The sequence below is a fragment of the Labrus bergylta genome, chromosome 22, assembly GCF_963930695.1.
Source record: "Labrus bergylta chromosome 22, fLabBer1.1, whole genome shotgun sequence".
Classification (NCBI taxonomy): Eukaryota; Metazoa; Chordata; class Actinopteri; order Labriformes; family Labridae; genus Labrus; species Labrus bergylta.
Window position 1 is genome coordinate 17,305,064 of NC_089216.1, and position 72,089 is coordinate 17,377,152.

The following is a 72,089-nucleotide window of genomic DNA, read 5'->3' on the forward strand; positions in this document are numbered from 1 at the left end:
GAGTTCAGTTTTTAAAACACATTTCAATGGAAGGGTTGTCATTTTTCCAGTCTGGTGTTTAAATATAGAAAACGTCAGCGTTAAAGGTCACATATCCTCCTCTTCTTCAGTTTAAATAAGTCTCAGAGCTCCTCAAAACGTGTGTGAAGTTTCTTGTTCTAAATCCACTCTGATCCTGTATTTGATCATGTCTATAAACCCCTCTATTTCAGCCCTGCTCAGAACAGGCTGTTTCTGTGTCTGTACCTTTAAATATGTAAATGAGAGAGTTGAGATGAGATGAGATGAGATTCAACTTTATTGTCATTACACATATACAAGTATAGAGTAAGGAAATGAGGTTTGGCATTTCACCAGAAGTGCAATAATCTGTGCTATGTACAGTAATTACAAAATTTACAGATGTAGACAAAAAAAAAGTGAATTATTGGGTATATATGGCTGGATTAATGGGATGCTATAAATATAAATAAATGCTATAAATATAAGTATATTCTTCAGATTATAATATACAGATTAAGGTGCAATGAGCATGCTATACTAGATTACAGATAATATACAGAATATGGACATATTGTACAGGTCGATAACTTATTGAGGTGATATGAATATACTATAATACAATAATACAGGTGGATGAGAGATGTGTGTGTATGACCAGGAGGAGTGGTGGGGGGATGATGGGTGTGAGGTGATGTGCAGGGGAAGGGGGGTCAGCGGGGGGCGGAGTTCAGGAGGGAGACAGAGTTCAGAGTTCGGGGGCAGAGTTCAGTAGAGAGACTGCTCTGGGGAAAAAGCTGTTCCTCAGTCTGCTGGTTCTGGTCCGGAGGCTTCTGAAGCACCTACCAGAGGGCAGGAGGGTAAACAGTCTGTGGGCAGGGTGGGAGGAGTCTTTAAGAATGCCGTGAGCTCGCCGCAGACAGCGTTTTCTTTGGACGTCCTCAATGGCAGGAAGTGGGCACCTTGTGATACACTGGGCAGTTTTTACCACCCGCTGTAGCGCCTTACAGTCTCCGGAAACACAGCAGTTTCCGTACTAGACTGTGACACTGCTGGTCAGGATGCTCTCGATTACACAGCGGTAGAAGTTCATCAGTACAGCTGAAGACAGGTGGTGTCTCTTCAGTGTCCTCAGGAAAAAGATGCGTTGATGAGCCTTCTTAACCAGACTGGAGGTGTTAGTGGACCAGGAGAGGTCCTCTGTGATGTGAGTCCCCAGGAACTTGAAGCTGGAGACACGTTCAATAGCCATCCCGTTGATGTGAATGGGGTTGTGCGTGCTTCCTCTTTCTCTCTTGAAGTCCACGATGAGCTCCTTCGTCTTGCTGGTGTTGAGGAGCAGGTTGTTGTCAGCACACCAGGCGGCCAGATGCTGTACCTCCTCCCTGTAGGCTGTGTCATCGTTGTTGCTGATGAGGCCAATCACCGCAGTCTGCAGTCGTGGGTGAAGAGGGAGTAGAGGAATGGGCTCAGCACACAGCCCTGTGGTACGCCTGTGTTGAATATGATGGTGGTGGAGCAGGTGTGTCCTGACCTAACATACTGGGGTCTGATAAATGAGCTGTGTCTGACCACGCCCCCTCTCTGGAAGGGCTTGGGTGTCTCTGGCTTTCTCGCTCCATGCCCTATTGCTAAGGCAGACTCAGAGGGCAGAACAAACACCTAGATGTGGGAGTGTCACCCACCTGGGGGAGGGGTTACTGCCCTTTGTACATGAAGGGAAAATCTCCAAACAACCTGTTTGAGCACACATTTTCTGAAAAGTGGAGCAGGCGAAAGACTGAGAGGATGGACTTTTCTCATCATTGGGGGGTTTGTAGACAGACTAGAGACACATCTTAGAGTTAGAGGAACATGGAGAAGTGGATTCTGTATAATATGTGCTCATGGTCTCGGTCAGTCTGCTCGGTGTGATTAACTGAATGTTTCTCTGCAGGGCGCTGTCAGACACGAGGCAGATAGGCAAGCTGACCAGAGAGCAGTTTGCCTTCGCCATGTATCTCATCCAGCAGAAAGTCAGCAACCCTTTCTGCTGACATGTTTCCCCCCTCAGAGAGAGGCACACCTTTACCAGTAGGTCACACACACACACACAGCAGATGTTTACTATAACAGAGTGATTTAATTACATCTGGGTCTCAGGGGGTGCTGAGGGTGGTCCATTAATCCTCTAGTGGAGGATTTAATCCTTTTAGCTTGTCAACATGTTGAAGACACTTGACCATAAACTTCTCACGATAAGGACCTTGAAACTGAAGAGATGACTCAGAAATCTCTGAAAGCATCACAGACAGTGGGACTCGGGTGTTACAGTCATTGTAGACAGTCATGACTCACAGAGTTATTTTCAGAGGATATACTTGATTTCTACATGTAAGTGTGAAAAATCACATACAAAGCCTTTAAGTATCTTCAATTTAGAAGCTTTATTAGAACAAAACAATATAATGTGCTTACCAAACCCTTGAAATCAAACTTGGAGAAAATAGTGTCGAAAGACAGTTTAAGCAAAGGTGCAATATCAGAACTTTATAACCTGCGGATGTCCAGCTCAACAGAGAATTCTGATTACAAGTGGAAAGCCTGGAGGAAGGACCCAGAGTCAGGCCCCTTAAATTGCAGACAGTTTGAGCACTAATATATTATATTCATCCACTTAAAGAAAACTGGCATACAGTTTTATATTTAACATAATTTATTTATTTTAAAATAAAAAATACTTATAAATAAACATGAATAAAATGGTTATAACTCTAATATTTCTTATAAATAAATACAAATAACTAGTGTAATAGAACAAACAATATCAAACAGTGCAGGAAGCAGAAGTGTTCACACAGGCCTGGGATGGCAGGGGATGGATTTAAATGTTTGATTGCATCTGGAGAGAGATGAGCATTTGTTAAACAATCTGTATTTTATAATAAAGTGTGAACACAAAATATTATTTTGTCTTCAGGGCAGTACAGACAACTCAGCATAGTTTTTCAGGTGAGCCCAAACGTTTTCCTTACAACCACACCTACAGCATGCACAACTATCTATTCAGTGAGGACTTCTATCACAAAATGCATTCATGCTCTTAGACATCAATACTCTAAAGGCAAGAGATTAAAACTATTAATGACAACAGGAGGTGGAAAATAAATATTTTAATCGACTAGGGTGAAAGCTAACTAAGTATACAAAGATGTCAATAAATATAAAAGTAGGTTTTGGGTCCCAAGCAACATAAGAAGAAAAGAAGAAGTGTATTTCTTACACTGGTTATTTTCTTAACATGAATAATCTTAACCTAATAAAAGTGCAGTGGAAATAACTGATGTTAACTCGAGATAGGAAACACTGACGTTACTATCATCCATCCATAACAAGCTAGTATAACTACAACAGATAATTGATCTGTGCAGCACGTTACCTCTGTGTCTTTTTCATATTTTTTCTCCTCTACTTCTTTTTCGTCCCTGGGCTCCCGAGGGCTTTGTTGTTGTTTACATTACGGTCATTTATAAACATGATATTAATCGGTACGGTCAGTGTCCCTCACTTCTAATAAGTCGCCTGCCCTCCTCCTCCACAACGAGCAGGTAACGAGCAGCTGTGGTGTGATGAGCCGCGTCAAGCAGGAGGCAAGAAAATATAGCCTTTTTAAATATGTGATAGTTGTGTTTTCATGGCTTCTTTTGGATCATAACTAAATAAAAGCATGAAATTTACATAGATTAATAATATTTAATGATATTTAAACGCATTTTTCATTCTATTTCTTCTCATCTTCAACTTTTCTGCCACACTCCTTTGGTGCCCCCTATGGATGCTGGCGCCCCTAGCATTTGCCTATACTGCCTCTGCCACGGGCCGGCCCTGGAAGGACCTAGATATGGATATAACATCTGAGGACTGGGAGTCAGTCTGTACTAAGGTCCACTCTCAATCAATTAATACTCGGTTAAGACTACTGCAGTACAAATGGACAATGAGAACATACATCACAGCAGATAAATTAAACCTATATATATTCTATATGATAAGAATATTCCAGATTAACAAAATGCACTGAGGAGAAGGGAACACTGTTTCATTGTGTTTGGCAGTGTATTAGCATTAAGAAACTCTGGGAAGAGGTTAAAAAGGTGATAGAAGAAATTGTTTTAAAAGATGTTCCAACGGATCCCAAGCTTTTTATCCTAGGACTTTACCCAAACAATCACAAGTTTACCAAAAATGATCAGATAATGATAGATATGTGTCTTTTACATGCCAAAAAATCAATTTAAATGTTTGGGAAAACCAAGTACAACACACTGGGTTAAACAAATACTTATAACACTTCCTTTGGAAAGAGTGACATATATATTAAAAAGGAAAAGGTGACATGTTTGAAAAGATATGGGGACCCTTTACTGCCTTTGTGAAAAGTTTTGATCTGTCAGATGATGAAGAGGAGGAATGAGTTTTCTCTGATAGAAACCTCAATACATAGATATACTGGACTGAACCTTGTGGAGATAATGACATGTCTTTATTTAGGAGGATTTATTACCCTTTCATGTCTTCTTTTTATATATTTGTATAAAAGATGGCTTTTGATCTGAGAAGAAGTTTGTTTAAATGTTAAATGTCCGTGGGTGCTTTTGTTAAGTGGCATACATCTATTTCTTGTTGTTTTGTTAATAAGATATGTATAAAACTCAATAAATACATTGATTGAAAAAAAAAAAGTCAATCAAGTCAGAGATTGATTCACGTGCAGCTTGTAACTCTGACATAGAGGGAGTGCCCGCTGACACTCTCGTGCAGAGAGGAGACTCTGACAACACGATCAGTAAAGATGACTGCAAAGGCATCGCTTGATAAAATAGATGATTTTGAAAAAAATAAAAAGATTAATAAATAATTCACATCCCACAAGGACCCCACGTATAAATGGCATCTACTTTTATTTATTATTTTGATAAATATTGGAATTTAACATTTTATTTGACATAAAAACTCACGTAGGTAAGCAAGGGCGCAGGTTTGGATTCAACATTGGGGTGACAAATTTTGAGCGTCAAACACTTCATTTCCTGCATTCTGGTGAATTTTTATGCAACAATTTGTGCCTTTTCTGAATTAATTCATGGCGGAAATTTCTTTACTATGGATAGGAAATTATACTTATTTTTGAATTACTATTAATTATTCAACTGTATTGTTCATAACTTTCCGCATATTCAAAGTAGATTTGAAAGTAGATTGTTGTGACTGTATGTGTGTACTTCTGAAAAGTGGTGTCACCTCTATACAGTAAATGGGACACTAATGCAAACACCAACCTGTTGCTCTTGCTTTGTCTTGTCACTGTCTGCGCCCGCGACCATAGACTGTATAAAGACCACGACTTCTAACCTGACTGGACCTGATCCATTGACCAAGCGTGAGCGAGAGTAACGTGCCTGCGCACGGGCGTGAAGAAGATGAAGATTGAAGATTTACTTTATTGATCCCCGTGAGGGGAAATTTCAGTTTTTACACTCTGTACTCATTCAACACACACATAGGCTGATGTATATACACACATGCACACACAAACAGGATCATATGGACATGCACTAAGGGAGAGATGTCAGAGTGATGGAGCTGCCCACAGTGGGAGCCCAAAGTTATCTGCATTTACTGTCGATGTGAATTAAGTTACCACCGGAGCACGTCAAGTCTCAAATACCACTGCTTCAGTGGTGGTGTGAGTTACTTCTGATGGATGATACTACATATGTATCTACATTGTAAATTTCCCCATTGTGGGATAAATAAAGGATTATCTTATCTTACAGCGATCACTACCATCAGTGTGTGAATGGGTGGGTGCGACCTGCGGTGGAAAAGCACTTTGAGTAGTCGGAAGACTAGAAAAGCGCTATATAAGCTCAAGTCCATTTACCATTTACCATTTACTTGCTGGCCAAGCATACCGCTGATGCAGAGAGCCCTCCCCCTCGCCAAAGGCAGGCCACGCTGGATAGTATGCAACGGAGACGCTTGGACAACTCTACAAACAACTAACTTTCAATAGCGATAGCTAAATGGGTGGCTACAGCTTGTAGGCCGATTAACATTGTGGAGGTCGAGGGTCTGCTTGAAATAATTCGCATCGCATCCAACGACTGCACATATGAATTGCCTTCGAGAGCCACTACTGTAACCAAGATAGGCAACTTGTATGAAGACGAGAAAGCTAAAGTGGAGGAGGAGCGTTGGGACAAACAAACACACGGTTGCGCTCATCGGAGACTACTGGACTTCTCTCAGTAATCACAGTTACCTCGGGGTCACAGCACATTATTTTGACCCACAGACACAAACTGCAACGGCTTGTCTCGTACAGGCAGAAGGCCTCAGCTACGAGAGACAGTAGAGGCGCTGCAGGAGGATTTATAAGAAGAATCATTTTAACCTGAAGGTGAGCTTAATAATGGTCATTTATTCTTATAGTCATAATGAGAATTTAAAAAGGAATTTCTTTTTTCACCTAGGAACAACATGATACACATCAGAATCAGTTTTATTGGCCATGTATGCTTACACACACAAGGAATGTGTCTTCAGTAACTGTGCTCTCAATGTACAATGTACATTAAAAAGAATATAAGCAAAACACTCAAATATACAAGGCTAAATAAGAGAATAGTGCAGTGGTGAGTAGAACATGATAATAAATATGAAGTTCTGTAACAGATGGTTAATATATGAGGTAGAGTTTTAACAGTGTTTACATATGTAGTGTGCATAGATTGGTGAGAGGATAATATTACAGTATATCCAAGATTAAGTTATTGAAAATAAAAATATTTAGAATAGTCTTATGTACACTCACTGTGGGTGCTTGATAGCAGGGTTACTGGTATTTCACAGTGACAGGTCTGACACTCTGTGACTGTTTAGCGTTCATCAGAGTGACAGCCTCCCTCCAGAGAACTCAGGGTCTGCCCCGGGGTCTCCTCCCAGTTTGGCATTCCAGGAAAACCTCCAAAGGGGGGTCGAGGAGGATCCTAATCAGATCCCTGAACCACCTCAGCTGACTCCTTTAGATGTGAAGGAGTAGCGGCTCTACTCGGAGCTCCTCCCCCTGAATGTCTAAGCTCCTCCCCCTCTCTCTAAGTCGAGCCCAGCGCCCCTCCAGAAGAAACTCATTTCAGCCGCTTGTATCTTATTCTTTAAGTCTCGAGCTCATGACCTGAGGTGAGGGTTGGAATCAGACCTATGTGGTTTATTGACCCTCATCGAGCCCATAGACTGTAAAAATAATGGATGGGACAAGGTCCCCGGTCTAGTGAAGCTTTTATTTTTAGAGCTCCCCCTACTGACTGGCTGCAGTATAGGTCACCCCGCCTCCTCAATGATAACAGACTGGATGTGGGTCAAACTGTAAAGCTAAAATACTCGTCACATAATTTTTTTCCAAACCTAAACTCTGCTGTGATCATTAGTTATTATCACCCTACATCGTGTTCAAGTGCTCATTTTTCTGTTAAGTTTGTTTTAAATTAAAAAAGTTATTTGAGGTTGAAAAACAGGATTTTACGTCATATTTCACGATGTCAGCCGCCGATCTTGCGTAGCTCTCTTTGTGAATAGCAAAAGTTATGTAGTGAAAGAAAGCCGAGACGCCATTGAATTTTTCCGTTCAGTTTTTTCGTCTTTTTTGAGCTGGAAGAATGAGTTGTTCTACAGGAAACTGTTCTAACCGACCTGAGGGAGCTAAGGGATTTTTGCAGTTTTTTCGGTAAGTAAAAAAGTGTGATTTATGTGTCATTGTTTGGTTAAAGTCGTTATCTAGCTAGCTAACACATAAGCAGTCTAAGGTTAGAAATGTTGTAAAGCTAGGTTACTTATCCAGCATGACTTATCTTTTTATTTTATTTTTTAACATGAGCAAACCTAATAACTAACATGCTATGCTTCTTGATATTGTCATATGTCTATTGTGATTGAAATTGTATTTAAAACCAAGAATCGTAATATAAAATCTGCTCATAGATGTGGTTCATTGACTGTACAGTTATTTTACAGTAAAAATAAAAACGTCTGGTAAAGTCTCAAAAGTATCTAGGACAAAAACAAAGTCACATAATTTAAATCTGGCCTGCATCATTACTAATGTGTACATGTTTACAGTCTGAGTGATAAGTGGACTATACCGAGAGGAACAGGTTTTACTTTAACCGTGCAGGCTGAAATTCATAGTACTATATACGAGGGTAGAGTAGTTCTCTATGTATCCAGATAAAACTAAAGGTAAGATCTGATTTAATATAATTGTTACTGCGGCGGTGTAATGTAATATTAACTGAGCATCATGCTGCTTAAATGTGCTAAATGTTCTGCATTGTCTTCCACACACGGCCAATTCAACAGTCACAAGTTGATCATATTGTAAATTTAATGACGCTCATTGAGAAATTAAAAATTGACAAAACCTGACAAACATTGCAGTGATTGTGACTGTATCTGTATTTAACACCTTTGAAAGGAAGGTGTTAACCCAGGAGACCAGTGTTACACACAACATGCTGCTGTTATGGTAGTTAGGAGGAGACAATAAAAGAAGACATAAAGATCGCGTTTTCCCCCACACATGTTAATATGTTTTAAATGTCATGCATTTATTTTTTAATTTCGCTTCGATAATCGTTAACGAAGAGAAACACCATGATTAAACTACAGGCTATTGTTGCCTTTTTATAGTCAAAGAAAACTGAATATCCACAGCCTCTGCATTCAAAAGAATTTCAACATGGACATTTATGTCTTCCTATTTCCCTCTTTTCGTCAACATTATATTTTAAACTGGGATTTCTTTTTTCTCAGGTTGTGCGTCTCTCCCCCAGCTCGCCCCCTCCGGTGCGCTCCTCTCCATAATGCGCTCGTCTCCTCCCTCTAAAGCTGCTGCTACTCTGTAGGACGCTTGGATTGGGGCACCTCACCAATAAAATACTATTTTATATTTTATAAGCAGTTTGCCACCACACTGCACTTTTACTCTCCAAAGGCATATGAGCATGTGCGTGACAACTTTAACAAAGCTTTACCACACAGTCACACCACCCACACAGCTGATCCAGGATTTACTGTAGCATCTTTTACAGCACTAAAAGGTCATGTACAGGCAAACAGAGAGAAGGGAAAAGAAACAATCTGTGCTCTCAAATAACAAAGCAGTCTCAAATCTTTTTGAGGAATTACAGCTAAATTATTTTACTTTGCATACAGTACATCCTCTGATAAATAAAGTGAAGTACTTTGATTGCATTTCTGTGCTGTTCCTGTAGGTGACCATGATGCAGCCAGACTGAAGCAGCAGGTTGTGAAGGTGGGCGCCATCATCTTGTCTTTGCAGTGCTGATTCTGAAGAGAACGCCTTCACATTGGACTCAAAGGTAAAATTATCTCTCATATGATTGGACCGTTTTATTGTAACCGCTTTCAGCATCAAAGTCATTTTAGTAACAATTTATAATCCTTCTTAAAATGTAAGGAAGACTAGCAGAAGATTTTAACAGCATTTATGGTTCTGCAAGAAGTCTAGTTCATGATTAAATTGTTCTTCTTTCTGTCTTCAAGGAAATCAATGCCCAAAGGAAACAGCAGTCCAGACTCTGATTCCAGCTCCGGTGAGGTTCAGCACACAAATTGGCTGTCTGATTATCTGAGAATATTTAACATTAGTTTAATTTATCAGGCTGGCCCATGTGATGACAGTTTACAATAATCTTCAATAGAAAGTGGCAGGAACACTTTTGTCTTAAAACATGAATTCATAAAGCTGATAATATTATTGAATCTTGTCTTATTATATATTTTGTTTTTCCTCATAAATAGTTCTCCTGTCTTAAAAACAAACTTTAGAACCTGAAGTTTAGCAGAACCTGAGGACAGATCTGATTTCAGGTCTGAGGCAGAAACATCACAGTAAAATTCATTATACTTTACATTTAACTCCATGATTGTTTTTCTGTATTACAGAAGATGCCCTCAGATTCAGATCCATCAACAACCACTGACAACATGGAGGACTCGTCCCCTGAGCGTTTCCTGTCCTCTCTCGATGGTCTTCTTCTCTTCAGTTATTAACTCTTGAAAACAGCAGCACAAAATGCCAGACTGTTTGACAAGTCTGTGATTGAATAAATTGAAATGAAATCTCATGCGTATCTTGCTATGCTTATTGGCTTTAAATGTTTAATATTAAATAAGTTTGAGCCCGGCTGTGACAAGCTGAGCTCGTCTGTTAGCTTTGCTGTTGTCTTAGCTGTCAAGAAGAAATTAATGTCAGTTCAAGGCCTTTTCAAATGTGAACTATAAACTTAGCTGCTAAATTATTTTACTGTGACCAACATGTTTTACTCCAGTTAATCAGAGACAGTCATATTAGATTTTTAAAAAGTTTATTTAAACATTTTATGAAAAGAAATCTTCAATAAACAACTCCTGGCTTCATTAACCATGTGGAAAATAAGTAAGGGAGACCATCAGGCCCAATTGCTGGGACATATGAGAAAGTATAAAAAATAATTTAACAAAGAAATCCCAACAAAAATGAAATAAAGTTTAGAGATCCTGGATGATTGTTTGACTGTTAAAATATGATGGAAAAGCAAATCCAACACAACCCTCCAGCATCTGGCCTTTCAAACACAGGGCAACATCATGTAAAGAAAAATAAATTGAATATTGACCTGGATCTGTGTTTTATCTGAGGATGACTATGGTAGCCTTCTCACTGTTCACTGTCACAAAGACTCTGTCCACCTTCTTCAGACGTCGATCAGCTCCTCTGGGTGATGGCAGAGAGGACTCTTCATCTGGGAGAGCTGCTGGTATAAGGTCATTTCTACCACAGTGGATGAGCAGGGCATCTGGCACAGGTGAAAAAAGGAGGAGGTTCCTTCAAACTATGTGACCCCAGCCTGACCACTGTAACAGGTGTGCAGATGAAGGTTGAAATGAGTAATTTTTAGATTCTTTTGATTGTAAAATGGAAAAGAAAACATCACCTTCTATTTAACATTTGGCTGGTGTATGACTCAGTGTGATTTTTATTTTTAGAAGACTGTACTGTTAACAATAGCTTGTTTTGACAAAAGATAACTTTTAACAGACGATTTTAACTTACACTTCACCTCTGAGGAAGATGTCAGACCAGCTGCTTTTATCTCTTCTTTGCCTAAATGAAAATACAAAAAACAATTGATTTACTGTTCACTTAAATATGTTAAAAATCCCCCCCCCCCTTTTGGCTGGGGGCTTATTGCACTTCCGGTGCTTCTGCAGCCAGCCTCAAGCGGAACCTCGAGGAACTGCAGTTTTTTGTACTTCCGCATTGGCTTCATTTTTCGAGACCGGAGGTTGCCCCTTGCTTTTTGCCCATTTAATTAGCGGTAAAAAACGATTTATACATGTAAAAAGTAACATATAGAGTATATAGTTAAGTATACTGAGGTGGACCCAAAAAATGCATACTGAATGACCACGAAAGTTCAGTATACTGAAACTCTCTACTGAATAGTACGTACTGCCTACTGAACTGTGACAATTCGGAAAGGGCCCGTGAGAGCGAACACAGCGGGGCGGAGGACGTGTGTGAGGAATAGGAGACATCGGAGGAGAAGTTTGGCAAGCTTTAGTTTAGTTTAGTTAAAGATGTGGCCTGTATTTTCTCTGTTATTTAAAAATGTTGATAATATTGCTTGATTTTAATTTTGAATCATACTGTACATGTTTTGACCTTGTGAAAAACCTTGTTTTGAAAAGTGCCGTAGCATATAACGATAAATAGGCCTATGTTTATTATTGTTATTATTATTACAACAACAGGTGTTTAATTCAATGTATTTTTAATATTGGGGAGTGATGAGAGCGAGAGTGAACACAGCGGGGCAGAGTATGTGTGTGTGTGTGAGAAATAGAGAGGAGACATCGGAGGAGAGGTTTGGCGAGTTTTAGTTTAGCGGTAGTTTAGTTAAAAATGTTGCCTGTATTTCCTCTGTTATTTCAAAATGTTAAAAACATGTTGATAATATTGCTTGATTGTTTAATTGATTTTAACTTTGAATCATACTGTACATAGTTCGCCCTTGTGAAACACTTTGTTTTGAAAAGTGCCGTAGGCCTATACCGATAAATACGGTATGTTAATTATTATTATAATTATTAATACAACAGGTGTTTAATTCAATGTGTTTTTGATATTGTTATTTTCAAATAAAATGAAGTTCTTCAAAAAAAGTTTTTTTATAAAAACAAGATCTGGTCTGCAAATCTTTATTTCTAAATGTGAGTGTTGAAAAACGGGGGTCGTCTTATATTCGGACCAATACGGTATAATAATTGTCCTTCTCTGTCATTCCAATAGGCTCACTACCGTATAGTAGAGGAACTTGGGCCCCTAAAAGTTCAGATACCCCTACCTGAGGTAGAACAAAGCATAACCATATTTTTTCAAAACTTGAACATGTCTAGTTTATGAAACGGATAGTTGTATAAAAATCTTTTACTGCAAAATAACTGTTCATTGTTATAATAAAGTCAAAGTTACTTCATAGTTTGAGATCTGGGAAGAAAGATGTTTTAGTTTTATTTGGGCTGTTTGTTAATGTCACCTTACTTTCTTTATCATCTGTTTTCAATCACAGGATGAAGCACAGAGCAGTGAATCTAACGAGATGCAGCTGCAGCACCTTTGATGACTGTAACGGGTTAAGACAACATCAGGAAATATTTGATGTACATTACCTGGTTTGATGTTTTAATAAATGGTGTTTTAGATTGATATGAAAATGACTTGGTTCATGTGTCTCTCTCTGCCCTCTGGCCTAACGTGATCTTCTATCACTGCGGTGAACATTTTGCAAGGGAGCACCAAAAAGTATCTTGTTCACATGCAGGGGTGTGTCCAGAGGGGCGGCATGGGCCCCCCTTTGACATCTGATCTGCCAACCCAGAATCCAGCCTAATTGGCTGTTAGTCTAGACAGAGGCGGGACTTCAGATGAAATCATCAACTCTGGCTGTTTTCAACAGGCTGTTGATAGTTTTCTTTACAAGTTAATTTTGTTTCTGTTTCTGTGCTTTCAGTTGTAAATGAATATTTTTCTCTTCACATGCAAATTTCCAAGGAAAAATGTGTGTACGCGGTTTAACTTGTGACAGACTTAATCACTAATAAATGTATTTCTGCAAGTTAGACAGCTCACAAGAGTTTGAGTTCAAAGTATTGTAAATTATTATAAATTATGTCGAGTCCCTAAAGCATCCAGCTTAGACATGTTGCCAAATTGTTATTAGTAATCAGTATCTTACCTTCAAACTATCAGTAGAATTCAAACGCCAAACACTGCATGTGCTATCTGATGAACACTTTCCTTTCAGCTTGTAATTTAATCATTTTAATTAATTTTATTTAATTATGTATATATATATATATGTGCTCTTTGTCTAAATTTTAGCAGCACCTTTATCTACAATGAATAAAAATAAGAACAAAACATTGAATGATCCATTTATATCCAGAATCTCCATCATGATCTTACTACTTTTCATTTAAGTCACATGATAACAGATTTTAAATGTTTGTTTACTTCTGTATTTCTGGCAAAACACCAGACATGCAACTACACCTTATCTACAGTGTAGTGCATCTACTCTAATAAATGCTTTGACTTCATAGTTATATCTCATTAATTTGAAAGTAGCCTGTGAATACTATTAAACACATTAAGACTTCAAAAATGAATTAAAAACTTTAATTAAAAACAAGAACACTGAACATTGCATTTAATGGCAGCAAAGGTTTAGGCAAGCTCCTCCTCCTCCTCCTCCTCCTCAAACTCTCCATCCTCCTCGACGGTGGCGTCCTGGTACTGCTGGTACTCGGACACCAGGTCGTTCATGTTGCTGTCCGAGCTCAGCAACATGAACTCAACAAAGTGGCTGCTGTTTTTGGGGTTGGCAATTTAAGGGTGCGGAAACTGATGTTACACAGAGCCTCGTTGTCAATACAGAAGGTTTCGTCTGTGCTTTCTACAAGCTGTTGGAATGACAGTGTGGCGTTGTAGGGCTCAACGACTGTGTCTGATACTTTGGGTGAGGGCACCACGCTGTAGGTTTTCATAATACGGTTGGGGTTCTCTTCACGGATTTTGCTGATGAGCAGTGTGCCCATCCCAGAGCCAGTACCACCACCAAGAGAGTGTGTGAGCTGGAAGCCCTGCAGGCAGTCACAGTTCTCTGCCTCCTTCCTCACTACATCCTGGACAGAGTCCACCAGCTCTGCACCCTCCGTGTAGTGACCTTTGGCCCAGTTGTTGCCAGCACCACCCTGGCTTTTCCAGAAGAGGAAAGGAAATAAAATCAAGCTTAACAGTATTTAAATGCAAAATGAGCAGCTGAACGTCACTTCTGGATGTCAATGTATCAACTGCGGACATTTTTTTTTGTTTTAATTTTTTTTAAACTTCCTATATTTTGCATTGCGGGAACGATTACGTCCACCGAATAAGATTTAAATAATGATTTTAACCACTCAACGGTCAATCCCATCCGCGGTGGTTAACTGATATCTAACGGTTGAGTTCTTCAAACAACCGGCGTATAAATTAACACAATTTATCGGATTTGTAAATTAGGTAAAATCGATTTATATTCGTTACAATTCGACGCATCACAACCCATAAGGGCAGCTTTTGAGATTCAAGGTTTGGATTACACGTTCACAAAAGCACAGAGGACGCGGCGTATCTTTTCTAAAATACATCGATTTCAACCGCACAAAACACATAAAAAGCTGTACTAACCTTGGTACCAATCTAGTTTCCGCATTGACCGACCTGGAGAAGCACAATTTCCCTCATTTTTTTTTTGTTTGTTTTGTGTCTGTTAGCGCGCACCAACGGCACAACCATCTGTTTTATACTACAGCTGAGCCCCGCCCTCTACCCCTCAGCTCGAACGTTGGTTGGCTCATTTCTTTACGCTTGATGCACACGAACAGATTTAGACCAATGAAATCCCTGTCTTCTCCACTATTGGTCCAGTGTGTCTGTCAACCACATTCGTGTCAAACGTATGACTACCGTTAATCTGTCGACGTTGGCCATGACCTTGGCTTACGTCCCTCATGATGGCAGAAAAGAAATGCGACACCGACAACAGATTTAATTCATTTCACAGCCGCATGCAAGCGTGTTAAAAGAAAATAAAACTCATCGATCAGCTAATCTTAATAAACTATTTTGCCTGTATCTAGTTATAAAACGTCGAGTCAATTTTAAATATTTAAAAGAAAAATACACTGTTGGTCTACTAGATACTAAAAAATATTTAACAGCTAAAAAGAACAGAACCATTTATTAAATAAAAAATGTGCATCTATAGTGAAAATATATCTTTATATCTTAAACTGTATTAATTAATTTTTCACTTTGACTTGACTGTGATAACTTTTTTTGATTCATGACGATTTTATAGTTTTTATGTATCCTACTTATAACTTTGGTTTTAATTAAGTGCTATAATATATATACATCACATACATAGCATGGTTTGGGTGAAAAGTTTGCAAGACTCAGTCCAGACTGTTGCAGTACAGTTAGGGGACAAAGAAGACGGTTTCTTTCAAATGAAGCCAGTAAACGAGGCAGACTGAGCTGTTCATCCTGGCCTTTACACGAGGCTCTGACTGAAAACACTACAGTCACTATAGTGACTATCTAATGTCCAAATTTCTTATCTTGCCTTTAGTCACTTGCATAGGTGTATGGAAAGTTCTTGACGCATAAAAAATAAACAAATGTCCAAAAAGTACTTTCTGATGTTCCACTTTATTGTCACATATGAAGCAGAGACAAACCGTGATGATGATATGATGAGTTGTTATTTCCGAGATTATACTGTTGTCGTTCTTTTGTTATGTTAAATATCCTACTTGCGTTATCCTGTGTTACGTTCTGTTATGGTAAGAACCGTATGTTCCCACCACCTATGCCCCCGTTTCCTGTAACCTGTGACATATAAACACTCAACCAACCACCTGACCAATTAACCCAAATGATCAATTATCACCACCTAGTGTCCAATCTGAGTACATAAATAAACATATAAACTAAAGCCATAGAAATAAAACACATAAATACACACACACTAAATTGGCTCCTACAGTCACATTTAATGGTGATTCCCGCGTCAGAGCTGAGCTTTAGGTCACATGACAACCCCCCTTTGCCTTTTAAAGAGCAAAATACTAAGACAAGCAAGCACACAGAGGAAAACATGCAGAAAAAGAGCAACTTAATTACATGCAAAACAAAATAATTCAATGCAAAAACTCCACATCCAAAAAGTAAACTTAATATTTATATACAGGTTGGCTTAAGGGGTCTTCAAGGTTTCATGGTAAAGAGATAAATACAGCAGATTTGGCAACACCCGTCACAAGTAATGACCATTACTGTGAAAGAGAAAAAAAAAAAACATGCACACAACTTTTAACAATTCTAAACAAAACTCAGGAAATCATTTATAAGACACATCACTCAAATAGAAAAAATGACACATCAAACACAAACTGTTCCTGCAGCAGTAGCATCAACTTCATCTGCTTATTCTACAGACATGAGAGGTATTAGCACTCAAATACCGCACTTCAAATCTTACACCATGAACACAACAAAAGACATGCTGACCAAAGGGCTCTTCAGCTGGAAAATAACCATTAATTTACAATGACTCAGCTACATGTTTACTAGTAAACTTCATATCCCACAAATCCACACGTCTCTCCCCACCGGTTCACACTCCTGCAGAAACAGCAAACTTGCATGTACAATGAGCTTTAACCAAAAGAGGGAACCACTTTATCTCATCTGCAAGAAATTAAAAATGTTCCTAGATAATGTGTTAACATCTTCTAAAGCTGTAATGTTATGATATGTGTGAGGGGAAAAAAGACATAACATTACAAGCAAACATTTTCTTGATATTTAAGGGGGAAAAAATGGAACATAAAATCCAGAAAAAAAGTTTGAGAAAAGTGGTCTTAATAATCCATCTTAAGATCATTTAATGGTGTTTCTATCCAATATTTTAGATTGTGAACACTGCACAGCTGCACTGATCTTAATCATTCAAAATCCAACTTGCACCATGTCGCACACATTAAGATCAAACTGTTACACCAACTGTGTTTACATCTTTGTATAAAGATATATTTGATATTTGATTATATAGTCAGCACGTTGAGTGATTTATCTTTGTCCCTCAATTGCTTATTTTGGAAAAAATAATTGGCAGACATCAATTAAAGGCCAGCTTCAATTCTTGTCTCTTAAACATAAACATTTCTATACTTTAAACTCTTGCTTATTATTTGATGGGACACAAAATAGAACACAACTTGGGAAAGTTTAGACACAGTTTAAGGCGCTTAATGAACAGTAACATTGACGGACAACATTTTAAGGGCATAAATATAATTTTCATCCATGCCATGTTTGCTGCTCTTAGCAACAGGGCTTAGAGCAAAGAGCCTGGAACCTCGAGCAAATAGCTTAAGAGTGTGCAGCGGGTCAGTAGCAGCTCAGGTGATAGGTAAGAGTACACTAGTCAGGATCCACACCGACTGCAGGTTTAAAGCCGTAAATACATACAAGACAGATAAATATTAAAGGAGGACCGGTCCATGGCACTGTTTTCGGGCTGTTTGTATATTGCACTTTGTGTAGTAAAAAGTTAATCGGTACATTACTCAGATGATGATCTGCGGTCCGTACTCCTCGTATTCTTCCTGACTGATCCATGCGGAGCTGAAGGTGGGCAGGTTGGCAAGCACTGCTCCTCCCCTCCACACTGAAAAGTCTCTGTCCTTCGGGCTGGTAACATGAACACTCTCCCCCGTGTCGGGGGGAACCAGTCCTTTGATTTCAGTCTGGAGCCGCTCAGGCAGGCCGTCCAGCAGGGTGTTCCCTCCTACAGGAGCAGATAGAAAGGAAACTCAAAACATGACCAAAGCAGTGCTACAAAAAGGGCGTGTACTCACTGCTATAAACCATCATTTTCATTTTTGTATTTTGGTGTACTGTGACTTTTTTTTATTTTTATAGGTACTCTCCTCATAGCAGGTTCTCTGGGTTCTTCACATGATGGAACTAAACAAACAGAGTTACTGAAGGGGCACCTCATGAAGCTAACGGTTAATCATTCTACCTTACATGCTTTCCTCTAACTGCTAAAATAAATAGCAAATGTTCTAAATTTTCAAAGCAGGTACATACACCTACACTGGTGTCGACGTTACAATGCATCTTAAAAAGGTATAATCATCTTTTATTTTGATGGTGGGGTCAGTCTGGTAAAAAGAAAGTTTGTTTAATGAGCTGTTTGAATCAGTCTGGGGTCCTGTTTTGATTGCTAAATGATTCCCCTGTTGTTGTGCTCGAAGCTCCTGCAGGAACAAAGCGTGTGCATGTGCACCTCAGCAGAGATGGAGATCGTGCGGGAGATGAAGGAGAAGTGCTGCTGTGTCGCTCTGAACTACGAGTCTGAGCTGAGCCGGGGGAGGTCGTCCTGCAGAGAGATGCATTACACCAGTGGTTCTCAAACCTTTTAGACTGTGTACCACCTCCGAAAATATTTGGCTCTCCAAGTACCACCATTATGGTAGATGTTAAAATACACTGTAGGCCTATTTCTACACACATTTTACGCAGGAGGCTATTTATTATTGACTGTTGGCAGCCACACTATAGGACTATATAGTGAACACTAGTTCAGAAAACAACTCTGACATTTACCCAAATCCAAAAAAAAGTGCAGCACAATAAAAATAAAAAGTTTATACCAACAACCTGTTTGAGAATATTTAATCTCCAGTGTTTCCCACACAAACACGATACCTGGGCCCAAGTATATATATCCCACCTGTTCTTAGGGAGCGGGGGGAGAGAGAGGGAGCGGGGGGAGAGAGAGCGCGTGAGAGAGTGCAGGCGCACGCTCTGCAGGCTCCGTGCAACCAGAGCCGCTGTGTTATAAGTCTCTGCGTTCAACATAGCAAAACTGCCTTTTAAAAAAAAATCCCTCTCGACTCCTGAGGAGTGTTAACACTAGAACCGCCAAGACCGTGTGACGGACGGTTTGGGTTTTTATAATACAAATAACTCTTTTTAAATAAAAACGTACAAGCCTCTCAGCCAATGACTTTTCTTAAATATGTGTCCTGTATGTTTTCTGAAGCCTATGTGTAACTAAAATAAAACACACAAGATTTCTGAGCATTTATACCTCTAACTGCCGGCGCCTTCATATTGACGGCAGTTGAAAATGATACATTTCCCTGGATTGTTTTCGCACGTCGTTTTAATTTTTATTAGTTATTGTTTCTATTTATAGACTTCATATATATGCGCAGGAATTTAACAAAGAGCGACAGGGAGATGGGATATACAAATAGATAGATAGAGACCATAAACAGATAGATACATGCTCATTCTTGAGCCGGCAAAGGAACAGAGAGAGGAACACCTGCGTGTCAAGGCCAGTCTGATGTCGGTGCCCACTGACCCACAGCATCCACAAGCGCTGAGAAGAAGGCAGTGCAAGAAAAATATGACCATTGTCTCCTGCAAGGGGTTCAAGCGCCCTGTGAGTGGGAAGTGCACCGTAAAGGTTGAACACTTTTGCCGCAGGTATGTGCATCACGTGCCGCAGCGCTGTCCAAGGTGCTGATTGTTCATTTGTTCATCTGTTTGTTTGTTCGCTGCTGCATCTGTTATGGATTTCTGCAGTTCTTTTTCTAGGCTATATAGTTTGTCATGCCCATAGATAGCCGTGTTTTTGTTGTTGTTTTTGTTGTTTTTGGTGTGCGTGTGTTGGTCAATGATTTCCTCTATGTCGGGGAAACAAACCCAGTTGCAGAGAGGAGGAGGAGCATCGGTGTTTAGCTCTTTTTTTTGCAGTGTTTTTATTAAAATGCATAGCCTAATATATCCAACAATATAAAAGACTAAAAGTTATGTGTGTTTCATTATTGTACAATGTGTTTTAACAACGGGAGACGTGGAGCAGCAGAAAAAAACGGCGCTCTAAAAAAGCCGACAGATATTTTAAATTAACATGCCACATTTAAAAGGTTACCAATCCTGCCTTATGCTGATAGTCTATTTGGTTTGTAGATAAAAGTAAGTTGTATTTAACTTAACATTATTTGTGTGCTTCTGAGCACAAACAATTTTGGGCAGATTAAAGTTGTTTCTTGCAAAAACTACATTAATTTAGAGGGGAAAACACATTTGATATAAATACAACTCAATGGATACAAGACAGATAAGATAAGAGTAAAAAGAAAAAAAAAGATGTGACTTTAAGACCACTTGTTTAAAACAATGTAATCTTTTATTTTATTTAATAAAGGTTTGTTTTGGGGGATTTAATGCTTTTATTGGAGAAATAAGACAGTGGATAGTCAGAAATATGGTAGAGAGAGAGAGAGAGAGAGAGAGAGAGAGAGAGTGGGGTGTGCAGGACGGAAAGGAGCCACAGGTCAGATTCTAACCTGGGCGGCGTGTGGACCACAGTCTCTGTACATGGGCACATGAACTAACCGCTAGGCACCGGCGCCCCATCTGTTTTTTTTTTTTTAAATAGTCAATAGCGAAATTTAATTAAATCTAAAGATTGTCATTTTTTAACCAAAAGCAATCACAAGAGAGAGCATCTGTGGTCTCTTCATTTTCACAGGTCTGAAAATCCTCAAGTTTTTTTTTTTTTGAACATTCTTTATTCAAGCAGCTATTGTATTCAATATTTTACATATTTATATTTACATATCTCAGTTGGTGAAACATGGTAATAATTTTACAAGAATTATTTACAGTTCGGCAAACATATAAAACAAAAAAAATAAAAAAAAATAAAACACAAATAAAACTCATGGCAACAACTTCATCCGCACAAAGAGGAGACTCTTGACAAGTAGAGGGAAAAAATTGCTTCTTCACAGCAGGCATCAGATATAACTGTCCATACACGCACAAGCAATTGTTAACCTTTCATATATATCTCTATGAATATGTCTACTGACAAGTCCAAAATAAACCAAACGAAATATTCATGTTTTCTTTTAAATAAATTGAGATGATGTAAACTGGTCTCTTACTCTATCGGTAAATTAAAGTAAGCAATGACAGGAGCCCATAGAACCACAAACAAATCCATTCTCAGATGGAGTTTCGCTGTTATTTTCTCCATCAAATAAACCCTCTCTAGCCTTTCTCTCCATTGGAGAAGGGTGGGAGGTAGAGGTCTAAGCCAGGATATGGTTATCATTTTCCTCGCCACCAGAAGAAAGATGTGTAGTAACCGGGCCTTTCCTTTATCCATCGATCCCTCCGGTATTAAACCTATGATGAAATATGACGCTGTAAGCGGTAAATCTACTCCTGGTGGTTCGTATTTCTGCTTGAATCCCTTGCCAAAATGATTTCAGTTTGGGACAGTCCCAAAAGATGTGAGTATGATCTCCCACCTGTTTACAGTTCCTCCAGCATAAATTTGTCTTACTTCTGTCATATTTTGATATTATAAATGGTGTCTTGAAGTATCGCATTCTTAATTTCCAACTGAATTAGTGCCACTAATCTTAGCTTCATTTATGGTTTTATTAGTGTGAATGCTGGAAGCAGAATGCATTCACACTATTGTTATTCTACTGCAAAAAAATGTATTATTATTCTACTTCCGTGCATTTTTTGGACCGCTTCTCCTCCTAGACCGTTTGTGCTACGTCCACCATTCAAGTATCAAACTATCCGGCTTCTTCGGGACATGATGGCTATGACTTTTGTAGTTTCTACTACTTTTATTTTTAAAGTTATTTAAGTTTTTGTCCAAAATTTGGCCCCATTGAAATGAATGGGAAAATTTTCAACTTTTTCACGTTTTTACACTTTTTTCTCAGCCTCATAACTCTGGCTGTGTTCTGCCTAGAGACTCCATTTTTGCTTTAAAATGTTCACACACTTGTCCCCTATTCATATTACTTTCACTTGTCTTGCTACCTTTTATACTTTTCAAACTGTACCTCCAACTGTTGGGTGAAGTTTTGAACTTTTCTCACATTTTAGAGTGAGTGACATCATCACTAGAGTGGGACAGAGTTCTGAAATAGTTTCAAAATCTCCCGAACAAATTGCTCTCCTGACCACAATCTTCGCCCCACACACATAAATTTACCCTCGAAATGTAGGAAAACTTGTCCTCTCTGACATATTGAGTTTTCAGGACAATTGGAGAAAAGGTTTTTCCACTGTGAGCTTCAAAGCGGCAGGTGGTCCAGAGAAATCTCCATCTGGGCTAATGTTAAACTTAGGCCTGACTCCACTGACCACACCTCTTGGGACTAACTTTTCAAATCGCTGTGGTTTCCACATTTCTTGGACCCCAGACATGAAAATCACATCAACGCGTTCGGCCATTTGTCCTCTTGCTCACAAAATCATCATTTAGCCACCAACTCTTAATTTAAGCCCTTGAAATGAGCATCCAATAAGGAGACGTCTCCCCCCGTTTTCTCATTGTCTGACTGCGTTTAAGCAGTATCTTCCACTTGGCCCCATTGAAATGAATGGGAAAATGTTCATGTTTTTCTCAGTCTCATAACTCTGGCTGTGTTCTGCCTAGAGACTCCATTTTTGCTTTAAAATGTTCACACACTTGTCATCTATCCATATTACTCATTTGTCTTGTCACCTTTTATACTTTTCAAACTGTACCTCCAACTGTTTTGTGATGTTTTTAACTGCTTTCACATTTTTTGAACTCTGTCCCACTCGAGTGACATCATCGCTCGAGTGGGACAGAGTTCTGTTTTTGAGCGGGAAACACAGTGTGTACGTGATTGGCCGAAGTTACTGTTGCTATGTGACATAATTGTTTGCCAAGACCCAGAGCCTTGTATAACAGCGGTCAGGGTTACCCTAACCCTACCCTTGAAATGAGCACCCAATAGGGAGACGTTTTCCCCTGCCTCTGTGTGTTTCCCTGTGTGATTGCCCTGATTGTCCTCACCTGTGTCTTGTTAGTCTCAGCTGTGTCTGATTCCCCTGTGTATTTAGTCTCTGTGTTTCTTCCCTACTTTTACTTCTACTCCTAATCTTCTACATCTACTATTCCTTCAGCTGTTTCTGCTGATTCTTCTTCATTCAGCAGTGTTTTGCAAAACATTTCTACTGTTTCTTCATCTTCTACTACTGTTTCTTCATTATAAGATGTTGAGAAAAATCAAAGAAAATAAAGTATAAAGTTAAAATTCAACAAGTTGCCACTGTTTTGACTTTACTCAAACGTCATTTGGATTGAGCCTTTATAATAGCTCAATATATTCACTATTTATATTCATTGCCAAAAAAAAGTTCAAATAATTATTAAAAAAATAATAATCTCTAAGACTATTTGTTATTATTTATTTTTAACTTTGTGGTAAGTTAATACGTTTTTCTGAAAACCCATACGCAAAAATGTCTTATCAGAAGAATGGCTAATCATCTTTATTAAATGATGTCTTACACCCCACTCCCTCCGGCTGCACTATTCCATCATGACACTCAGGTCACTGCACTGCGCTTGTTTAAGGGAATGATTGAAGCGGCATCACAGGTGACAGACAGTGAGAAAAGAGAGGCTCACTTCAGCTGCATGAGTGCGAGATAGAAACGGATTTTTTTTATTCGCAATTAACGGAGTTTCGCCGAAATAACAACATCCTTGTGCAGATTTGTAGGAAATTAAAAGTCAAGATTTGTCGAGTCTGTCTCCAAGAGGAGAAGAAAATAACTTTTAAAATGCTTGTTTTTTCAAAGGAGCTCGGATCGATTGTTTCCGATGCGTTTCTGGAACTCAGAAATCTAAACGCTCATCGGCTTTTGTGACGAAGATGAGGAGAAATACAGAGATGGAGGATGAAGAACAATACAGATACGGAGAAAACACTGAAAATATGTTATGTATGTAATTTTGTTTCAATTATCTATTTTATTTGATTAATGCAAACAATAACTATTTTGCACGTATTGCAGTAATGACATCAACCAATAAAAACGTGTTAAACATTTTAATAATAATAATGTGTCAAACATTTTAATAATAATATAATAAATTTCGTTTATTCTGAGTGCCATTGAACGCCTCGCACGCAGACTCGTATCAACGTCAGCGCATCAAAGAGTTACTTGTCATTGGATTTTCTAGCGGTAAGTACTGACAATCCGTCTCTCCTTAATATTTGAGGCTTTTACGGTAAAAATACATGTTTGGTGTTTTAGAAATAGGGCATAATATTCTCTAACTATTACCTACTTTAACCATGGGGGGGAAAGGGAGAGTGAAATATTTTATATTACAACCGGAGAGTCCTACTTTAGCTAGTTAGCTTGTCGCTAGCTGTCAATGACTCAACAGAAAGCTGAACATTACCCGTTTAGAGCGGTGAATATTTCTCAACACATTATTTAATCAGTTTAGTATGTGTTAAAAATACACGTTTGGTGTTTTAGAAATAGGGCATAATATTCTCTAACTATTACCCACTTTTACCATGGGGGGAAAGGGAGAGTGAAATATTTTATATTACAACCGGAGAGTCCTACTTTAGCTAGTTAGCTTGTCGCTAGCTGTCAATGACTCAACAGAAAGCACAATATTACCCGTTTAGAGCGGGGAATGTTTCTCAACACCTTATTTCATCAGTTTAGTATGTGTTATAACACACTGCCAGCTACAGACCAACTACCCTTGAATTCCTTAAGACAAAACTACAAACGAAGTTGATGGTTGTGGTCATGACCGTGTCTTAACAGCACGCGAGCGTTTAGTCTTGTTCTGTTGCGGATGGCCGCACCTCTCTCCTTAATATTTGAGGCTTTTACGTAAAAATACACGTTTGGTGTTTTAGAAATAGGGCATAATATTCTCTAACTATTACCCACTTTTACCATGGGGGGAAAGGGAGAGTGAAATATTTTACATTACTGTGTAAAATAGAAACAGGTCGTCGCGCCACGTTGCGTGCTGTTAGGACAGCGCTGTGTCACTAGCGTGCGCTGCCTCTTGAGCAGTAGCAGCATATTGAACCCATATTGAATATTGCCCATTATAACCGCTGATACGTCTTACCGACCGTTCTGGTTTTTATAATGCAAATAACTCTGTTTATGTTGAACTAAAATGATTTTTTTCCTTCCCTTCCTCCCTCCTACACCACTGTGCCATCCACGGCCACCTCCTCCACTTTTACAACTGACTGGACTCCTTCCCCCCCAATCAGAACAGTAAGTATAGACGCATGAGTCGTGACATTGCCATCACTGAATGGAAATCTTTGTATCTCCATAGCAGACATGTTCCTGGGACGTCAAGTTACACTCATGGCTGCTGTGGGAATATGCTCTAATAATTTATAGAGACATGTCAGACCCGATTAACAAAATTGTGTCATATTAATGAATTAAAAAGTAAAGCCATTTCATTGTGTCTTGTAACATTAGTAAGCACTATTTTTTTGAGCACTGAGTGTTTGACAGGCATTTAGTTGACCCAATTTAATGCATATAACAAATTCAGATAAAAAAAATCCACCTCGAAACTACTCGGATTGAGCTGTGACATGTTTCTGTAACATAACCTGTGTTAACAGAGCATTTTTCAAAATACTCATGTATTTTTATGTTTTTTTTGTCTTTTCAGATCATCTTTGACACCCTACACAAATCTACGGTAATAACTTACTGCCTTAAAAACAAATTCCTGATTACGGGTAATATGATCCACTAAATGTCAGTGTTTTAAGTACATTTAAGTAGCTGTTGGCTAGGTGTTACAGTTCACCTCAAGTATTTAGTTTACATAAACATACATAAATCCACAAGTAATATGAAATAAAGACAACAATTATCCTCCTTGTCCGTGTTAGAGACTTGTCAGGTGTTACCTGATGTAACACAGGTGTTTCCAGGGGAAAGGTTTTAAGGTGTTTCTACAATTAAACAAAATATCTCTCTGTCCCCTTCTCTAACTGCAGACCGTTGTTGACAACTTTTCCAGCAAACCCTGAAATGTAAGTTCACATTACTTTGTTTTGTGTGGCCACAACCAGTAATCACATATTAAGAATGTAAACAATTGAAAAGTTGCCGTTAAACAATTCCCTATGTGCCCACAAATTCTACACTTATAAATAAATAAATAAATAAATAAATAAAAGTTGGAATGAGCTGTGAGGTTAACTTTACAAGATATTAACTTTTCACTTTTTCCCCAAATCTCTCCACACCTATTGTCTTTCATCTGACAGCAGACCATCGCCGTGAGGTAGCCAGTCTGCAGTAAGTTTACACACATGTACATACAGTCAGTCTGAATGTAATACACACTTTTATTAAGTGGTAGTGGAACTTGAGGATGTCTGAAGTCGTATTTACAGCTCTGGTAATTTGGCTTCAGTCAAATTCAAGAGCCTGTATCTGAATAAGGTTGATCCTATCCAGTAGGGGTGTAACGGTACACAAAAATTTCGGTTCGGTACGGCACAGTAAAGGCTGAAAGTGTGAGGTGTTGGTGATTTGAAATGAAACTAAAATCTCTCTCTTTGTCCCCTCATTTCATTCTCTGTTGGTCACAGACTCAGTGGTAAGTTCACACAATAAATTAGACGATGCGTTGAATTTCACACTCTTTTTTTTCATTACACACAGTAAAATATATCAACAGTATATATAAAATGTATTTTAACAACTACCTGATGTCTGTTTCCTTTTTGTCTTACAGGTGTGCTGATCCCCAGCCAGCTCCCCAGCTGATCTCCATCTCTACCTCTATCTCGTATTCTATCTTTATCTCTCCCCTCTATTACTTCTCTCTATCTCATCTCTTACATCTATCTATATTGAAGGCTCCCTATCTTTTCTGTCCATCTACCCCTCTATCTATTTTGAGAAACTCTATCTTGCTTTGTCTATCCATCTACCCCTCTATCTATTTTGAAGGCTCGCTATCTTTTCTATCCATCTACCCCTCTATCTATTTTGAGAAACTCTATCTTGCTTTGTCTATCCATCTACCCCTCTATCTATTTTGAGAAACTCTATCTTGCTTTGTCTATCCATCTACCCCTCTATCTATTTTGAAGGCTCTCTATCTTTTCTATCCATCTACCCCTCTATCTATATTGAAGGCTCCCTATCTTTTCTATCCCTCTACCCCTCTATCTATTTTGAGAAACTCTATCTTGCTTTGTCTATCCATCTACCCCTCTATCTATTTTGAAGGCTCTCTATCTTTTCTATCCATCTACCCCTCTATCTATTTTGAAGGCTCTCTATCTTTTCTATCCATCTACCCCTCTATCTATTTTGAGAAACTCTATCTTGCTTTGTCTATCCATCTACCCCTCTATCTATTTTGAGAAACTCTATCTTGCTTTGTCTATCCATCTACCCCTCTATCTATTTTGAAGGCTCCTGCAGGAAGACATATTTGGAGTGGCTGTTCCCTTTCTGCAGACTGACAGTTCTACCACAGGAGCATTCATATGAACAGCTACAATGCCAAGGAAGAGCAAGAGATCTCAAGCCCAAAGGCTTCGCTGGCAGAAGGTAGATGATATCAACTGTGCAACTGTTTGTTTTTCTGAGAGCAGTGGGGAGGTAAAGAGATCCACAGTGCCTGATTCCATGAGTATGACACAAGAAGGGCAAATGTCATCATGTGTACCACAAGTATCTTATGCAGACATGGTGAAGAGAGTATGTGATCCAGGTGTAGCAGGCCCTTCTCAGTCTTGGCAAGTAAACAATGTAGGTCCAAGTGATGAGCAACATGTACCACAGGTATCTCAGGCAGGCATTGTGAAGAGAGGCAGTAGCACTGATCCATATACCGCAGGCCCTTCTCATTCTCAGGTATCTCGTGCAGATATTTTAAACAGCCATGACCAGTTTGTTGCAGGTCCACCTCATGCAGCCAGTGTAAACACTGCAGCTGATGAACAAAGTGTCAGTGCATCCCAAAGCCAGGCTTCTTTTATCTACAGTTCTAGAACCAGAAATAAGCAATGTACCTGTAACTCACTCACATTTCTTGCATTTCTGTACGAGAATGAAAACCTCACTAGAGCTGACCTGGATCTTGTTTTGGACCAAGGTAACGCGATGTACACACAGGTTAGAAAAAGGGTTCCTAACCACATTCATTTGACCACGGATGAACTTCCTGACTCTGTTCCTGCACGCCGTTGCACACACATTGTGGACATGTAGCAGTAGATTACTTTCTTGACCTTGAGTCCGGATTGTCCTGCTTGTTGTCGGATGTGCAGTATGCGTTGCTGTTGATGAGTTCGTTGTGCATTGCAGTATTCAGAACCAGGTCAGGCAGATACGGTTTCTTTGATCCACATGCTAGGACAGCCAAGGGTTTGCCTCTAAACCAGCGTACACCCACTCCCGGGACAGCGGTTATGGTAACATTCACACGTCTGAGTGACATGATTGACAGGCTCATCAAGTATCACAAGATGTTGGGCACAGCAGAATCCTGTAACTACGAGTTAAAGCCTGTTGTATTTTACGATGTCAACACTGTCAACCTGAGTTATGTCATCCCAGCTACAGATATTCAGCCCACAGCTCACACAGACTCAACCACTCTGTTCGATGATGCAACTCAAAACAAATCGACTGCAAGTGCTGCAACAAACGCTGATCTAACTGAAAACACTGTTCATGACGTGTTTGCCGACATGGAAACTGAACCAGAACCACTGAGCCAAAGGAGCCCCGTCACAGTAAATGATGTTTGTGAGAAGTCCGTACAGGGAATCCCAACTAAAATAACATCTGTGTCATCTGAGAGACAAACGCAGGTCCACATCATGTTCCCTAATACCCAAACTGAACAAGAAGCAGTTATTACTGAACTCAACTTTAATTCTGACACATCACAACTTTGTCCTCAGAGTGAGTCAAACTTAACTGTTCCTTTGGTAAATTCTTTTGACAACGATAATGTCTTAGATGACATCATTATCAGGCTATCAAAAATGAACAAGCAGCAAAGGAAAAAATACAAGAGGAGACTATTGCTATCGGAAAATGTGTCACAAAGAAAAGACACTCAAAAGATAAGAGAGAGAGAAAGATATGCTTCAGATAGAACGTATAGAGTAAAGAAAAAATCGTATTCATGTAAGAAACGTTCTGATGAAGAATTCACTCAAAGAAAACGAGAATATGTTGCCAACCAATACAGAAACAAACCTGAAATACAGCAGAAAAAAAGGAAAAGTATTACCATGAGATATAGAGAAAACATTGATTTCAGACAAAAGCAAAAACTATATATTAAGAGTAGATATGCTGTCGATCTACAATTTAGACTAAAGCAAAAACAAAATATTACTCAGAGATATGCTATTGATCCTAAATTTCGACTGAAGCAAAAACAAAACATTACTGGGAGATATGCTGTTGATCCTGCATTTCAACTGAAGCAAAAACAAAACATTACTGGGAGATATGCTGTTGATCCTGCATTTCGACTGAAGCAAAAACAAAACATTACTGGGAGATATGCTGTTGATCCTGCATTTCGACTGAAGCAAAAACAAAATATTACTGGCAGATATAGAGACAATATTGATTTCAAGCTGAGGCAGCGATCTTATATCACTCAACGTTATGCCCATGATGAAGCCTTCCGTCTCAAGCACAGAGAACTAATGAGAAAAATAATGCAAAACAGGCACAAGAACAATGTTGCATTCAGGACCATGCATAACATGAGATGTGCCCTGAAAATAACAAGAAAATACAGGCAGATGACTAGACCAACCCATGAGAGTGACAGAGAGAGTGACAATGCTTTGATCAAGGAGGCCATGGCTATTTTCAAGTCTCATATAAAAGCTGGTCCAACGTTCGTGTGCACCGTGTGTCACAAAGCCTCATTTCCAAACCAAGTCAAAACATGCAAGAGGTCAAACTATGTAAAGAATCCTAATGTGGTTGCAGCCTGCCTCACAGGAAAATATGTTCATTTCTGTGACGATGACTGCAGGAGTAGTCAATGCAAAGTGCCCAATGAGAGAAAGGAGGAGTGGATTTGTCACACCTGCCATGATCATCTGAAAAATGGAGCCATGCCCAAACTTGCTGTTGCAAACAACTTGTGGTTGGATGACATACCAACTGAACTGTGTGACCTAAACATTCTGGAGAGACATCTCATAGCAAAGTGCATAGCGTTCGCAAAAATCATTCCTCTTCCTAAAGGTCAACAGAGAGCTATACATGGTAATGTAGTGTGTGTCCCGTCTGAGGTTCAAGAAACGGTCAAGGAATTTTGAAGAGCTGGACTGGTCTACCAAGTGTGACATTCTGAGAAGCAATCCTGTGACAACAATGCGCATGTTTGATAAGCGTGTCGAGGCCCTGTTTAGAGATTTGATTTTGTCGCCTGCACAACCCCTGGGCAACGTTTTTGACTTTTTCTACCGCCTTGAGTTCCAACACAGAGGAAGTCCTCACATACATGGCCTACTATGGGTCGAAGGTGCCCCCGTGTTTGAGAAAGACAGTGATCAGACTGTGTGCGAGTTTGTGTCCAAATACATCACTGCTCAGCTACCAGACCCAAATACGCAACCTGAACTGTACAAGATAGTCACAGAAGTCCAAATTCACAGCAAAAGCCACTCAAAGACTTGTTTCAAAGGTGCAAGATCTGGGTGCAGGTTTGGTTTCCCGAAGCAACCGTGCAGAAAGATGATGATAACAAGACCTGCAGATGATGAGGGGTCACTCAGGCTTGAAATGGCAAAGAGAAAACTGGCACCACTGATTCAGCTGCTGAATGAACCTGCAACTGCCTCCCTGAGTTTAGTAGAGGTCCTCGCTCGATGTGATTTAACCATGAATGAATATGAGCAACACCTGCACATGATGAGCCATTCCAGCAATATCGTACTCCAACGTGATCCAAAGGACTGCTGGGTAAATCCTTACAACCCTCACCTGCTTGACGTGTGGTCGGCAAACATGGACCTACAGTTCATCCTGTCTTATTACGGTCTGATACACTACATCTGCACATACATGTGCAAAAGTGAGAACTCTGTGAGTCGATATCTGCAAGGACTCATTGAAAACTCCAACAGAGACTGTGTCAATGAATGTGATGAGATGAGGGAAATCATGCAGGCATATTCCAAAAAGAGAGAGATTTCTGCACAGGAAGCTGTTGCCCGTTGCACTGGACTTAGCATGAAAAGGTCTTCCCGTGGTGTCGTGTTCATTCCGACAGATGACAACGCAGTTAAAATGAGTCTCCCACGCTCAAGCCTTGACAACAGAACACCAGATAGTCTGAATGTGTGGATGACATCTTTGACAGACAAGTACAAAGCCAGACCTGAAACGCCGGAGTTTGAGCAGATGTGCATGGCAGACTTTGCCTCTTGCTGCAGATTTGTGTATGGACAACAGAAGAAAGGGAGAAATGTTGTGCCTCTGCTGAATGAGTTGGGCCATGTACAGAGGAGAGAAGCCGATAAACCTGCAGTCATCAGATATCGCCGCATATCCAAGGAGAAATATCCTGAGCAGTATTATGGCACGTTGCTTAAACTGTATCTTCCTCACCGCTCAGACCAAGAACTGAAAAGAACGTCTCTACCCACGTACGAGTCATTCCACAACAGTGCTATAGTTCAGCTGCCATATTCTCCCCGTCCTGAGTATGTTAGAGCCATCGTGGACAGAAACAAACGGAGATATGAAAAAAACAGTGACGAAATCGAGAGTGCTGTCCAGGAGTACGAGGAAAACAGAGACGTGATAGATGAGTGGTCTAATTTAGCACCAGAATCTGAAATAGTGAGGATGGAGTGTATCGATGAACTGGAAGCCAGACAGAGCGATCATGAAAATGTACAAGAGAATGTACCTGACTACAGTAGACGGGCTAATGCTGCTACAGAAGTGAGAGTCACAAGAGAGCCCCCTGTGATCGATCCCACAGTGTTACGTCAGATGTATCAGAGTCTGAACCGGAAACAAGCGTGTGTGTTCTATGCCGTGATAGTTTGGTGCATAAAGCGTGTCTGTGGACTAAACCCAGAGCAGTTCTTTTATTATGTAAACGGTGGAGCTGGAACCGGAAAGTCACACCTCATTAAATGCATCTACTCTGAGGCATCCAAGATACTGTGCAAACTGCCCACACGCGCCGAGGAAGCTGACATATCAAACCCCACTGTGCTGTTGACTGCTTTCACTGGAACTGCAGCCTTTAACATCTCCGGTACAACACTGCACTCTCTCCTCAAGCTGCCCAGAAGCCTTAAACCACCATTTCAAGGTCTTGGTAACAAACTGGATGAAGTCCGATGTGAGCTTTCCAATGCCGAAATCCTTGTTATTGACGAGGTGTCCATGGTGTCAAAGCCCCTGTTTGCATATGTGGATGTGAGACTGAAACAGATCAAAGGTAATCACAGACCCTTCGGAGGCATGTCAGTTATAGCTGTGGGAGATTTTTATCAGCTGCCACCTGTACGACACTCCAAACCACTTTGTGTCTATGACCCGTCTGAGATTGACCTGTGGCAGGAAAACTTTCAGATGATCACTCTGACAGAGATCATGCGACAGAAGGATGACATTGTCTTTGCAGAGATGTTGAACAGGATCCGTGTGAAGGGAAAAGCAGAAGAGCTTTCTGTAGCAGACAGAGCTTTGCTGTCACAGTGTGTCACTGAACCAGACCGTTGTCCAACTGACGCCCTGCACATTTTTGCAACTAATAAACAAGTAGAGGCACACAACTCTGCAACTTTATCCCTGCTCCATTCTCATGTCACCACCATTGATGCAGATGACTTTAAAAAGGACCCACACACTGGACACATGACAAGACAAGGTGCACCATTGAAAGGAGGCAGAAATGATTTACCTAACACACTGAATGTCGCTGAAGGCGTTCGAGTCATGCTAACCAGAAACATAGAAGTGTCTGAAGGTTTGGTGAACGGATCATTTGCTACACTAGGCAGAGTCATATCCACTGAACAGAATGGCTCTACTCATGTCACTAGGCTTGGCCTCAAGATGGATGATGAAACAGCTGGCAGGAGTTATCGTAACGGAGCAGGAGCTGACAATCTGGTGTACATAGAGAGATCGGAGGAGAGTCTGAAACAAAATGGAGTGGTGCGCAGACAGTTTCCAATGAAACTTGCCTTTGCATGTACAATACACAAGGTGCAAGGAATGACGAGGGAATCGGCTGTCGTTTCACTGAAACACATTTTTGAACCAGGCATGGCGTATGTTGCTATCAGTAGAGTGACCTCTCTCTCAGGACTGCACATGCTCGACTTGGATGAGAGTAAAATCTATGCAAACCAACAAGTCAGTGCAGCTTTAGAGGCCATGAGACAAGTCAACTTGGACCATATGATGCCGCTTCTCCAGATTCAGCAGACACTGAGCAGCGGTGACACTGTGAGCATTGTTCACCACAACACAGAAGGATTGCCATCTCATGTCAGCGACGTCAAGAGCCATCATGAACTTCATCTTGCGGATATTTTGTGTCTCACAGAAACACACCTTCAAGGTTCCTCAGTTGCAGACAGTTGCCTGTTGCCCTCCTTTTAGAGGGCTACAGGATGTTCACACGCAACAGACACATGTCATATGCAAATTTTCCAGAAATCGCCAGCAGAGGGTGTGGTGGAGTCGCCGTTTATGTGAAAAACCACTTGCAGGCGCACGAAAAAAGGTACATAAATAATGTAACTGACCTTGAGTTTGTGGCTTTGAAGGTTGAAGCTCCGGTGAGGGCACTGATTGCTGCCGTGTACAGACCTCCCAACTACAGTGTTGCAGCATTTCTGACCAACCTGGGATGTCTTTTGGACTCACTGGAGATCATGGACTGCCATCCCATCATTGTGTGTGGCGATTTCAATGAGAACCTGTTTTCAAACACCAGGAAGCCGATTCTGGAGCTCTTTCAGTCCAAGGGATATGCTCAACTGATCACCGCTGCCACAACAGATAAGAGCACCCTCCTGGACCCCATTTTTATCTCGCGACCACAGCAATGTCTCCACTCAGGTGTCATGCAGACCTATTACAGTTACCACAACCCTGTTTACTGTGTGCTGTCCTCTAACAGCTCGTAAAGAAGTCAGCTTGATGATTTTCAAGATTAAGAAAAGAAAAATTGGATGTTTTATTAAACTTGTAAATATTAAGAGTAAATACAGGAAAAACAATGCAATTCTCAAGCATTTTTTCAGATGGAGGAAGCTCTGCGGTCCGGCTGCAACACCTCGCCAGGCTGCCTCAGTCTCAGCGAGGCTGGGGGGCGGGGGTGGGTGGGTGAGGACCAGAGTACTCCTTCTCAACTGGAAATCTGCTGGACCTGTCTCCATTTTGGTACAGTGATAACAAGTTTCAGAGTGTTTTTTGACAACTTTTTTTTTGGCCTGTGCATTTATCAAGTTAGGGCTGGTGGGTGAGGATTGATAAATGCACAGGCAAAAACTCTTTTAGCAACTGTAACTTTAACTGTACAAGGAGTATATCAGAAAGTGTGTGTTGTCGATGAACAGACACTTTCTGATGTACTGATAGCTTCCAGCTGAAACCCCAAAATGTTCTTTCCACCCAATTTTCTACAATTCTTTGACAATTTTTTATCGAGGTGGGTGGCCTTGCAGATACTATAGCCTTTGTAAGTTTCCTTTTGTCCCCCTGGAGGTGGAGTGGGACAATTATTTTATACTCTCAACTCCTCACCAACTACAGACAGGACCAGAGTACTCCTTCTCAACTGGAAATCTGCTGGACCTGTCTCCATTTTGGTACAGTGATAACAAGTTTCAGAGTGTTTTTTGACAACTTTTTTTTTGGCCTGTGCATTTATCAAGTTAGGGCTGGTGGGTGAGGATTGATAAATGCACAGGCAAAAACTCTTTTAGCAACTGTAACTTTAACTGTACAAGGAGTATATCAGAAAGTGTGTGTTGTCGATGAACAGACACTTTCTGATGTACTGATAGCTTCCAGCTGAAACCCCAAAATGTTCTTTCCACCCAATTTTCTACAATTCTTTGACAATTTTTTATCGAGGTGGGTGGCCTTGCAGATACTATAGCCTTTGTAAGTTTCCTTTTGTCCCCCTGGAGGTGGAGTGGGACAATTCTTTTATACTCTCAACTCCTCACCAACTGCAGACAGCTTCTCAAATCCTCACTATTTCTATCTGAACTGCTGAGTGAGTTAATTTAAACCTTTAACCTGAAAGAAAAGGTTTACCTTGCCTTGTGCTAATCTGATCTCTGTTGAACAGCAGTTTTATAATCTCATAACAACTCTTAATGTTAAAGACTGAAAGCTAAGCTGAAGGTTTGTCTTCACATTGTCTACAACACATGGCTTATGTAAATGACTCACTCAAACTGTGTTTTTTTTTTTTTTACCAAAAATTGACTGCAAAACAGCAGCATCACAGAACACACTACTGGTCTACAGAAATGACTGCTTCTGTTGATAAGACAAAAATGAATTGTAACTTTTTTTTGTATTGTTCTTCATGTCACTGAACACAGCCAAGGTCAAACATTTCAGAATGTTATACCTTCACTCATAAACTGTCATTTTTGTTTGTTTTGTTTGTTTTTTAACCAAAAATGACGCAGAACACACTACTGGTTTACTTAATGAGACAAAATTGAATTGTCTCTTTTTTTTGTATTGTTCTTTACTTTTTATGATCCATAATATGTATTATTTGATTTGATTTATTTTATCTTCATGCCTGCTCTCCCTATCGTCATTTATTTGTTCTCCATTAATAAGACGTTATTCTTTTGATGTATAATTTTCTACATTTTTGTATTTATTTCTATATTTTTATTTATATTGGTCTCTGCAGACACAGTCACCACCACATATGTATGGAGGCCCAGAAGGGACAATGGAGCAGGTTCACTTTAGGTGAAGTCTGTATTTTATTTAGCAATGAAAAGTTACTGACTCTAACTTTAACCTGAAAGAACAGGCTGATTTGTTTTGAATGTTTATTTATTTGGGGTTTCAGCTGGTTATTGTACAAAAGGTTTTTCACATGTTTTTACCTTGCCTTGTGCTAATCTGATCTCTGTTGAACAGCAGTTTTATAATCTCATAACAACTCTTAATGTTAAAGACTGAAAGCTAAGCTGAAGGTTTGTCTTCACATTGTCTACAACACATGGCTTACGTAAATGACTCACTCAAACTGTGTTTTTTTGTTTTGTTTTGTTTTGTTTAGTTTTTTACCAAAAATTGACTGCAAAACAGCAGCATCACAGAACACACTACTGGTCTACAGAAATGACTGCTTCTGTTGATAAGACAAAAATGAATTGTAACTTTTTTTTGTATTGTTCTTCATGTCACTGAACACAGCCAAGGTCAAACATTTCAGAATGTTATACCTTCACTCATAAACTGTCATTTTTGTTTGTTTTGTTTGTTTTTTAACCAAAAATGACGCAGAACACACTACTGGTTTACTTAATGAGACAAAATTGAATTGTCTCTTTTTTTTGTATTGTTCTTTACTTTTTATGATCCATAATATGTATTATTTGATTTGATTTATTTTATCTTCATGCCTGCTCTCCCTATCATCATTTATTTGTTCTCCATTAATAAGACGTTATTCTTTTGATGTATAATTTTCTACATTTTTGTATTTATTTTTATATTTTTATTTATATTGGTCTCTGCAGACACAGTCACCACCACATATGTATGGAGGCCCAGAAGGGACAATGGAGCAGGTTCACTTTAGGTGAAGTCTGTATTTTATTTAGCAATGAAAAGTTATTGACTCTAACTTTAACCTGAAAGAACAGGCTGATTTGTTTTGAATGTTTATTTATTTGGGGTTTCAGCTGGTTATTGTACAAAAGGTTTTTCACATGTTTTTACCTTGCCTTGTGCTAATCTGATCTCTGTTGAACAGCAGTTTTATAATCTCATAACAACTCTTAATGTTAAAGACTGAAAGCTAAGCTGAAGGTTTGTCTTCACATTGTCTACAACACATGGCTTACGTAAATGACTCACTCAAACTGTGTTTTTTTGTTTTGTTTTGTTTTGTTTAGTTTTTTACCAAAAATTGACTGCAAAACAGCAGCATCACAGAACACACTACTGGTCTACAGAAATGACTGCTTCTGTTGATAAGACAAAAATGAATTGTAACTTTTTTTTGTATTGTTCTTCATGTCACTGAACACAGCCAAGGTCAAACATTTCAGAATGTTATACCTTCACTCATAAACTGTCATTTTTGTTTGTTTTGTTTGTTTTTTAACCAAAAATGACGCAGAACACACTACTGGTTTACTTAATGAGACAAAATTGAATTGTCTCTTTTTTTTGTATTGTTCTTTACTTTTTATGATCCATAATATGTATTATTTGATTTGATTTATTTTATCTTCATGCCTGCTCTCCCTATCATCATTTATTTGTTCTCCATTAATAAGACGTTATTCTTTTGATGTATAATTTTCTACATTTTTGTATTTATTTTTATATTTTTATTTATATTGGTCTCTGCAGACACAGTCACCACCACATATGTATGGAGGCCCAGAAGGGACAATGGAGCAGGTTCACTTTAGGTGAAGTCTGTATTTTATTTAGCAATGAAAAGTTATTGACTCTAACTTTAACCTGAAAGAACAGGCTGATTTGTTTTGAATGTTTATTTATTTGGGGTTTCAGCTGGTTATTGTACAAAAGGTTTTTCACATGTTTTTACCTTGCCTTGTGCTAATCTGATCTCTGTTGAACAGCAGTTTTATAATCTCATAACAACTCTTAATGTTAAAGACTGAAAGCTAAGCTGAAGGTTTGTCTTCACATTGTCTACAACACATGGCTTACGTAAATGACTCACTCAAACTGTGTTTTTTTTTGTTTTTTACCAAAAATTGACTGCAAAACAGCAGCATCACAGAACACACTACTGGTCTACAGAAATGACTGCTTCTGTTGATAAGACAAAAATGAATTGTAACTTTTTTTTGTATTGTTCTTCATGTCACTGAACACAGCCAAGGTCAAACATTTCAGAATGTTATACCTTCACTCATAAACTGTCATTTTTGTTTGTTTTGTTTGTTTTTTAACCAAAAATGACGCAGAACGCACTACTGGTTTACTTAATGAGACAAAATTGAATTGTCTCTTTTTTTTGTATTGTTCTTTACTTTTTATGATCCATAATATGTATTATTTGATTTGATTTATTTTATCTTCATGCCTGCTCTCCCTATCATCATTTATTTGTTCTCCATTAATAAGACGTTATTCTTTTGATGTATAATTTTCTACATTTTTGTATTTATTTCTATATTTTTATTTATATTGGTCTCTGCAGACACAGTCACCACCACATATGTATGGAGGCCCAGAAGGGACAATGGAGCAGGTTCACTTTAGGTGAAGTCTGTATTTTATTTAGCAATGAAAAGTTATTGACTCTAACTTTAACCTGAAAGAACAGGCTGATTTGTTTTGAATGTTTATTTATTTGGGGTTTCAGCTGGTTATTGTACAAAAGGTTTTTCACATGTTTTTACCTTGCCTTGTGCTAATCTGATCTCTGTTGAACAGCAGTTTTATAATCTCATAACAACTCTTAATGTTAAAGACTGAAAGCTAAGCTGAAGGTTTGTCTTCACATTGTCTACAACACATGGCTTACGTAAATGACTCACTCAAACTGTGTTTTTTTTTTTTTTTTTTTTTTGTTTTTTACCAAAAATTGACTGCAAAACAGCAGCATCACAGAACACACTACTGGTCTACAGAAATGACTGCTTCTGTTGATAAGACAAAAATGAATTGTAACTTTTTTTTGTATTGTTCTTCATGTCACTGAACACAGCCAAGGTCAAACATTTCAGAATGTTATACCTTCACTCATAAACTGTCATTTTTGTTTGTTTTGTTTGTTTTTTAACCAAAAATGACGCAGAACGCACTACTGGTTTACTTAATGAGACAAAATTGAATTGTCTCTTTTTTTTGCATTGTTCTTTACTTTTTATGATCCATAATATGTATTATTTGATTTGATTTATTTTATCTTCATGCCTGCTCTCCCTATCATCATTTATTTGTTCTCCATTAATAAGACGTTATTCTTTTGATGTATAATTTTCTACATTTTTGTATTTATTTCTATATTTTTATTTATATTGGTCTCTGCAGACACAGTCACCACCACATATGTATGGAGGCCCAGAAGGGACAATGGAGCAGGTTCACTTTAGGTGAAGTCTGTATTTTATTTAGCAATGAAAAGTTATTGACTCTAACTTTAACCTGAAAGAACAGGCTGATTTGTTTTGAATGTTTATTTATTTGGGGTTTCAGCTGGTTATTGTATAAAAGGTTTTTCACATGTTTTTACCTTGCCTTGTGCTAATCTGATCTCTGTTGAACAGCAGTTTTATAATCTCATAACAACTCTTAATGTTAAAGACTGAAAGCTAAGCTGAAGGTTTGTCTTCACATTGTCTACAACACATGGCTTACGTAAATGACTCACTCAAACTGTGTTTTTTTGTTTTGTTTTGTTTTGTTTTTTACCAAAAATTGACTGCAAAACAGCAGCATCACAGAACACACTACTGGTCTACAGAAATGACTGCTTCTGTTGATAAGACAAAAATGAATTGTAACTTTTTTTTGTATTGTTCTTCATGTCACTGAACACAGCCAAGGTCAAACATTTCAGAATGTTATACCTTCACTCATAAACTGTCATTTTTGTTTGTTTTTTAACCAAAAATGACGCAGAACACACTACTGGTTTACTTAATGAGACAAAATTGAATTGTCTCTTTTTTTTGTATTGTTCTTTACTTTTTATGATCCATAATATGTATTATTTGATTTGATTTATTTTATCTTCATGCCTGCTCTCCCTATCGTCATTTATTTGTTCTCCATTAATAAGACGTTATTCTTTTGATGTATAATTTTCTACATTTTTGTATTTATTTCTATATTTTTATTTATATTGGTCTCTGCAGACACAGTCACCACCACATATGTATGGAGGCCCAGAAGGGACAATGGAGCAGGTTTACTTTAGGTGAAGTCTGTATTTTATTTAGCAATGAAAAGTTATTGACTCTAACTTTAACCTGAAAGAACAGGCTGATTTGTTTTGAATGTTTATTTATTTGGGGTTTCAGCTGGTTATTGTACAAAAGGTTTTTCACATGTTTTTACCTTGCCTTGTGCTAATCTGATCTCTGTTGAACAGCAGTTTTATAATCTCATAACAACTCTTAATGTTAAAGACTGAAAGCTAAGCTGAAGGTTTGTCTTCACGTTGTCTACAACACATGGCTTACGTAAATGACTCACTCAAACTGTGTTTTTTTTTTTTTTTTTTTTTTGTTTTTTACCAAAAATTGACTGCAAAACAGCAGCATCACAGAACACACTACTGGTCTACAGAAATGACTGCTTCTGTTGATAAGACAAAAATGAATTGTAACTTTTTTTTATATTGTTCTTCATGTCACTGAACACAGCCAAGGTCAAACATTTCAGAATGTTATACCTTCACTCATAAACTGTCATTTTTGTTTGTTTTTTAACCAAAAATGACGCAGAACACACTACTGGTTTACTTAATGAGACAAAATTGAATTGTCTCTTTTTTTTGTATTGTTCTTTACTTTTTATGATCCATAATATGTATTATTTGATTTGATTTATTTTATCTTCATGCCTGCTCTCCCTATCGTCATTTATTTGTTCTCCATTAATAAGACGTTATTCTTTTGATGTATAATTTTCTAAATTTTTGTATTTATTTCTATATTTTTATTTATATTGGTCTCTGCAGACACAGTCACCACCACATATGTATGGAGGCCCAGAAGGGACAATGGAGCAGGTTCACTTTAGGTGAAGTCTGTATTTTATTTAGCAATGAAAAGTTATTGACTCTAACTTTAACCTGAAAGAACAGGCTGATTTGTTTTGAATGTTTATTTATTTGGGGTTTCAGCTGGTTATTGTACAAAAGGTTTTTCACATGTTTTTACCTTGCCTTGTGCTAATCTGATCTCTGTTGAACAGCAGTTTTATAATCTCATAACAACTCTTAATGTTAAAGACTGAAAGCTAAGCTGAAGGTTTGTCTTCACATTGTCTACAACACATGGCTTTCGTAAATGACTCACTCAAACTGTGTTTTTTTGTTTTGTTTTGTTTTGTTTTTTACCAAAAATTGACTGCAAAACAGCAGCATCACAGAACACACTACTGGTCTACAGAAATGACTGCTTCTGTTGATAAGACAAAAATGAATTGTAACTTTTTTTTGTATTGTTCTTCATGTCACTGAACACAGCCAAGGTCAAACATTTCAGAATGTTATACCTTCACTCATAAACTGTCATTTTTGTTTGTTTTGTTTGTTTTTTAACCAAAAATGACGCAGAACACACTACTGGTTTACTTAATGAGACAAAATTGAATTGTCTCTTTTTTTTGTATTGTTCTTTACTTTTTATGATCCATAATATGTATTATTTGATTTGATTTATTTTATCTTCATGCCTGCTCTCCCTATCATCATTTATTTGTTCTCCATTAATAAGACGTTATTCTTTTGATGTATAATTTTCTACATTTTTGTATTTATTTCTATATTTTTATTTATATTGGTCTCTGCAGACACAGTCACCACCACATATGTATGGAGGCCCAGAAGGGACAATGGAGCAGGTTCACTTTAGGTGAAGTCTGTATTTTATTTAGCAATGAAAAGTTATTGACTCTAACTTTAACCTGAAAGAACAGGCTGATTTGTTTTGAATGTTTATTTATTTGGGGTTTCAGCTGGTTATTGTATAAAAGGTTTTTCACATGTTTTTACCTTGCCTTGTGCTAATCTGATCTCTGTTGAACAGCAGTTTTATAATCTCATAACAACTCTTAATGTTAAAGACTGAAAGCTAAGCTGAAGGTTTGTCTTCACATTGTCTACAACACATGGCTTTCGTAAATGACTCACTCAAACTGTGTTTTTTTTTTTTGTTTTGTTTAGTTTTTTACCAAAAATTGACTGCAAAACAGCAGCATCACAGAACACACTACTGGTCTACAGAAATGACTGCTTCTGTTGATAAGACAAAAATGAATTGTAACTTTTTTTTGTATTGTTCTTCATGTCACTGAACACAGCCAAGGTCAAACATTTCAGAATGTTATACCTTCACTCATAAACTGTCATTTTTGTTTGTTTTGTTTGTTTTTTAACCAAAAATGACGCAGAACACACTACTGGTTTACTTAATGAGACAAAATTGAATTGTCTCTTTTTTTTGTATTGTTCTTTACTTTTTATGATCCATAATATGTATTATTTGATTTGATTTATTTTATCTTCATGCCTGCTCTCCCTATCGTCATTTATTTGTTCTCCATTAATAAGACGTTATTCTTTTGATGTATAATTTTCTACATTTTTGTATTTATTTCTATATTTTTATTTATATTGGTCTCTGCAGACACAGTCACCACCACATATGTATGGAGGCCCAGAAGGGACAATGGAGCAGGTTCACTTTAGGTGAAGTCTGTATTTTATTTAGCAATGAAAAGTTACTGACTCTAACTTTAACCTGAAAGAACAGGCTGATTTGTTTTGAATGTTTATTTATTTGGGGTTTCAGCTGGTTATTGTACAAAAGGTTTTTCACATGTTTTTACCTTGCCTTGTGCTAATCTGATCTCTGTTGAACAGCAGTTTTATAATCTCATAACAACTCTTAATGTTAAAGACTGAAAGCTAAGCTGAAGGTTTGTCTTCACATTGTCTACAACACATGGCTTACGTAAATGACTCACTCAAACTGTGTTTTTTTGTTTTGTTTTGTTTTGTTTAGTTTTTTACCAAAAATTGACTGCAAAACAGCAGCATCACAGAACACACTACTGGTCTACAGAAATGACTGCTTCTGTTGATAAGACAAAAATGAATTGTAACTTTTTTTTGTATTGTTCTTCATGTCACTGAACACAGCCAAGGTCAAACATTTCAGAATGTTATACCTTCACTCATAAACTGTCATTTTTGTTTGTTTTGTTTGTTTTTTAACCAAAAATGACGCAGAACACACTACTGGTTTACTTAATGAGACAAAATTGAATTGTCTCTTTTTTTTGTATTGTTCTTTACTTTTTATGATCCATAATATGTATTATTTGATTTGATTTATTTTATCTTCATGCCTGCTCTCCCTATCATCATTTATTTGTTCTCCATTAATAAGACGTTATTCTTTTGATGTATAATTTTCTACATTTTTGTATTTATTTTTATATTTTTATTTATATTGGTCTCTGCAGACACAGTCACCACCACATATGTATGGAGGCCCAGAAGGGACAATGGAGCAGGTTCACTTTAGGTGAAGTCTGTATTTTATTTAGCAATGAAAAGTTATTGACTCTAACTTTAACCTGAAAGAACAGGCTGATTTGTTTTGAATGTTTATTTATTTGGGGTTTCAGCTGGTTATTGTACAAAAGGTTTTTCACATGTTTTTACCTTGCCTTGTGCTAATCTGATCTCTGTTGAACAGCAGTTTTATAATCTCATAACAACTCTTAATGTTAAAGACTGAAAGCTAAGCTGAAGGTTTGTCTTCACATTGTCTACAACACATGGCTTACGTAAATGACTCACTCAAACTGTGTTTTTTTTTGTTTTTTACCAAAAATTGACTGCAAAACAGCAGCATCACAGAACACACTACTGGTCTACAGAAATGACTGCTTCTGTTGATAAGACAAAAATGAATTGTAACTTTTTTTTGTATTGTTCTTCATGTCACTGAACACAGCCAAGGTCAAACATTTCAGAATGTTATACCTTCACTCATAAACTGTCATTTTTGTTTGTTTTGTTTGTTTTTTAACCAAAAATGACGCAGAACGCACTACTGGTTTACTTAATGAGACAAAATTGAATTGTCTCTTTTTTTTGTATTGTTCTTTACTTTTTATGATCCATAATATGTATTATTTGATTTGATTTATTTTATCTTCATGCCTGCTCTCCCTATCATCATTTATTTGTTCTCCATTAATAAGACGTTATTCTTTTGATGTATAATTTTCTACATTTTTGTATTTATTTCTATATTTTTATTTATATTGGTCTCTGCAGACACAGTCACCACCACATATGTATGGAGGCCCAGAAGGGACAATGGAGCAGGTTCACTTTAGGTGAAGTCTGTATTTTATTTAGCAATGAAAAGTTATTGACTCTAACTTTAACCTGAAAGAACAGGCTGATTTGTTTTGAATGTTTATTTATTTGGGGTTTCAGCTGGTTATTGTACAAAAGGTTTTTCACATGTTTTTACCTTGCCTTGTGCTAATCTGATCTCTGTTGAACAGCAGTTTTATAATCTCATAACAACTCTTAATGTTAAAGACTGAAAGCTAAGCTGAAGGTTTGTCTTCACATTGTCTACAACACATGGCTTACGTAAATGACTCACTCAAACTGTGTTTTTTTTTTTTTTTTTTTTTTTTTTTTTACCAAAAATTGACTGCAAAACAGCAGCATCACAGAACACACTACTGGTCTACAGAAATGACTGCTTCTGTTGATAAGACAAAAATGAATTGTAACTTTTTTTTGTATTGTTCTTCATGTCACTGAACACAGCCAAGGTCAAACATTTCAGAATGTTATACCTTCACTCATAAACTGTCATTTTTGTTTGTTTTGTTTGTTTTTTAACCAAAAATGACGCAGAACGCACTACTGGTTTACTTAATGAGACAAAATTGAATTGTCTCTTTTTTTTGCATTGTTCTTTACTTTTTATGATCCATAATATGTATTATTTGATTTGATTTATTTTATCTTCATGCCTGCTCTCCCTATCATCATTTATTTGTTCTCCATTAATAAGACGTTATTCTTTTGATGTATAATTTTCTACATTTTTGTATTTATTTCTATATTTTTATTTATATTGGTTTCTGCAGACACAGTCACCACCACATATGTATGGAGGCCCAGAAGGGACAATGGAGCAGGTTCACTTTAGGTGAAGTCTGTATTTTATTTAGCAATGAAAAGTTATTGACTCTAACTTTAACCTGAAAGAACAGGCTGATTTGTTTTGAATGTTTATTTATTTGGGGTTTCAGCTGGTTATTGTACAAAAGGTTTTTCACATGTTTTTACCTTGCCTTGTGCTAATCTGATCTCTGTTGAACAGCAGTTTTATAATCTCATAACAACTCTTAATGTTAAAGACTGAAAGCTAAGCTGAAGGTTTGTCTTCACATTGTCTACAACACATGGCTTACGTAAATGACTCACTCAAACTGTGTTTTTTTGTTTTGTTTTGTTTAGTTTTTTACCAAAAATTGACTGCAAAACAGCAGCATCACAGAACACACTACTGGTCTACAGAAATGACTGCTTCTGTTGATAAGACAAAAATGAATTGTAACTTTTTTTTGTATTGTTCTTCATGTCACTGAACACAGCCAAGGTCAAACATTTCAGAATGTTATACCTTCACTCATAAACTGTCATTTTTGTTTGTTTTTTAACCAAAAATGACGCAGAACACACTACTGGTTTACTTAATGAGACAAAATTGAATTGTCTCTTTTTTTTGTATTGTTCTTTACTTTTTATGATCCATAATATGTATTATTTGATTTGATTTATTTTATCTTCATGCCTGCTCTCCCTATCGTCATTTATTTGTTCTCCATTAATAAGACGTTATTCTTTTGATGTATAATTTTCTAAATTTTTGTATTTATTTCTATATTTTTATTTATATTGGTCTCTGCAGACACAGTCACCACCACATATGTATGGAGGCCCAGAAGGGACAATGGAGCAGGTTCACTTTAGGTGAAGTCTGTATTTTATTTAGCAATGAAAAGTTATTGACTCTAACTTTAACCTGAAAGAACAGGCTGATTTGTTTTGAATGTTTATTTATTTGGGGTTTCAGCTGGTTATTGTACAAAAGGTTTTTCACATGTTTTTACCTTGCCTTGTGCTAATCTGATCTCTGTTGAACAGCAGTTTTATAATCTCATAACAACTCTTAATGTTAAAGACTGAAAGCTAAGCTGAAGGTTTGTCTTCACATTGTCTACAACACATGGCTTACGTAAATGACTCACTCAAACTGTGTTTTTTTTTTTTTTGTTTTTTTGTTTTTTACCAAAAATTGACTGCAAAACAGCAGCATCACAGAACACACTACTGGTCTACAGAAATGACTGCTTCTGTTGATAAGACAAAAATGAATTGTAACTTTTTTTTGTATTGTTCTTCATGTCACTGAACACAGCCAAGGTCAAACATTTCAGAATGTTATACCTTCACTCATAAACTGTCATTTTTGTTTGTTTTGTTTGTTTTTTAACCAAAAATGACGCAGAACGCACTACTGGTTTACTTAATGAGACAAAATTGAATTGTCTCTTTTTTTTGCATTGTTCTTTACTTTTTATGATCCATAATATGTATTATTTGATTTGATTTATTTTATCTTCATGCCTGCTCTCCCTATCATCATTTATTTGTTCTCCATTAATAAGACGTTATTCTTTTGATGTATAATTTTCTACATTTTTGTATTTATTTTTATATTTTTATTTATATTGGTCTCTGCAGACACAGTCACCACCACATATGTATGGAGGCCCAGAAGGGACAATGGAGCAGGTTCACTTTAGGTGAAGTCTGTATTTTATTTAGCAATGAAAAGTTATTGACTCTAACTTTAACCTGAAAGAACAGGCTGATTTGTTTTGAATGTTTATTTATTTGGGGTTTCAGCTGGTTATTGTATAAAAGGTTTTTCACATGTTTTTACCTTGCCTTGTGCTAATCTGATCTCTGTTGAACAGCAGTTTTATAATCTCATAACAACTCTTAATGTTAAAGACTGAAAGCTAAGCTGAAGGTTTGTCTTCACATTGTCTACAACACATGGCTTTCGTAAATGACTCACTCAAACTGTGTTTTTTTTTTTTTGTTTTGTTTTGTTTTTTACCAAAAATTGACTGCAAAACAGCAGCATCACAGAACACACTACTGGTCTACAGAAATGACTGCTTCTGTTGATAAGACAAAAATGAATTGTAACTTTTTTTTGTATTGTTCTTCATGTCACTGAACACAGCCAAGGTCAAACATTTCAGAATGTTATACCTTCACTCATAAACTGTCATTTTTGTTTGTTTTGTTTGTTTTTTAACCAAAAATGACGCAGAACACACTACTGGTTTACTTAATGAGACAAAATTGAATTGTCTCTTTTTTTTGTATTGTTCTTTACTTTTTATCGTCCATAATATGTATTATTTGATTTGATTTATTTTATCTTCATGCCTGCTCTCCCTATCATCATTTATTTGTTCTCCATTAATAAGACGTTATTCTTTTGATGTATAATTTTCTACATTTTTGTATTTATTTCTATATTTTTATTTATATTGGTCTCTGCAGACACAGTCACCACCACATATGTATGGAGGCCCAGAAGGGACAATGGAGCAGGTTCACTTTAGGTGAAGTCTGTATTTTATTTAGCAATGAAAAGTTACTGACTCTAACTTTAACCTGAAAGAACAGGCTGATTTGTTTTGAATGTTTATTTATTTGGGGTTTCAGCTGGTTATTGTACAAAAGGTTTTTCACATGTTTTTACCTTGCCTTGTGCTAATCTGATCTCTGTTGAACAGCAGTTTTATAATCTCATAACAACTCTTAATGTTAAAGACTGAAAGCTAAGCTGAAGGTTTGTCTTCACATTGTCTACAACACATGGCTTTCGTAAATGACTCACTCAAACTGTGTTTTTTTGTTTTGTTTTGTTTAGTTTTTTACCAAAAATTGACTGCAAAACAGCAGCATCACAGAACACACTACTGGTCTACAGAAATGACTGCTTCTGTTGATAAGACAAAAATGAATTGTAACTTTTTTTTGTATTGTTCTTCATGTCACTGAACACAGCCAAGGTCAAACATTTCAGAATGTTATACCTTCACTCATAAACTGTCATTTTTGTTTGTTTTGTTTGTTTTTTAACCAAAAATGACGCAGAACACACTACTGGTTTACTTAATGAGACAAAATTGAATTGTCTCTTTTTTTTGTATTGTTCTTTACTTTTTATGATCCATAATATGTATTATTTGATTTGATTTATTTTATCTTCATGCCTGCTCTCCCTATCGTCATTTATTTGTTCTCCATTAATAAGACGTTATTCTTTTGATGTATAATTTTCTACATTTTTGTATTTATTTCTATATTTTTATTTATATTGGTCTCTGCAGACACAGTCACCACCACATATGTATGGAGGCCCAGAAGGGACAATGGAGCAGGTTCACTTTAGGTGAAGTCTGTATTTTATTTAGCAATGAAAAGTTACTGACTCTAACTTTAACCTGAAAGAACAGGCTGATTTGTTTTGAATGTTTATTTATTTGGGGTTTCAGCTGGTTATTGTACAAAAGGTTTTTCACATGTTTTTACCTTGCCTTGTGCTAATCTGATCTCTGTTGAACAGCAGTTTTATAATCTCATAACAACTCTTAATGTTAAAGACTGAAAGCTAAGCTGAAGGTTTGTCTTCACATTGTCTACAACACATGGCTTACGTAAATGACTCACTCAAACTGTGTTTTTTTGTTTTGTTTTGTTTTGTTTTTTACCAAAAATTGACTGCAAAACAGCAGCATCACAGAACACACTACTGGTCTACAGAAATGACTGCTTCTGTTGATAAGACAAAAATGAATTGTAACTTTTTTTTGTATTGTTCTTCATGTCACTGAACACAGCCAAGGTCAAACATTTCAGAATGTTATACCTTCACTCATAAACTGTCATTTTTGTTTGTTTTGTTTGTTTTTTAACCAAAAATGACGCAGAACACACTACTGGTTTACTTAATGAGACAAAATTGAATTGTCTCTTTTTTTTGTATTGTTCTTTACTTTTTATGATCCATAATATGTATTATTTGATTTGATTTATTTTATCTTCATGCCTGCTCTCCCTATCATCATTTATTTGTTCTCCATTAATAAGACGTTATTCTTTTGATGTATAATTTTCTACATTTTTGTATTTATTTTTATATTTTTATTTATATTGGTCTCTGCAGACACAGTCACCACCACATATGTATGGAGGCCCAGAAGGGACAATGGAGCAGGTTCACTTTAGGTGAAGTCTGTATTTTATTTAGCAATGAAAAGTTATTGACTCTAACTTTAACCTGAAAGAACAGGCTGATTTGTTTTGAATGTTTATTTATTTGGGGTTTCAGCTGGTTATTGTACAAAAGGTTTTTCACATGTTTTTACCTTGCCTTGTGCTAATCTGATCTCTGTTGAACAGCAGTTTTATAATCTCATAACAACTCTTAATGTTAAAGACTGAAAGCTAAGCTGAAGGTTTGTCTTCACATTGTCTACAACACATGGCTTACGTAAATGACTCACTCAAACTGTGTTTTTTTTTTTTTTTTTTTTTTGTTTTTTACCAAAAATTGACTGCAAAACAGCAGCATCACAGAACACACTACTGGTCTACAGAAATGACTGCTTCTGTTGATAAGACAAAAATGAATTGTAACTTTTTTTTGTATTGTTCTTCATGTCACTGAACACAGCCAAGGTCAAACATTTCAGAATGTTATACCTTCACTCATAAACTGTCATTTTTGTTTGTTTTGTTTGTTTTTTAACCAAAAATGACGCAGAACACACTACTGGTTTACTTAATGAGACAAAATTGAATTGTCTCTTTTTTTTGTATTGTTCTTTACTTTTTATGATCCATAATATGTATTATTTGATTTGATTTATTTTATCTTCATGCCTGCTCTCCCTATCATCATTTATTTGTTCTCCATTAATAAGACGTTATTCTTTTGATGTATAATTTTCTACATTTTTGTATTTATTTCTATATTTTTATTTATATTGGTCTCTGCAGACACAGTCACCACCACATATGTATGGAGGCCCAGAAGGGACAATGGAGCAGGTTCACTTTAGGTGAAGTCTGTATTTTATTTAGCAATGAAAAGTTATTGACTCTAACTTTAACCTGAAAGAACAGGCTGATTTGTTTTGAATGTTTATTTATTTGGGGTTTCAGCTGGTTATTGTACAAAAGGTTTTTCACATGTTTTTACCTTGCCTTGTGCTAATCTGATCTCTGTTGAACAGCAGTTTTATAATCTCATAACAACTCTTAATGTTAAAGACTGAAAGCTAAGCTGAAGGTTTGTCTTCACATTGTCTACAACACATGGCTTACGTAAATGACTCACTCAAACTGTGTTTTTTTGTTTTGTTTTGTTTTGTTTTTTACCAAAAATTGACTGCAAAACAGCAGCATCACAGAACACACTACTGGTCTACAGAAATGACTGCTTCTGTTGATAAGACAAAAATGAATTGTAACTTTTTTTTGTATTGTTCTTCATGTCACTGAACACAGCCAAGGTCAAACATTTCAGAATGTTATACCTTCACTCATAAACTGTCATTTTTGTTTGTTTTGTTTGTTTTTTAACCAAAAATGACGCAGAACGCACTACTGGTTTACTTAATGAGACAAAATTGAATTGTCTCTTTTTTTTGCATTGTTCTTTACTTTTTATGATCCATAATATGTATTATTTGATTTGATTTATTTTATCTTCATGCCTGCTCTCCCTATCATCATTTATTTGTTCTCCATTAATAAGACGTTATTCTTTTGATGTATAATTTTCTACATTTTTGTATTTATTTTTATATTTTTATTTATATTGGTCTCTGCAGACACAGTCACCACCACATATGTATGGAGGCCCAGAAGGGACAATGGAGCAGGTTCACTTTAGGTGAAGTCTGTATTTTATTTAGCAATGAAAAGTTATTGACTCTAACTTTAACCTGAAAGAACAGGCTGATTTGTTTTGAATGTTTATTTATTTGGGGTTTCAGCTGGTTATTGTATAAAAGGTTTTTCACATGTTTTTACCTTGCCTTGTGCTAATCTGATCTCTGTTGAACAGCAGTTTTATAATCTCATAACAACTCTTAATGTTAAAGACTGAAAGCTAAGCTGAAGGTTTGTCTTCACATTGTCTACAACACATGGCTTACGTAAATGACTCACTCAAACTGTGTTTTTTTTTTTTTGTTTTGTTTTGTTTTTTACCAAAAATTGACTGCAAAACAGCAGCATCACAGAACACACTACTGGTCTACAGAAATGACTGCTTCTGTTGATAAGACAAAAATGAATTGTAACTTTTTTTTGTATTGTTCTTCATGTCACTGAACACAGCCAAGGTCAAACATTTCAGAATGTTATACCTTCACTCATAAACTGTCATTTTTGTTTGTTTTGTTTGTTTTTTAACCAAAAATGACGCAGAACACACTACTGGTTTACTTAATGAGACAAAATTGAATTGTCTCTTTTTTTTGTATTGTTCTTTACTTTTTATCGTCCATAATATGTATTATTTGATTTGATTTATTTTATCTTCATGCCTGCTCTCCCTATCATCATTTATTTGTTCTCCATTAATAAGACGTTATTCTTTTGATGTATAATTTTCTACATTTTTGTATTTATTTCTATATTTTTATTTATATTGGTCTCTGCAGACACAGTCACCACCACATATGTATGGAGGCCCAGAAGGGACAATGGAGCAGGTTCACTTTAGGTGAAGTCTGTATAAAAACAATGCAATTCTCAAATATTTTTCAGATGGAGGAAGCTCTGCGGTCCGGCTGCAACACCTCGCCAGGCTGCCTCAGTCTCAGCGAGGCTGGGGGGGTGGGGGGTGAGGCCCAGAGTACTCCTTCTCAACTGGAAATCTGCTGGACCTGTCTCCATTTTGGTGCAGTGATAACACGTTTCGGAGTGTTTTTTGACAACTTTCTTTTGGCCTGTGCATTTATCAAGTTAGGGCTGGTGGGTGAGGATTGATAAATGCACAGGCAAAAACTCTTTAAGCAACTGTAACTTTAACTGTACAAGGAGTATATCAGAAAGTAACAGAAACTTCGGCCAATCGTCTTGCTATCATTTATACTTTTCAAAGCGGCAGGTGGTCCAGGGTGTGTGTGTGGTAGAATGTTCAGGCTAGAGTGGGACAGAGTTCTGCAGCTGTTTCTTAATCTACTATTAATTAGTCTACTTCTTCATTCAGCAGTGTTTTGCAAAACATTTCAGCCGTCAGCATTCACACGCATTTTCCGCAGGTAAATGCAATTTCTAGTTGTTCTTAAAGGCAGAAACAAAGCTTGAAGAACTGCCTGGAGCACTGGCAGTTTTCTTGTTGTTTTTTGGTGGCAGTGATGGTTCTTGGGGCTTGGGTTCAGTCTTTTTCACCTTCTGGGCCACATATAAAGTTCTGAAACACAAAGTTATGACGAGAGAGTTGTACTTGAATGACACTATTATTTGGTTTGTATGGAACGAGCACGAGCACAAGGCGTCATGATTCTGCCTCACCAGACAGGAACATCTTCAGAGTTTGTCATTAATGCGTCAGGTGAGATAAACACTTTGGATCTTACCTACAGGTGCTCACATCCGCCGCAGTCCCCTTCAAGGCATGGTACGGGTGTTTTGGTTTGCCGATTGTTTTTATGCCCTTGTAGCTTTGAGGGTCGAGGTACTGGTCTTGGTATTCAGTACTCATTTTGGGGCGAGAGGGTTCTCTCTGAGAGCCCAGATTATTCCTGTAAATGGTGGAAAAGTAACTTTATACAACTTCAACAACACTGGAGTGATGCTTTAACCTTTGTAAGACATACAGAGTAAAGGGCAGTAAACAATAAAGGGCTGAAATTCATTCAGAGGAAGACAAAAGATAAAAGGCTTAAGGTAAACAAAACACAGACATCTTTGGCATCTCACACAAAGGTAACATTTTATGTAAAACCTGCTAAATTGCAATTGATGACAGCTTTACAACATACACAGTCAGCATAGGCTAAACCCTGTCAGGAGTAAGCTGATCACACATTTTGGCAGCTGCATCATATTCAACATCCTGTAACCAAAGTCCCAGAATTTCATTAAAAATATTAATGTAAGATTTAAAAAAAAAAAATACAAGCTGGCATTTTATGGTCTCTTCAATAAAAGCCGTCAAAAGGTCCGTCCATCATAGAAATAAACACACAAGCTCACCTCATTGATGCTCCTTGTTGTTGGTGGTTGGTGGGCTGGGTGATTTGCACCTTGGGCTTCATCTCTTCTAGGTCTAGAAAGTCTGAATTATTGACCGGGGTGTGTGTGTGTTGAACGAGAGCGTCTAAAAATAAACATCAGTGATACGGGCCGGTTTTCAAGGCGAGGACACCTTAACAAACAAAAACAAATTATGGACGATTCTGTCCACAAAATCAAGTGCCTTGCGAAGTTTGTCCACTAGATGGCAAAGGCAATAGATTTTGATACATTTTTAAACTTCAAATGCTCAAAAAATGCTATTTATAGGCTTTTGTCAGATTATAACAGAACCAGAGTTAGAGCATGTATTACTACTTCAGGCCTGTATACATATGGCCTATACAGTGGTATATAACTAGAAAGGAAACAAAAACACGGTGTAGATGGAGGGCTCAACTGCAAGAATAAAGGAGATTTAGGCCTACTGATCCCAAATGAATAGAATGCATATATCAATAAAACAGAACTCCAATAAAGAGAAGAAATACATTTATGGAATCATTTTCTTTATGTCCAGTGCTTTGCAAGCTGCCATTGTGCGTCTCACTGACTTAAAGCTCCTGTGAGGAACTTTCAGTGTGCTGCGATCTCAGTTTGCTGATCATGTGTAATTAGTGTTTGCTGATGAACAATGTCATCCTGCCATCTCTTAAAAGTCAAATGTTCCACTCACTGTGAATATAAGCTGTGGAAAATGTAAACAATGGCTGTTTCTGCAGCATGCTGTAATCCACTTCATCTGTCACCTACCCCCTGGCAGTGATTACAAGCGTTGATAACGGATATGAAGGAATGATCTAACTGGTCAATGATGTTCTTGTTTGCTTTCGTAGATCATAAAAAGGCATCGTTTTATAGTTTGTCTGTTTCTTAACCAGCTTAAAACCCCTCACATGATCTTGAAATGTATAGAGGGATACAAACTAGTTTTGTACCCAACCAAAAGAAAACAGCACTCATCGTCACACAGTCAAGTCTACACGAGCAGAGTATAATAGAGATGTGTCGCTCACGGACGAGTCAACTCTATGAGATGATTCTTTTATGTATATGATTGTAGCCGGCTCCCGTTTGAGAGCTAACACCCCCCCCCCCCATTTTTTGTTGTTATTTAGTACATGACAGAATGAAGGGATGATCTTTTCTCCACTCTGCACAGCCACAGGCACACCACTGTATAATACCATAATGTATTATACCAAGCATCGTGTAAAATGGGGTTAATTCTGGAAATTATACGATTTAGTCTGTATTTTATTTAGCAATGAAAAGTTACTGACTCTAACTTTAACCTGAAAGAACAGGCTGATTTGTTTTGAATGTTTATTTATTTGGGGTTTCAGCTGGTTATTGTACAAAAGGTTTTTCACATGTTTTTACCTTGCCTTGTGCTAATCTGATCTCTGTTGAACAGCAGTTTTATAATCTCATAACAACTCTTAATGTTAAAGACTGAAAGCTAAGCTGAAGGTTTGTCTTCACATTGTCTACAACACATGGCTTACGTAAATGACTCACTCAAACTGTGTTTTTTTGTTTTGTTTTGTTTTGTTTTTTACCAAAAATTGACTGCAAAACAGCAGCATCACAGAACACACTACTGGTCTACAGAAATGACTGCTTCTGTTGATAAGACAAAAATGAATTGTAACTTTTTTTTGTATTGTTCTTCATGTCACTGAACACAGCCAAGGTCAAACATTTCAGAATGTTATACCTTCACTCATAAACTGTCATTTTTGTTTGTTTTGTTTGTTTTTTAACCAAAAATGACGCAGAACACACTACTGGTTTACTTAATGAGACAAAATTGAATTGTCTCTTTTTTTTGTATTGTTCTTTACTTTTTATGATCCATAATATGTATTATTTGATTTGATTTATTTTATCTTCATGCCTGCTCTCCCTATCATCATTTATTTGTTCTCCATTAATAAGACGTTATTCTTTTGATGTATAATTTTCTACATTTTTGTATTTATTTTTATATTTTTATTTATATTGGTCTCTGCAGACACAGTCACCACCACATATGTATGGAGGCCCAGAAGGGACAATGGAGCAGGTTCACTTTAGGTGAAGTCTGTATTTTATTTAGCAATGAAAAGTTATTGACTCTAACTTTAACCTGAAAGAACAGGCTGATTTGTTTTGAATGTTTATTTATTTGGGGTTTCAGCTGGTTATTGTATAAAAGGTTTTTCACATGTTTTTACCTTGCCTTGTGCTAATCTGATCTCTGTTGAACAGCAGTTTTATAATCTCATAACAACTCTTAATGTTAAAGACTGAAAGCTAAGCTGAAGGTTTGTCTTCACATTGTCTACAACACATGGCTTACGTAAATGACTCACTCAAACTGTGTTTTTTTTTTTTTGTTTTGTTTTGTTTTTTACCAAAAATTGACTGCAAAACAGCAGCATCACAGAACACACTACTGGTCTACAGAAATGACTGCTTCTGTTGATAAGACAAAAATGAATTGTAACTTTTTTTTGTATTGTTCTTCATGTCACTGAACACAGCCAAGGTCAAACATTTCAGAATGTTATACCTTCACTCATAAACTGTCATTTTTGTTTGTTTTGTTTGTTTTTTAACCAAAAATGACGCAGAACACACTACTGGTTTACTTAATGAGACAAAATTGAATTGTCTCTTTTTTTTGTATTGTTCTTTACTTTTTATCGTCCATAATATGTATTATTTGATTTGATTTATTTTATCTTCATGCCTGCTCTCCCTATCATCATTTATTTGTTCTCCATTAATAAGACGTTATTCTTTTGATGTATAATTTTCTACATTTTTGTATTTATTTCTATATTTTTATTTATATTGGTCTCTGCAGACACAGTTACCACCACATATGTATGGAGGCCCAGAAGGGACAATGGAGCAGGTTCACTTTAGGTGAAGTCTGTATAAAAACAATGCAATTCTCAAATATTTTTCAGATGGAGGAAGCTCTGCGGTCCGGCTGCAACACCTCGCCAGGCTGCCTCAGTCTCAGCGAGGCTGGGGGGGTGGGGGGTGAGGCCCAGAGTACTCCTTCTCAACTGGAAATCTGCTGGACCTGTCTCCATTTTGGTGCAGTGATAACACGTTTCGGAGTGTTTTTTGACAACTTTCTTTTGGCCTGTGCATTTATCAAGTTAGGGCTGGTGGGTGAGGATTGATAAATGCACAGGCAAAAACTCTTTAAGCAACTGTAACTTTAACTGTACAAGGAGTATATCAGAAAGTAACAGAAACTTCGGCCAATCGTCTTGCTATCATTTATACTTTTCAAAGCGGCAGGTGGTCCAGGGTGTGTGTGTGGTAGAATGTTCAGGCTAGAGTGGGACAGAGTTCTGCAGCTGTTTCTTAATCTACTATTAATTAATCTACTTCTTCATTCAGCAGTGTTTTGCAAAACATTTCAGCCGTCAGCATTCACACGCATTTTCCGCAGGTAAATGCAATTTCTAGTTGTTCTTAAAGGCAGAAACAAAGCTTGAAGAACTGCCTGGAGCACTGGCAGTTTTCTTGTTGTTTTTTGGTGGCAGTGATGGTTCTTGGGGCTTGGGTTCAGTCTTTTTCACCTTCTGGGCCACATATAAAGTTCTGAAACACAAAGTTATGACGAGAGAGTTGTACTTGAATGACACTATTATTTGGTTTGTATGGAACGAGCACGAGCACAAGGCGTCATGATTCTGCCTCACCAGACAGGAACATCTTCAGAGTTTGTCATTAATGCGTCAGGTGAGATAAACACTTTGGATCTTACCTACAGGTGCTCACATCCGCCGCAGTCCCCTTCAAGGCATGGTACGGGTGTTTTGGTTTGCCGATTGTTTTTATGCCCTTGTAGCTTTGAGGGTCGAGGTACTGGTCTTGGTATTCAGTACTCATTTTGGGGCGAGAGGGTTCTCTCTGAGAGCCCAGATTATTCCTGTAAATGGTGGAAAAGTAACTTTATACAACTTCAACAACACTGGAGTGATGCTTTAACCTTTGTAAGACATACAGAGTAAAGGGCAGTAAACAATAAAGGGCTGAAATTCATTCAGAGGAAGACAAAAGATAAAAGGCTTAAGGTAAACAAAACACAGACATCTTTGGCATCTCACACAAAGGTAACATTTTATGTAAAACCTGCTAAATTGCAATTGATGACAGCTTTACAACATACACAGTCAGCATAGGCTAAACCCTGTCAGGAGTAAGCTGATCACACATTTTGGCAGCTGCATCATATTCAACATCCTGTAACCAAAGTCCCAGAATTTCATTAAAAATATTAATGTAAGATTTAAAAAAAAAAAAATACAAGCTGGCATTTTATGGTCTCTTCAATAAAAGCCGTCAAAAGGTCCGTCCATCATAGAAATAAACACACAAGCTCACCTCATTGATGCTCCTTGTTGTTGGTGGTTGGTGGGCTGGGTGATTTGCACCTTGGGCTTCATCTCTTCTAGGTCTAGAAAGTCTGAATTATTGACCGGGGTGTGTGTGTGTTGAACGAGAGCGTCTAAAAATAAACATCAGTGATACGGGCCGGTTGTCAAGGCGAGGACACCTTAACAAACAAAAACAAATTATGGACGATTCTGTCCACAAAATCAAGTGCCTTGCGAAGTTTGTCCACTAGATGGCAAAGGCAATAGATTTTGATACATTTTTAAACTTCAAATGCTCAAAAAATGCTATTTATAGGCTTTTGTCAGATTATAACAGAACCAGAGTTAGAGCATGTATTACTACTTCAGGCCTGTATACATATGGCCTATACAGTGGTATATAACTAGAAAGGAAACAAAAACACGGTGTAGATGGAGGGCTCAACTGCAAGAATAAAGGAGATTTAGGCCTACTGATCCCAAATGAATAGAATGCATATATCAATAAAACAGAACTCCAATAAAGAGAAGAAATACATTTATTGAATCATTTTCTTTATGTCCAGTGCTTTGCAAGCTGCCATTGTGCGTCTCACTGACTTAAAGCTCCTGTGAGGAACTTTCAGTGTGCTGCGATCTCAGTTTGCTGATCATGTGTAATTAGTGTTTGCTGATGAACAATGTCATCCTGCCATCTCTTAAAAGTCAAATGTTCCACTCACTGTGAATATAAGCTGTGGAAAATGTAAACAATGGCTGTTTCTGCAGCATGCTGTAATCCACTTCATCTGTCACCTACCCCCTGGCAGTGATTACAAGCGTTGATAACGGATATGAAGGAATGATCTAACTGGTCAATGATGTTCTTGTTTGCTTTCGTAGATCATAAAAAGGCATCGTTTTATAGTTTGTCTGTTTCTTAACCAGCTTAAAACCCCTCACATGATCTTGAAATGTATAGAGGGATACAAACTAGTTTTGTACCCAACCAAAAGAAAACAGCACTCATCGTCACACAGTCAAGTCTACACGAGCAGAGTATAATAGAGATGTGTCGCTCACGGACGAGTCAACTCTATGAGATGATTCTTTTATGTATATGATTGTAGCCGGCTCCCGTTTGAGAGCTAACACCCCCCCCCCCCCCCCCCCCCCATTTTTTGTTGTTATTTAGTACATGACAGAATGAAGGGATGATCTTTTCTCCACTCTGCACAGCCACAGGCACACCACTGTATAATACCATAATGTATTATACCAAGCATCGTGTAAAATGGGGTTAATTCTGGAAATTATACGATTTAGTCTGTATTTTATTTAGCAATGAAAAGTTACTGACTCTAACTTTAACCTGAAAGAACAGGCTGATTTGTTTTGAATGTTTATTTATTTGGGGTTTCAGCTGGTTATTGTACAAAAGGTTTTTCACATGTTTTTACCTTGCCTTGTGCTAATCTGATCTCTGTTGAACAGCAGTTTTATAATCTCATAACAACTCTTAATGTTAAAGACTGAAAGCTAAGCTGAAGGTTTGTCTTCACATTGTCTACAACACATGGCTTTCGTAAATGACTCACTCAAACTGTGTTTTTTTTTTTTTGTTTTGTTTTGTTTTTTACCAAAAATTGACTGCAAAACAGCAGCATCACAGAACACACTACTGGTCTACAGAAATGACTGCTTCTGTTGATAAGACAAAAATGAATTGTAACTTTTTTTTGTATTGTTCTTCATGTCACTGAACACAGCCAAGGTCAAACATTTCAGAATGTTATACCTTCACTCATAAACTGTCATTTTTGTTTGTTTTGTTTGTTTTTTAACCAAAAATGACGCAGAACACACTACTGGTTTACTTAATGAGACAAAATTGAATTGTCTCTTTTTTTTGTATTGTTCTTTACTTTTTATGATCCATAATATGTATTATTTGATTTGATTTATTTTATCTTCATGCCTGCTCTCCCTATCATCATTTATTTGTTCTCCATTAATAAGACGTTATTCTTTTGATGTATAATTTTCTACATTTTTGTATTTATTTTTATATTTTTATTTATATTGGTCTCTGCAGACACAGTTACCACCACATATGTATGGAGGCCCAGAAGGGACAATGGAGCAGGTTCACTTTAGGTGAAGTCTGTATAAAAACAATGCAATTCTCAAATATTTTTCAGATGGAGGAAGCTCTGCGGTCCGGCTGCAACACCTCGCCAGGCTGCCTCAGTCTCAGCGAGGCTGGGGGGGTGGGGGGTGAGGCCCAGAGTACTCCTTCTCAACTGGAAATCTGCTGGACCTGTCTCCATTTTGGTGCAGTGATAACACGTTTCGGAGTGTTTTTTGACAACTTTCTTTTGGCCTGTGCATTTATCAAGTTAGGGCTGGTGGGTGAGGATTGATAAATGCACAGGCAAAAACTCTTTAAGCAACTGTAACTTTAACTGTACAAGGAGTATATCAGAAAGTAACAGAAACTTCGGCCAATCGTCTTGCTATCATTTATACTTTTCAAAGCGGCAGGTGGTCCAGGGTGTGTGTGTGGTAGAATGTTCAGGCTAGAGTGGGACAGAGTTCTGCAGCTGTTTCTTAATCTACTATTAATTAATCTACTTCTTCATTCAGCAGTGTTTTGCAAAACATTTCAGCCGTCAGCATTCACACGCATTTTCCGCAGGTAAATGCAATTTCTAGTTGTTCTTAAAGGCAGAAACAAAGCTTGAAGAACTGCCTGGAGCACTGGCAGTTTTCTTGTTGTTTTTTGGTGGCAGTGATGGTTCTTGGGGCTTGGGTTCAGTCTTTTTCACCTTCTGGGCCACATATAAAGTTCTGAAACACAAAGTTATGACGAGAGAGTTGTACTTGAATGACACTATTATTTGGTTTGTATGGAACGAGCACGAGCACAAGGCGTCATGATTCTGCCTCACCAGACAGGAACATCTTCAGAGTTTGTCATTAATGCGTCAGGTGAGATAAACACTTTGGATCTTACCTACAGGTGCTCACATCCGCCGCAGTCCCCTTCAAGGCATGGTACGGGTGTTTTGGTTTGCCGATTGTTTTTATGCCCTTGTAGCTTTGAGGGTCGAGGTACTGGTCTTGGTATTCAGTACTCATTTTGGGGCGAGAGGGTTCTCTCTGAGAGCCCAGATTATTCCTGTAAATGGTGGAAAAGTAACTTTATACAACTTCAACAACACTGGAGTGATGCTTTAACCTTTGTAAGACATACAGAGTAAAGGGCAGTAAACAATAAAGGGCTGAAATTCATTCAGAGGAAGACAAAAGATAAAAGGCTTAAGGTAAACAAAACACAGACATCTTTGGCATCTCACACAAAGGTAACATTTTATGTAAAACCTGCTAAATTGCAATTGATGACAGCTTTACAACATACACAGTCAGCATAGGCTAAACCCTGTCAGGAGTAAGCTGATCACACATTTTGGCAGCTGCATCATATTCAACATCCTGTAACCAAAGTCCCAGAATTTCATTAAAAATATTAATGTAAGATTTAAAAAAAAAAAAATACAAGCTGGCATTTTATGGTCTCTTCAATAAAAGCCGTCAAAAGGTCCGTCCATCATAGAAATAAACACACAAGCTCACCTCATTGATGCTCCTTGTTGTTGGTGGTTGGTGGGCTGGGTGATTTGCACCTTGGGCTTCATCTCTTCTAGGTCTAGAAAGTCTGAATTATTGACCGGGGTGTGTGTGTGTTGAACGAGAGCGTCTAAAAATAAACATCAGTGATACGGGCCGGTTGTCAAGGCGAGGACACCTTAACAAACAAAAACAAATTATGGACGATTCTGTCCACAAAATCAAGTGCCTTGCGAAGTTTGTCCACTAGATGGCAAAGGCAATAGATTTTGATACATTTTTAAACTTCAAATGCTCAAAAAATGCTATTTATAGGCTTTTGTCAGATTATAACAGAACCAGAGTTAGAGCATGTATTACTACTTCAGGCCTGTATACATATGGCCTATACAGTGGTATATAACTAGAAAGGAAACAAAAACACGGTGTAGATGGAGGGCTCAACTGCAAGAATAAAGGAGATTTAGGCCTACTGATCCCAAATGAATAGAATGCATATATCAATAAAACAGAACTCCAATAAAGAGAAGAAATACATTTATTGAATCATTTTCTTTATGTCCAGTGCTTTGCAAGCTGCCATTGTGCGTCTCACTGACTTAAAGCTCCTGTGAGGAACTTTCAGTGTGCTGCGATCTCAGTTTGCTGATCATGTGTAATTAGTGTTTGCTGATGAACAATGTCATCCTGCCATCTCTTAAAAGTCAAATGTTCCACTCACTGTGAATATAAGCTGTGGAAAATGTAAACAATGGCTGTTTCTGCAGCATGCTGTAATCCACTTCATCTGTCACCTACCCCCTGGCAGTGATTACAAGCGTTGATAACGGATATGAAGGAATGATCTAACTGGTCAATGATGTTCTTGTTTGCTTTCGTAGATCATAAAAAGGCATCGTTTTATAGTTTGTCTGTTTCTTAACCAGCTTAAAACCCCTCACATGATCTTGAAATGTATAGAGGGATACAAACTAGTTTTGTACCCAACCAAAAGAAAACAGCACTCATCGTCACACAGTCAAGTCTACACGAGCAGAGTATAATAGAGATGTGTCGCTCACGGACGAGTCAACTCTATGAGATGATTCTTTTATGTATATGATTGTAGCCGGCTCCCGTTTGAGAGCTAACACCCCCCCCCCCCCCCCCCCCCATTTTTTGTTGTTATTTAGTACATGACAGAATGAAGGGATGATCTTTTCTCCACTCTGCACAGCCACAGGCACACCACTGTATAATACCATAATGTATTATACCAAGCATCGTGTAAAATGGGGTTAATTCTGGAAATTATACGATTTAGTCTGTATTTTATTTAGCAATGAAAAGTTACTGACTCTAACTTTAACCTGAAAGAACAGGCTGATTTGTTTTGAATGTTTATTTATTTGGGGTTTCAGCTGGTTATTGTACAAAAGGTTTTTCACATGTTTTTACCTTGCCTTGTGCTAATCTGATCTCTGTTGAACAGCAGTTTTATAATCTCATAACAACTCTTAATGTTAAAGATTGAAAGCTAAGCTGAAGGTTTGTCTTCACATTGTCTACAACACATGGCTTACGTAAATGACTCACTCAAACTGTGTTTTTTTGTTTTGTTTTGTTTTGTTTTTTACCAAAAATTGACTGCAAAACAGCAGCATCACAGAACACACTACTGGTCTACAGAAATGACTGCTTCTGTTGATAAGACAAAAATGAATTGTAACTTTTTTTTGTATTGTTCTTCATGTCACTGAACACAGCCAAGGTCAAACATTTCAGAATGTTATACCTTCACTCATAAACTGTCATTTTTGTTTGTTTTGTTTGTTTTTTAACCAAAAATGACGCAGAACACACTACTGGTTTACTTAATGAGACAAAATTGAATTGTCTCTTTTTTTTGTATTGTTCTTTACTTTTTATGATCCATAATATGTATTATTTGATTTGATTTATTTTATCTTCATGCCTGCTCTCCCTATCATCATTTATTTGTTCTCCATTAATAAGACGTTATTCTTTTGATGTATAATTTTCTACATTTTTGTATTTATTTTTATATTTTTATTTATATTGGTCTCTGCAGACACAGTCACCACCACATATGTATGGAGGCCCAGAAGGGACAATGGAGCAGGTTCACTTTAGGTGAAGTCTGTATTTTATTTAGCAATGAAAAGTTACTGACTCTAACTTTAACCTGAAAGAACAGGCTGATTTGTTTTGAATGTTTATTTATTTGGGGTTTCAGCTGGTTATTGTACAAAAGGTTTTTCACATGTTTTTACCTTGCCTTGTGCTAATCTGATCTCTGTTGAACAGCAGTTTTATAATCTCATAACAACTCTTAATGTTAAAGACTGAAAGCTAAGCTGAAGGTTTGTCTTCACATTGTCTACAACACATGGCTTTCGTAAATGACTCACTCAAACTGTGTTTTTTTTGTTTTGTTTTGTTTTGTTTTTTACCAAAAATTGACTGCAAAACAGCAGCATCACAGAACACACTACTGGTCTACAGAAATGACTGCTTCTGTTGATAAGACAAAAATGAATTGTAACTTTTTTTTGTATTGTTCTTCATGTCACTGAACACAGCCAAGGTCAAACATTTCAGAATGTTATACCTTCACTCATAAACTGTCATTTTTGTTTGTTTTGTTTGTTTTTTAACCAAAAATGACGCAGAACACACTACTGGTTTACTTAATGAGACAAAATTGAATTGTCTCTTTTTTTTGTATTGTTCTTTACTTTTTATGATCCATAATATGTATTATTTGATTTGATTTATTTTATCTTCATGCCTGCTCTCCCTATCATCATTTATTTGTTCTCCATTAATAAGACGTTATTCTTTTGATGTATAATTTTCTACATTTTTGTATTTATTTTTATATTTTTATTTATATTGGTCTCTGCAGACACAGTCACCACCACATATGTATGGAGGCCCAGAAGGGACAATGGAGCAGGTTCACTTTAGGTGAAGTCTGTATAAAAACAATGCAATTCTCAAATATTTTTCAGATGGAGGAAGCTCTGCGGTCCGGCTGCAACACCTCGCCAGGCTGCCTCAGTCTCAGCGAGGCTGGGGGGGTGGGGGGTGAGGCCCAGAGTACTCCTTCTCAACTGGAAATCTGCTGGACCTGTCTCCATTTTGGTGCAGTGATAACACGTTTCGGAGTGTTTTTTGACAACTTTCTTTTGGCCTGTGCATTTATCAAGTTAGGGCTGGTGGGTGAGGATTGATAAATGCACAGGCAAAAACTCTTTAAGCAACTGTAACTTTAACTGTACAAGGAGTATATCAGAAAGTAACAGAAACTTCGGCCAATCGTCTTGCTATCATTTATACTTTTCAAAGCGGCAGGTGGTCCAGGGTGTGTGTGTGGTAGAATGTTCAGGCTAGAGTGGGACAGAGTTCTGCAGCTGTTTCTTAATCTACTATTAATTAATCTACTTCTTCATTCAGCAGTGTTTTGCAAAACATTTCAGCCGTCAGCATTCACACGCATTTTCCGCAGGTAAATGCAATTTCTAGTTGTTCTTAAAGGCAGAAACAAAGCTTGAAGAACTGCCTGGAGCACTGGCAGTTTTCTTGTTGTTTTTTGGTGGCAGTGATGGTTCTTGGGGCTTGGGTTCAGTCTTTTTCACCTTCTGGGCCACATATAAAGTTCTGAAACACAAAGTTATGACGAGAGAGTTGTACTTGAATGACACTATTATTTGGTTTGTATGGAACGAGCACGAGCACAAGGCGTCATGATTCTGCCTCACCAGACAGGAACATCTTCAGAGTTTGTCATTAATGCGTCAGGTGAGATAAACACTTTGGATCTTACCTACAGGTGCTCACATCCGCCGCAGTCCCCTTCAAGGCATGGTACGGGTGTTTTGGTTTGCCGATTGTTTTTATGCCCTTGTAGCTTTGAGGGTCGAGGTACTGGTCTTGGTATTCAGTACTCATTTTGGGGCGAGAGGGTTCTCTCTGAGAGCCCAGATTATTCCTGTAAATGGTGGAAAAGTAACTTTATACAACTTCAACAACACTGGAGTGATGCTTTAACCTTTGTAAGACATACAGAGTAAAGGGCAGTAAACAATAAAGGGCTGAAATTCATTCAGAGGAAGACAAAAGATAAAAGGCTTAAGGTAAACAAAACACAGACATCTTTGGCATCTCACACAAAGGTAACATTTTATGTAAAACCTGCTAAATTGCAATTGATGACAGCTTTACAACATACACAGTCAGCATAGGCTAAACCCTGTCAGGAGTAAGCTGATCACACATTTTGGCAGCTGCATCATATTCAACATCCTGTAACCAAAGTCCCAGAATTTCATTAAAAATATTAATGTAAGATTTAAAAAAAATAAATACAAGCTGGCATTTTATGGTCTCTTCAATAAAAGCCGTCAAAAGGTCCGTCCATCATAGAAATAAACACACAAGCTCACCTCATTGATGCTCCTTGTTGTTGGTGGTTGGTGGGCTGGGTGATTTGCACCTTGGGCTTCATCTCTTCTAGGTCTAGAAAGTCTGAATTATTGACCGGGGTGTGTGTGTGTTGAACGAGAGCGTCTAAAAATAAACATCAGTGATACGGGCCGGTTGTCAAGGCGAGGACACCTTAACAAACAAAAACAAATTATGGACGATTCTGTCCACAAAATCAAGTGCCTTGCGAAGTTTGTCCACTAGATGGCAAAGGCAATAGATTTTGATACATTTTTAAACTTCAAATGCTCAAAAAATGCTATTTATAGGCTTTTGTCAGATTATAACAGAACCAGAGTTAGAGCATGTATTACTACTTCAGGCCTGTATACATATGGCCTATACAGTGGTATATAACTAGAAAGGAAACAAAAACACGGTGTAGATGGAGGGCTCAACTGCAAGAATAAAGGAGATTTAGGCCTACTGATCCCAAATGAATAGAATGCATATATCAATAAAACAGAACTCCAATAAAGAGAAGAAATACATTTATTGAATCATTTTCTTTATGTCCAGTGCTTTGCAAGCTGCCATTGTGCGTCTCACTGACTTAAAGCTCCTGTGAGGAACTTTCAGTGTGCTGCGATCTCAGTTTGCTGATCATGTGTAATTAGTGTTTGCTGATGAACAATGTCATCCTGCCATCTCTTAAAAGTCAAATGTTCCACTCACTGTGAATATAAGCTGTGGAAAATGTAAACAATGGCTGTTTCTGCAGCATGCTGTAATCCACTTCATCTGTCACCTACCCCCTGGCAGTGATTACAAGCGTTGATAACGGATATGAAGGAATGATCTAACTGGTCAATGATGTTCTTGTTTGCTTTCGTAGATCATAAAAAGGCATCGTTTTATAGTTTGTCTGTTTCTTAACCAGCTTAAAACCCCTCACATGATCTTGAAATGTATAGAGGGATACAAACTAGTTTTGTACCCAACCAAAAGAAAACAGCACTCATCGTCACACAGTCAAGTCTACACGAGCAGAGTATAATAGAGATGTGTCGCTCACGGACGAGTCAACTCTATGAGATGATTCTTTTATGTATATGATTGTAGCCGGCTCCCGTTTGAGAGCTAACACCCCCCCCCCCCCCCCCCCATTTTTTGTTGTTATTTAGTACATGACAGAATGAAGGGATGATCTTTTCTCCACTCTGCACAGCCACAGGCACACCACTGTATAATACCATAATGTATTATACCAAGCATCGTGTAAAATGGGGTTAATTCTGGAAATTATACGATTTAGTAAAGTATAGTATAATACTTACAATGAATCATTTCAGTACAGTGCATTGCACACATACCGGTGTCAATCACAGACCAAAAACAATACTACATTTGGCGGATTTAATTAAAGCCAAATTGTTGCCAAATGCTGTTTGGGAGCTTTTCTTGCTCAGCTGAGCCAAACGACCAGGATTACTAAAAAGAGCCGGTATGTCCATGGTATCATCACTGGAGTAAAAAGTAAAAAGCCCCATTACAAACTAGGTAGTGATTTTAAACTGTAATCCGTACTTTAACACTATTCTATAACATCACTTATTCATTTTAAGGAACTGCTGAAGTCAGATCTTTATTAAAGAGATACTTCAAATTAACTTGTGATGACTTATTACTAGCCCAAAGAGCTTTAGTACTTCCCTTTACACTAAAACCAAAAGAGTGAATAAGCTACCTTAAGTTATCTCATGTTTACTTTGTTGACCAAATTATTCATTGATATTTTTGTTTTTGTTTTTGAATTCTTGCTCATTTTTGTCAGTTGTCAGTTTTGAAACTTGTTAGTCTTGTTGTGAAGCAGTTTGAGCTGCATGATATTCACATTACATGGTCACGTTGAAACTCAAGGGTTGGACCTTTTGCCCCATATAGCTTTTATAAAAGCTTTATGCCCTCAAATCTCTTGAATGTTAGGATCATGCCCTCTTAATGAAAAGCATTATGTGTTGTAATGCAGTTGTAATGCAACACAACAATAACTCCAGTCCGCTACTGCCTCTAACTAATGCATTTCAAGTGGTTAAGGATCGCCCCGTGTTAATGACTGTATGTTTACTTCATTCTGAGCTCTCCATCTTTCTCTTTCCTTCTGAGTGATTTGGAGTGAAGATGCATTAAAAAGCAAAGAGGCTGGAGAAGTCAGGAGTCTGCTGAGGTTTATGGATATTTGAAGCCCTTTCACATTAAGTATTACTGACTGCATATGAAAAATGACTGCTTTATTTCTGACTGCATATGAAAATTGACTGCTCTCTTCAGTGACATCGTGTACCGAAAAAAATCATCTCTGCATTTTGAAATGATGGAACAGGGTTAGAGGATAGATGTTGATCATGCTCTTCATAAAATATGGATTAAAAGAAGCTCAAATTGAGAGCAACAGTCTCCAAAATAAATGTACAGAGCATCCTTCAGCATCAGTGCATTACCAGCTGCACTGATCTCAGATAGCTGTGCTGAAGATTAGTACATACGTAAGGTTATCATTCGGTCGTTTAAACACAGTCTTGTGTTATGAGAGTGGATAAGGGTTCGATTTAAAGTTGAAGTATGTTCTGGCTAATTGCCCACATCAATGTTTTTTTATACCCCCATCATGACAACCTCAAATGAGAAATCAATGCATCAAACACAGTGGGCACACTGTGGGGTCGCCAAACGCCTCCATCTCTTTTAGAAACGCGTTGATGTGCTTTGTAACTCCCTTATCTCCACTTGATGTCTATTAAACAGCCTCAAAAAAATTATGCTATTTTCACGCCATTAGATGTTTCATTAAGTCCCTTTACCCGCCCTTTGACCCAGTAAGCCATGTTAAGTTTCAACAAAATGCAACTGTCTGCGTCTTTACGCAGCGGTCCGTCTTTGTCAAACAAGGGATATGAAAGTGATTCTATATATTTGCACATCATGGCAATTGTAATGCGACTGCAAGAGCTCAAAGGGAGCGGGTCAATAAATTATGTTAATCAGTCCAGGCAGATTGGAGGCATGTACTTCCCTGGATCATATGATGACACCTGTGCTATTTATTTAACAACTTGCACCCTTTGGAAACCCTCCAGGTGAAGAAGAGGAGAAGAAAAGAAGAAGAAGAAGAAAAAGAAAGATGGCGCCAGCTTCCAGACTTCAACTGAAGAATCCAAAGAGCAGGTGACGGAAGCAGAGCCCTCTGAGCAAAAGAGGAAGCGCTCAGCAGCTGGGGATTTGGATCCAGAGGTCGCCAACTCTCAGAAGACACCTGGGAAACTGTCCGATAAAAAAAGACGACGGTCGACCACAGCAGAGGGAAGTGATAGTGAGCTGCCATCAAAGATAAGGAGAGCAAGTGAAAGTGAAGGTGTGCAAAAGGAAAAGGATGTCACAAAGACGAGTAAGTTATTTTATCATCTTCTGCTCCATTCCAGGTCTAATTCATTTTCTTTTGCTTGTCCTCTCTAAAAACAAAGCTGCAATAAAACCACAAGTAGCATGTTGTGTAAACTGTGTCATTCCCATTGTTTTCTGTAGAAGCGCCTGCTCAAAGCGAAACAGAGAGGAAGGCAGTTGAGGAAGGGAAAGAAAACATGGATGACTCCACAGTTAAAGCAAAGAGGAAGAGAAATAAGAAACACAAGGAGAAACTGAAAATCGAGGAGGAAGTCATCCCACTCCAGGTTCTATCAAAGTGAGATCAACATCCCTTATTCTTTAATGCTGTCATCGTAATGATTAAGTAAAAGAAAACCCCCTTTTCAAAATGTCATTTTTCTAACACAATGATTGTCTTCCTCTTTGGCGTGAAGGAAGGAGTGGCTGCTGCTGAAGGACGAGTATCTGATCTTGTAGAAGCGCAGCATGACGTCCCTAAAGAGGTGCATGACCAAGATATATTGCAAGGAGCCCAAGGTGCAAAAGGAGCACAAGGAGCACAAGAGACACGTGGAGACGGTCGATGATCCTCAAGATGGAATAGTGACTTTGAAATCATCTGATCCCAGTGAGTTCAGAATATAAAGACTAACAGCTGACTGTATAAATAAACACTAGTGGTGTTTTAAAAAGTTAAACTCTCTGTAGAAAAAACGTCTTTGACTCTGGATGATCAGCCATTCACAGTTTCATGCATATTCTTGTATCGTTTGGGATTAATCTCTCTGTTGGCAGTCAGGTCAGAGGTGAATCATTTTTGTAGTCCAGTGTGATGATAATGTGGCTGAAACTTCAACATTCTAAATAGGAGTGGGGATTTCCTGTGTAACTCCTGACACCATATGAAAAGCGATACCTGACCCACGGTAGTCATGGTATGACGATCCAGTGACTCTGCAGAAATCGGTGTATTGCTTCACAATTTAACGATTACGCCACAGTGTCTGAAAAACTGAAGAGTAAAGTACGCCCCCTTAAAAAAATCACTTCCATGAACATGTATTTATTCAGTGCGTTGTTTGTGTCAGCTTCACAGAAGTAATAATAATAATAATAATAATAATAAAGTTTATTTATATTGCGCTTTTCGCAGACAAAGGTCAAAAGTGCTTTACATCAACAAAAAACAACAGCATACATACAATAAAAGAAGGGAAAAAAAATAGTGACGCATTGGAGCAAATTTGACAGGAAAGCTGTTTTGTGCCATATTTTTCATTTAAATTATACATAATATGAGTCGGTGTGTATTTTAGAGGTCTACCAGAGGGAACAACAAGGTTTAACCTGTATCCCTGTGTGACATTTTTCTATTGTGTTCAGTGATGTCCACAGTGTGCAGTTTATGTGCAGCTGTGTCGCTCTTTTAGTACCGTCTGTTTCCACTTTGTAAAGTTTACTTTGCACTCCTACTAGCTACACTACAGTAGTTGAGATCTCAGCCTGCAGTGAAAGTTGATAAGTACAGACCCTCGTCTCTGGAGTAGTGCTTCCCACCTTCGCTGGTCACTTGTTCACTGAAACAGTATTCCACTGTTTGCTTTAAACACCATTATGACCTCAGGACGGAAAAAAGATGGTACAAGTGGCATTGTTAACTCCATCTGCGTCACTCAGTAGGTTTCCCAGCGTGCTGTTTTTGATGAGGGGGCTGCTCTCACTGTAATGACGGTGCATGCCTCAGTTTACATGAGTACTTCGTTTGCACTGATATACAGAACGCAGCCAACATTCTAGATGAAGTTATCAAGTCAGTACAACAATATAATGCCTTTTAGAAATTTTGTCCAACCCCTACTTCCTATAACAATGGAAGTATTTGTCCTGGAACTAGTTTATACTGAATCCAGGACAAAGGGAAACAGTATGGACGTTACAACATGACTCTAACTTCATAAGATCAACTTGTTGGTGAGTTTCTGAAAAGATCTGACATCTTCAAACAGAAGCTAAAGGTCAGAACAATATTGCATTATTTGTTTTGTTTGGTTAAATACTAACATATTGATTTGTGTTTTTCTGTTTCCTTCTAGATGAGAAATGTAACAAAAGCGATAAAGCGAATAACCACGGCCCTCAGTTTACCAGCGGTGTCATCATTAAGATCACAGACAGCAAGCCGCTACCACAGAGGAAGATCATCAAAGTACAGTATCTGTTCCATTGTGCATATTTACATCCAAGACTCTTTGTCATGCACATTTCAAACATCCCTTTAGATCACTACCAGTCTGTTCTACACTAACTGTAAAGTTGATCACAGCAGCTGGTGCACTGCAGAATTGTCATTTTTTCGTTTATTAGCACATACCTCCACCTGCTGCTTTCTGTTTTTGTCTCTGTATCCACAGAGTCCAGAGGACAGGTCACAGTGACTCAGCCTGCAGCAGTGAGCTTTGCTCTGGGAGCGTCCGTCTCCATCTTATGTACGACCAGTCAGAATGTTTATAATAATAACCATTTAGCCTGGTACCAACAGAAAGATGGAGGAACTCCTAAACTGCTTATATACGCTGCTAGCACTCGAGCATCAGGGATTCCAGATCATTTTTCAGGCAGTGGATCAAACTCTGCCTTCACTCTGACCATCAGTGGAGTCCAGACTGAAGATGCAGCAGTTTACTACTGTCAGAGTGGTCACTATATCAACAGTCAGTCGGTGTTCACACAGTGAAAAAGCGTCGTACAAAAACCTCCCTCAGTCAGACTGAACAGAAACTGAACTGAC

At 37.7% G+C, this 72,089-nt stretch overlaps 2 long non-coding RNA genes across 3 annotated transcripts; one reads left to right on the forward strand and one right to left on the reverse strand.

The window, feature by feature from the left end:
• The first annotated feature begins 8,423 nt into the window (after window positions 1–8,423).
• LOC136177440 (uncharacterized) lies at window positions 8,424–10,315 on the forward strand. The gene is made up of 3 exons (XR_010665045.1): window positions 8,424–9,419; window positions 9,604–9,653; window positions 10,006–10,315. It is a non-coding gene; the product is annotated as an uncharacterized lncRNA (long non-coding RNA).
• A 203-nt stretch (window positions 10,316–10,518) lies between these two features.
• LOC136177466 (uncharacterized) lies at window positions 10,519–53,527 on the reverse strand. 2 transcript variants are annotated; one of them, XR_010665081.1, is made up of 4 exons: window positions 52,796–52,882; window positions 17,782–18,002; window positions 11,156–11,206; window positions 10,519–10,956 (listed from the first exon to the last, which is right to left on the reverse strand). It is a non-coding gene; the product is annotated as an uncharacterized lncRNA (long non-coding RNA). The 2 variants fall into 2 exon arrangements; XR_010665080.1 differs by lacking the exons at window positions 10,519–10,956; window positions 11,156–11,206 and having other exon boundaries at window positions 15,841–18,002; window positions 52,796–53,527.
• Window positions 53,528–72,089: the final 18,562 nt, after the last annotated feature.